Source organism: Furipterus horrens, unplaced genomic scaffold, assembly GCF_987537825.1.
Source record: "Furipterus horrens unplaced genomic scaffold, mFurHor1.1.pri manual_scaffold_7, whole genome shotgun sequence".
Taxonomy (NCBI): domain Eukaryota; kingdom Metazoa; phylum Chordata; class Mammalia; order Chiroptera; family Furipteridae; genus Furipterus; species Furipterus horrens.
The window spans coordinates 20,613,499-20,685,587 of NW_028327177.1; the positions used below are offsets into that span (position 1 = coordinate 20,613,499).

The 72,089-nt window shown below is 38.0% G+C and overlaps 1 protein-coding gene across 1 annotated transcript; it reads left to right on the forward strand.

Moving 5' to 3' along the window:
• Window positions 1–20,755: 20,755 nt before the first annotated feature.
• On the forward strand, window positions 20,756–24,665 carry TMEM74 (transmembrane protein 74). The gene is made up of 2 exons (XM_090282759.1): window positions 20,756–20,873; window positions 23,178–24,665. Exon 2 carries the CDS (start codon window positions 23,332–23,334, stop codon window positions 24,235–24,237), a length of 906 nt encoding a protein of 301 aa, XP_090138885.1. The 5' UTR covers window positions 20,756–20,873; window positions 23,178–23,331; the 3' UTR covers window positions 24,238–24,665.
• Window positions 24,666–72,089: the final 47,424 nt, after the last annotated feature.

Here is a 72,089-nt window from a genome sequence, read left to right on the forward strand (position 1 = left end):
CCTCAGGAGCTCACTGTCTTCCTCCTTCAAAGGCATCAGCCTTTGACCTAGAAGTCCCTGCTGTCTCTGAGAAGATGTTCTCTCACTAGGAATGGGCTCCCTTGACCAAATAGTGATCAGTTACATTCTGACTGGTGGCATCTCACACATTTTAATACTTCTGAGCTCTAGTGTAAATCTCTTCACTCTTATTATTCCCTGTGCATGATTCAAAATGTACTAGCATTTGTCTGGTAGCTGCAGTAACTCCTGCGAAACCTCATTCTGTCACTAAAGATACAGCCTTTGAGGATTTGTCTGCGTCGTTTGTCAAGCTTCGCAACCTTCACTTTAATCTTTCAGCTGGAGAGGTTGTTTTCTAGAGAGGTCATTCTAAAGCCTATACAGGTAAGGCACTTCCCTCTCTCCCCCTGTGCTCTCTTGATGGGCTCCCTCCCCCTGTAGAATTAGAGACAAGAGTCATACAGAGGATTCATTCAAAAGCCGGGTGCCTCTCCTCCTCTTTGTGTAATATTTGAGTTCACCATGGCAGGGAGATGGACATAATATCCTGACTCCAACACTTATTCTCTGTGTAATGCAAGGCGGTTTTCTTGATATCTTTGAGCCTCACTAAAAAGGGATATTATGAGGGTGAATTAAATGGGACAATCCATCTAATTGGTATCAATTATTGCTGTAATTCACTTTTTTCCACGTTTCCTCTCAACAATGATGTCAAGATCTTACTACTTTGTTTATAAGTCTATTCTCCTCTCCCTCCCCCACCCTGAAAAGCACATGCCCTGGGCGATCTACCCTGAATCCTATTCACCACCTGATATGGCTCAGACGTTGTACCCTGCTTTTCTCATTAAAACACTTCTGCTTTGGTGATTTTCCACGTTCCTTTCAAAACACTTATTCCAATTCCTCTGCTTGATTATCTGCAGCGCCACACAATTTGAAGCAATTACCATTCCATTTTTGCCTAATGTACAGCTTTGGTAATTCCTCTCCCTGGCCAGAAAGGCCCCTTTTCTGAAACCCTAGAGCACTCTGGAGCCGCTGGTGAAACTGATATTGGGGCGGATTGCTAACCTGCTGCAGCTGCCTCAGCCTCGCCTCCGATGGATGCCCCGGCACACCCGCCTCCCAGGCTCACTCCAGAGCCTGAGGGCTCAGAAGCTGAAAGAAGTCTCTGGTAACCCCGAGGAGGGACAGAATCTAGACAAAGTTTCCAAATCAGATGATGTGGCAAGCACAGAATAGAATAATGCTTCAAGATATGGGTTTTATAATCAAGATGGTCAGATCCTAGCAACACTACCTTCTACCTGTCTGCCTTGGAGCAAGTTACTTTAACTTTTCTTACTCTTGTTTCATTGATTTTAAAACATAAGGATTACTAAAGGAGTACCTGCTTTTTAAAGCGGTTCTTGCCATTAAATGGCATAATGCATTTGAGAGGGCTTAATACATTGCCTGGCATATTATATTATCATCACTGTCATTATTGTAAATATATATAGCTGAAAAAATATATATACATATACATGTATGATATGTATACATATATGGACACATACATCTTCAGCTGCATATCATATTTATAATTATAATAATAATAAAATATGCCAGACAGCATATATATAAAACATCCATTCATCTCCTTCTCCACTGTCATGATGTCTCCTTAAACTGTTACACCTTCCCCAGAAAAATACGACAGGTTTTAACTGGTCCTCATCCTGTTCTGCTCCTACGTCTCCCTACTCCATCACCCAAAAAGCTGTCAAAGTGTTTTTTTAAAACATGTAAACTAGATCATGTCCCTCTTCTATTTGAAATGATTTTTACTGCATTTAGGAAAAACTCTAGCTTTTGACAAGCCCTCTTCACGGCACACATCTCTGCATCCCTCAACTGCATTTCAGCCCCATTAGTCTCACAGGTGCAGGTGTTTCTCTCCTACCCGAGGGCCTTTGCACCTGCTGTCCTTCCAGCTGGAGTGCTCTTCAGCAAACCATTTGCCTGTCATTACATTCCAACTCTTCAGGTCTCAGCAGTGGTTCCTCAGAGAGGTCCTCCGTCTCCCCCCCACCAGTCTTCATTCCCCTTTCATATTCCTCCATAGCACTGTAAATTTCCTTTTAGACGTTTACCCTTATTTGCATTTCTTTTTAAAATTTTTATTTATTTATTTTAGAGAGACAGGAAGAGAGAGAGAAAGAGAGGGAGAGAAACATCTATGTGTGAGAGATACATCGATCAGTTGCCTCTCACATGCCCCCAACCAGGGACCTGGCCTGCAGCCCAGGCATATGTCCCAACTGGGAACCAAACCTGGTGACCTTTTGGTCTGAAGGCCGGCACTCAATCCACTGAGCCACACCAGCCAGGGCTGTGTTTCTATATTTATGTTTCTGATTCTCAGTTTAATATCTGCATCATGACCAGTCTATAAGCACAATGAACACAGAAATCGTTTTGTTTATTTCTTTACACCAGGTCTCTAGCCCAGAGTCAGACACATGGTCGATGCTTCTGGAATAGTTGGAGCATCAGTGTTGAGTGAATATGACAAATACAGACCAGAAGCTCTTTCGGCTCTTACCTTAGCATACTTGGCCCCACCGGCACCATCGGTGGGATCATCACTGTAGCCGTATTTCTGATGTGTTGACTGGCTGCTGCGTGCCAGCCCTGTGCTACCCTTTTTCTATGTATGTTTCCATTTAATCTTTGCTACATCTTACCAGACTCCACAGATTGCTATGATGGGGCCCAGAATCGAACCGATACTTAGTTGACTTCAGATCTATGTCCTTGCCACAAAGAGAGAGAATTCAGCAAGTTACAGGTTATCCAGTGCTTTTCTTTTTCTTACAAAAAAAAAAACAAAAAGCCTAATTTTCAATACCTCTGCCAAAGGATACATACGAGTGCTTACGATTTCCAAATGACTAAGAAATCAGACTTGAATCAAAACTGCCTTCTTTTAATGCTAATGGAAATGAATAATAAATGTCTTGTGTCCTAAGTTCAGTAACTCTTTTCATGATGTTTCTATTTTTTCAGTGTGTCACTAAGGTGAGAGACAGAGAATCAGAAGTAATATTGCTCAGACATCAGTGAGCCAATGCACTGATCCTAGAGGGTCATTTGTCCTGTCACTCTGCATAGGTACCTCTCCATTAACAGTGACCTTTCTAACTAGTAAATAAAGAGAGAGTCCATATTAGTTTATTAAAAAACAACAACAACAACAACAACATTGTAATGTCACAGAATTTTATCAATGGCTTTCTATAGCAAAGGTATCACATCACCTTAAATGATCATCTCAGAGTTGAATTGGAGACTATTCATTTCAATAAACTTTTTATTCCATTTACCTTTTCTTTAAGAATAAAAAAAGGACATTTACAAAAATTGTCATGCATGAATATCATCACAGAGAGATATAGATTTTTAAAAATAACTGCAGGATTTTGTATGGGTAATATTCAGATCACAAAGAAAATTACTTTTTTTCTGGTTGACCTTTTACAATGTCATATTAGTTAGCTAACTGTATGCGACATTAAACTGACCTGTGTAACCAGGACTCAGAATTTTTGACTTTCATGTGAGTGTCTGGGACCATTATAAATAAATCCCTGGTTTTCTGCTTGTGATAGTGTATACATTTACTTCTGCTCAACTTGACAATATACCTCTAACCAATAAAAAAAAATGTTCTTCATTATTTTGATGTGACTATTGTAAACTATTTAATTAGCTTGGAGTACAAATACGGTCACTATATTCCTCAGCTCAGACTGCCATAACAAATTTTCATTGATGTCGAGGTGTAAACAACAGAAATTGATTTTCTCACAATTCTGAAGGCTAGAAGTCCAAGATCAAGATTCTGGCGATTTTGCTTCCTGATGAGAGCTCCCTTCCTGACTTGACACCTTCTTACTATGTTTTCACATTGTGGAGAGAGAGAGAGAGAGAGAGAGAGAGAGAGAGAGAGAGAGAGAGAGAGAGAGAGAGAGAGACTAAGATTTCTCCTCTTATAAGGACACTAATCCTATAAGATCAGGGTTCATCTTTTATGACCTCAGTACCTCATTTAACCCTAATTATCTCCAGAAGGTTCCATGTCCATACAGCCACACTGGAAATTAGGGCTACAACATAAGAAAGTTGTGTGTCTCAGGGGTGGGGTGAGGTAGGGGCACAAGCATTCAGTGCATACAGTCATGTTTATTTTATTTCTAGATTAATAAATCCAGTCTCTGTATAGTTAAAAAAGCAGGAAGCTAAGAATCTTCTCCTTGCAGCCACATTCTGTCCTTAATTTTTTAAAGAACTTTTGTGCTTTAATGGTTGCAAAAAAGTCTATTGTGCTGTCAAACATTAGGCACAGAAAACGTCAAAATCAGATCCGTTTGCAAGCAGAGCCCAGCTTTCAGCCAATATCACTTTGTCTCTGCTGCAGTGATGGTGATGAACACTGGCTGGTTCCACAAAACCCTGTGCTTCAGTGGTTCCCTTGTTGGTCCCAGTTTTCACAAGGTCACAGAGGTGCCTGAGATCTGGGTTCCAAGATGGTAATTCAACCTCTAGAACATTGAACTGAACACAGCCCTTGCCATGAAGAGCTAAGTCTAGATATTGAAACTGAGTCACCAGTTCTGACTTCTCCTTCCCTCATGAGTCTTCTTTCAGGGCCTTTATTTCCTTTCCAGCCATAAAACATGAACAAGACCATCTCCATCCCTCAGAGCAGTGCTTGAACTTCAAAAGGATCCTTGGTTCTTATAAATGTTTATTTACCTCTTCCCTAGCAACTAGAACTACATCTCCAGGGCTATTATTCAGGGGAACATCCTTTGTGAAGCCCACAATCATGTAATACCATTCCCCTAGGATAGTGGGTGCCTGGGACCCTTATGGAGAAGTCCATTAGAATGATTCTTCTGTGTTTATTCCTCATTCACCATCCTTATTCAGATCTTCATTTACCAAGCCTCTGAATAACCAAGAGGGTCTTCTTTAGGACCCAACCAACTAAGAAAGTGAAAGAGTTGGGAATTATAAATATTCAAAATGTATTTCTTTCCATCAGTTAATATTTTCTGTAATGTTTGAGGAAATAGAATTAATAGGAGAATTTGGGCAATGACACATCAAGCAAATAGAAACAAGATGAGAGTTAGTAATACCTGGAAAAGTGGATGAGGAATTGGGATGATGACCCCTGGAAATGTCTTCAGATGCTCTGAAGGGTTTGGGTATGTGGGTGGGCTTCATGAGAGCACCAGGCAAGGACACTTCATACATACGCTTGTGCATAGCTGTGCATATCCAGGAATGCAAAGACAGCAAAGGGGCACTCCCTAAGCATCATATCAAGAAAGGATTTGCCTACGATGTTACCATGGGCCTTTTGTTAGGAAGATAACTAAAAGTAGAATTAAATATGCCTTCTGGGTCCCAAAGAGGAAACTCCAGTGGTCAGAACAATGAAGAGGTTCTAAGTAATAGTATTGAAAGAATGGATTCTTAAATATACTTACTCACAAAAAAAGGTGATTAAAATCTTGTCTTACATTTCCACAACACTGAAAGAGCTTAGGGATACACTGTGATAGGCCCTAGCAGGACTACTTTGTATTCACTGAATGATGCAGTTTTAAACCTGCACTCAAACACACCTAGTCATGTTTCCCTTAGCTAAGGAGACTTGAAAATAGTTTGAAGACACTAGTCTCATCTGGTTGGTGATAATAATGGAGCTGATCCCTCGTAGGATAAAACAGTAGGTAGGTAGAGCTATAAAAGGCAGCTGTCAGCCTTTTCAGAGATTGCTGTAGCTAAAGAGCTGCTTCACCCAAGATCCTATGCTTCCCAGAGAGACCCTCATCTAATGACTGACAAAGGCAGGGATATAAAGCTCCAGCTCTTAGGACTCCAAAGCGATATCTCTGATAAGCTATTTTAGCTCCCACACTTCCCCTGGGTTGGCCAAAGATGTCACCCAGCCTACCTCAGGATGTGACTTCTCCTTCTGTCCATTCCTGATTCCCACTCCTTTCCAATGAGGCTAATTATGGAAGATGTGGTAGTTGCCTCCCAATATCATTATTTCCATATTTGATAATACAATGCTGAAGCCCAGATAAAAGATTTATTTCTTAAAATAATTATTACTTTTGCAAGTTGATATAGCCAAGGAACTAGGTTTTGTCAAGAAAATATATTAAAAAAGCATTTTTAAAATTTTATTTTTCAATTACAGTTGGCATCCAATGTTATTTTGTATTAGTTTCAGGAGTACAGTACAGTGGTTAGACAACGATATATTTTACAAAGTGATCCCCCTGATATTTTTGAGTACCCACCTGGCACTATAAAGAGCTATTACAGCATTATTGACCATATTCTTCCCTGTGTTGTGCTTTTACATCCCTGTGACTGTTCTATAACTACCGATTTGTACTTCTTAATCTCTTCACCCCTTTCACCCAGCCTCCCAAAACCCTCCCCTCTGGCAACCATCAGACTGTTCTCTGCATCTATGAGTCTATTTCTATTGTGTTAATTTTGTTCTTTAGATTCTCTATGTAAGTAAAATTATACGGTATTTGTCTTTCTCTTCCTGCCTTATTTCACTTAGCATAATATCTACTAGGTCCATCTATGCTGTTCCAAATGGTAAGATTTTATTCTTTTTCACAGCCGAGTATACAATATTCTATTGTATACTCTCTTGGGCCTGTGAGGAAGCAACATGCTAAGTAAGGTAGCAGAGCAAAATAGGATCCTGGGCACTTGATACATGTGCAGCCACAGCACACGCTCAGACTACCTACTACTAGGTTTTTCCTATATGAAAAAAAATAAACTTCCATTATTTGAGCAATCCTTGGATAAGTTTTCTTTTTCTTTTTTCTTTTCACTTACAGTTGAATCTAAACAAAAATAATATACAAGAGATATGGAGTGTTGGGATCAACAAAGGGTAGAAGCAAAGGCAATTCCCAAGATAAAAATAAACAATTCTAGGAAAAAATAAAACATGTTTATTTGGCCTAGAAAGCAAATTGTTCAGATCAGAGCATTAAAATTTCCAGGAAAATACCTGTAACTAATAACTCATCTGACATATTTGTCAAGAAAATTGTACTGAGAGGCATTCTAAAGAGCTATTGGAAAGTGAGGAAGGCTTAGTCAAATCTTCAAAGACAGACTAAGTGAAAAATAAACAAACAAAATCTTAGGAATTTATAAGCTACTGGGGAAATGAATTATATAAGAAGTCAAAAGCATCACAGTATTTTACCTGGTGCAGCATAAACAACATTTATGTACTCGAAACAGTGAAAATACTGAGTATTCTTTTAACTAAAAATTGAAATACAGTAGTCCCCCCTTACTTGTGGTTTTGCTTTCCTCAATTCTAGTTACCAGAAGTCAACTGCTCAAAGTATTAAATTAAAAATCCCCAAAATAAACAATTTTAAGTTTTAAATTGAGCACCATTCTGAGTACCTTGATAAAATCTCAAGCCATCCAGCTCCAGCCAGCCCAGGATATAAATCATCCCTTTGTCCAGCATATTGACATTGTGTGTACAGCACAATAAAATATTTTGAGAGAGAGAACACATTCACATAACTTTTATGACAGTATATTGTAATTGTTTATTTTATTATTGTTGCTGTTATCTCTTACCATGCCTAATTTATAAATTAATCTTTATCATCGATATGTAAGTATGGGAAAAAGCATTGTATGAGGTATATCCAGAAGGTATCCAGCCATGTAATATGAGACATAGAGACATTTATTGAAGAAGATACAAGATACAAGAAACATTGTATACAGGACAATGACACCTCAGTCCCCTTCAAAGTAAGGTGCCTTGGGACCTCACACAGTGCCCCCAATTGCCATCAACTGCCCTGTTGTATTTTCCTGAATCTCATCGATTATCTGAAATCTCTTCCCTTTCAGAGGTGATTTTAGTTCTGGGAAAAGCCAGAAGTTGGAGGGCGCCAAATCTGGGCTGTAACAGGGCAGAGTCACCTGAGTGATTTGATGTTTCACCAAAAAACTCTGCACACGATGTGATGCATGAGTGGGGACATTGTCATGATGAAGCTGACAATGACCATTTGCTAATAGCTGTAGCCTTCAGAATCATCCAAATAGTTTCCATGGAGAATGTTCAAGCTTAACACAAAATCTGATGCAGATTCACCGCTCTACTTCTTTAGTCATTTTGAATGCAATGACCACACAGTACACGTGCTCACTCAGTGGTGTCAACCACCCTCACTGACTAGTACAGTGAAGTCATCATTGTTCACACATGCACATTCCATCCACTCTCCTTGGCTACCAGGTTACATCAATGTTGCACAGACCATTCTCATTATACTAACAATGGCTGGAATTTTTGGAACAGAGCTCATATATGTATATAGGGTTCAGTATTATCCATGGTTTCAAGCATCCACTCTGGGTCTTTGAACTAACCCTCCACAAATAAGGGGAGGCTCCTGTATACCGAAATGTGGTGACGGTTAAAGGAGGAGAGGGAAAAATGTGAGGAAAATCCTCATATACCATAATAGAGCATTTTTGTTGACAAAAAAGAAAATGTAGTATATATATATTTTTGAATTATGATGATAAATATCTCTAAAAAAAAGGCTAAAAAAGCAGTTGTCCCCGAGGAGTAAGATAAGGGGATTGAGTGAATGTCATATTTATGTATTTTAACACTACATTAATTTTTTTGCAAAGATTTCTTGATATATAATACTTTGATAAAAATAAAAATTTTTTTTCAAAAGATCAGGGGAAAAAAATTGAAAAAGGTTAAGAGGAAAGCCCAAAGAAATGGGAGAGATAGCAAGAAAGAGTGAAGAAGCTGAAAGCCTGGGCGTGCTTTCAATATCTTTGCAATGTCATTTTTTAGCACATGATATGAACAAAATCTGAACTATGACAGTTATAATCATTGCAACATACTAAAATTTCCCCACAGAACTTTACCTCTCTGCCAATTCACATAAACTAAATGTCCTGAACTTTCCTCCTCACAATTAATATTCTTCCCAGAAGGAAAGATCCATGCTTCATTCATTTCTAGAATCCACCAAATTGCATGGTACTTCAAACTTCAGAAAGGCATTTAAGATCCAGGATTGCCAAGGGGAGTTTCTTTAATACCCCTTGACTGCCACAAACTCCATATTAAACTGCTATACAATCAAAGAGGAAAAAGCCTTAGCCATTCTTAAGACAACGTGAAGACTTTGCGGGGCTTTAAAAATTGATTAGGTTCTCCTTTTGAGGGCTGACTTTTCCTCTTTGTGACTATATACATCTTTTAAAATATTGATACCAGAATTATTCCTTAATGATTATCATCAGAAAACCCTGTTTTACCTTATTTATAGAGTCTCTGCTTAATGGATGAAGTAGCATTTTTATTGAGTTTTATGTAAAATATTTCCTGGCTTTTTTTTCTCCTGTGAATTTCCCCCTTTGTTTATCCATGACACATCTCACTGTCACTATTACAACAAGTCTTACAAATGTTAAAGACGAGATGTACACTTCCATGGGACTAATAAAAAATTTAACCAAGTTGGCGTTCTAAATCGAATAAACTCTGTGCCAAATACTCAACTATTTCAAACTTTTAAAAAGATATATATGTGACCAGTATACTCCTTTATTCAGTTTTTCTCCTTCACAAATTGAAACCATTTAGATCCAGTTTCTTCAAAAATTTTAAATCAAAATTCTTTTAAAGTTGTTTATATCTGAAAAATGTTATTAAACATAGCCTTACCTGACTGCTTTAAGTAAGTGTTCATTAGAAGCTCCATGAATGGAAATGCTCGGGCTAATATTTGCTGTGTAAAAAATTACTCTAATGCATAAGCTGACAAAACAACTTCAGTAGTCCCTCTCTATATTGTGGTTCACTTATTGCAGCCTCATTGTATCGCAGGATTTTTTAAAAACATTATATTTAATTATTTATCACAGATTTTTTGCTCTATCATGGGATTTTGCGGTTGTATACATATGTTGTTAAAGTTATGAAGATTTAAGACTGTAGAATACATGTAAGGTTCCTACTTCGCGAGGGGGTCTGGAACATAATACCCACAATAAGTGAGGAAATACTGTACTTTAACTTACTCACAATTTTATGGTCAAAATTCAGGAAAGGCTCAGCTAGGCACTTCTTGCTTGGGGCCTCTCATGTCATTGTAATCAAATAATGCCTGGGCTGCATTTCTACAAAAGTTCAATGCTCCTGACCCTCCCAAATGGCTCACTCACAGGAAGGTAGCTGATGGAAGCTGTTTGCTGGGGGGCATAGGGGGGGTGTCAGCTGGGATGCCCACTCAGCACATCCATATAGCCCCCCATATATTGGTTTCAGAGTAGTCAGACCCCTTAACTAGAGGCCCAGGACTCCAAGTGGCCCAGTAAACAACATGGAAGCTGCGTGACCATTTTGTCCCACCTTCCAAAGCCACTCTGTTATTTCTGCTGCATTTTATTGGTTAGTAACAAGATTCATGATTACAACACCTACATATTACTAGATCATGCATTTCCAAATAGAAATCATTTTATCTCCCCCAAATAGATTATTTTAAAGGTATTAGCCACATTTATACAAACATCTAAAAACAGGCATTAATGTGGAATCAACTTGCCCTTCCCCCAATAACCAAACCATTGAAAGTCAGCTTCTTGGCAGGTAGCAGAGATAGCTGGAAAATCCCTTGAGATTGTCAGACGTGCTAATCTACTCCAGTGACTGGATTCTCTCAGCTCAATTAAAAGAGAAATAGCAGGCATATCTGCTCATGAGATGTAAAATATTTATGAGGATAAAAGACCTGTGACAATGTCTTTCCCTAGTAATTCACAGCTAGGAGGAAGAATTACTTTGGAGTCTTTTATTTTGTTATAATTTCTATGACAAAATGTACCAACTATCTCCCTTTTGGTTTAGCTTTAGAATCCAATGACTGCTTGAATTTCTGATGATTTTAAGGTAGTTTCTTCCCTGTGATCCCTCAAGAGAATTTGGATCTTCAATGCTGAAAAGACAGAGGAAAAAGAACCTCTGAGTTTACCAAAGATCGTCAGCACATTGTACTTAGTAGAATGCCGGGTAACTAACATGATTCAGTTAAGCGACTGAGTTAAGTTCCGGAGAAGGTGAAGATATCCTGTGAGTAGGTGAGCAAGGTCCAAGATATTTAATACACAAGAACAACTGCTTGTGGACTAAACGCTGGTTCTTCTCTGACACTTCCAGGATGGAGAAAAAGATAAGGAAAATACTCCTTTTACAAGCTAGCCCGCACTACGTTCAGACAAACTTGAATACAGAGATGTTAATTGCATCCCTCTGTCTGAATTCCCAGCATCCAGCATAGTGCCTGACCAGAGTGTGCACTCCAACAATTTCACTAAATGTGTGAAGTGATAAATGTGATGTGCAAAGACTGTAACATAATTCAAAAAAAAAATCACAACTACAGCTAGATAAAGGATAGACTAATTAAGTTGTCCTATACTTGAAATTTGAAATTTCATTTTCCTTGATTTCTGAAGATGGCATCTGTTCTTATTATCCTAATCATAAATCTTTAAGATATGCATGTAATATTCTCATCTGATATGACTACAAGAAATATGTATCAAAATAGAAATGAGGATTCTTTTGGGTTAACAGAATTTGGCAATGAGTTAGTCTGTCCCCACAGTGAGGGGGAGATAGAGTAATACTGTAATGATCCACTTAATTATTTCTAATGTATTTTTGATAGATGGATGTTATAGCTTAGCAGATGTGACAGTGACATTGATTCTTCACAGTGACAGACTTTCATTACATATTTTACAGTTCATTATAGTGTATTTTCCTAATATTTAGCCTTCATTTCTCTTGCTGCTTGAAGTTGATTGTCTTGATTTTTAAAATGATGGGTTTTATCTTGCAGGCTGAGACATCCGTTACATTTTAATTACCATTACAATCAAGGAAACACAGAATTCTTACCATGTAAGAGCTCTGGCTCTGCCTCACAGAACTAACATTTCACACTGCTATTTGGTTCGCATTTTAGGGAAGCATTCATTCTTGTTCATTTTTGCAACAAGTATTGCCAGATACCCACATTCTCTTTACCTAGGTACACTGAAATCAAATGTTAGTAAGGACTTAGGGAATTAGGCTTAGCTTGCTTATACATTTTACAAAATAAGAATGCCGTTTGTGGAATGGCCATGCACATAATATTTCAAGATGAACTTGTTCTTCAATTCTTTTGTTGTTAATTTTCCTTTTCTTATTCTTACTCTGAATCCCATTAACCATAAAAATGATTAAATTGCCTATTCTGGAATAATTCCTTCCTTTTGGTTAAGGGCATTTTGTGGTGTGTGCACTTTCTTTAAAAAAAAACAACAAGAAAAACAAAGGCATTTATTTGTAGCCTTTTGTTTTAGCTATAATTGTAGAAAAAAACTGTATAAGATGATACATTTTAGGTTTAACTTTTTCATTTATCTATCTATCTATCTATCTATTCACTTAGAATTATGAGTGAGCCCTATAAGTTAGTGTCTGCTTACTGCTTTCTGTCTCCCAATGTATAGAGATATTGTTTCTTCTTTATTCATACTGGAGAACAATGTTACAGCAGGTTTCAGATCATACAGGCTTCTTAAATGAACACTTATCTTACACCTATGATGAAACAAGCACTATTTGCAAACCTGGGAGTCAGAGATAAATTAAATCTGGTATTCTGCCTCAAGGAATCTAATGAGACAGAAAAATGCATAAAAATGTATTACATTTGGATGATTTCATAGATATCAGAAAATCCAATTCAATCTGGCAGTTTGTTGACTCAAGTTATTGAGAAGCTCAAAAGCAAGAGAAAATTCAGCTTGGTTTAACCTTAACTTTTAGTCTATTTGTGATTCTTGAGCCTCTTCTCTCCTTCTGTGTCAGCTTTATTTTCGGGCTATTTACCTTGTAGTTCTAAGCAGAGATTGGGATTACATGCTTCCTCCCTCCTCAACCATTGGCCAAAGTTTGCACTTTACCTTGATTCCACTATTTTTGAGGCAACTGTGGCTAAAGTAGTGCCATGTTTGAATTGGCTGAGGACTGGTTCCTTCTTTTCCCTTAACCAATCACTGTAGCCTGAGGGGATGTGTTTAGACTTCATTGATTTGTGAATTTGAGCAGAGTGTAGAGAAAATTTTCCCCAAACCACAAAGCTGTGCACAATAGAGAAAAATGGCAACCTAGAGGGAAATCCAGGTATTGTTACAGAAGAGAATGGTGGAAAGTTGTTATTGGTAAAGCAATCAATGAATATGTGATTGGATCTAGACAGCATCAGTTCTCCACCCATTCCTACTTTATTCAGACTTACCATTTTATGATTATGGAAACTTGATTGCAAAAATGGTCCTAACTGAGCCCTGGCCAGATAGCTCAGTTGGTTAGAGCATTGTCCACATACGCCAAGGTTGTGGGTTTGATCCTCAGCCAGGGCACATACAAGAATCAACCAATGAATAAGCTCAGGCCATCCCATACTAATCAATGACACAGCATTTAACCATAGAGACATGACTAGGCACCATCAAGACCAGCAGGGTCTGGTGAGGAGGTAAAAGCAAGGTTATATAGGGCCACGACTACTGAGTCATGATTCTGAAACACAATAAACTCTTAAAACTAAGAGGTTTTTGTTTATTTGTGTTAAGTGTATTTTGTTGCAAAACCAACTCTGAACTTAAGAAAGGCTACTAACACTCTTTCATTACCCAAACTAGTGTAACTATCCATATCCATATTTTTTATTGAAATATATATTGTGTTTTGTCACAGGGTTCTGTCTCAGATCCCACTGGTGATTTACAAAGTACATTGTTCATGCAAAGTTTTGGCTTTCTAAGTTATAAAAAGAAAAAAACTCAAAACAAAATGCAAACCAAAACACTGACCTGAATCTCTCTTGAATTTGGGGAACCTGAAAACTCAATTTTGCACACAAAAAAATATATAGCCATCTTTTCTTTTTGTTTTTCCCCCATCTGTGATATTTTGATTCATAATAAAAAAATATGTATTTCGTACAAACCACCTAGTCTGTTATTACTGTAAACATGTTTCCTACGGTTCTATTCTTTTTGACTCACACAGATTTAAATTTTTTTTAATTAATTTAAAATATTTTGAATTTTGAATACATTGAATACATTGATGTCTGAATTCACTCAAGAAAATATAAGGTAACACAGTTAGGGGAAACTTTAGGAAAAGCTTGCTCTCCATTTGGCTACAGCTTTCCCTCACCCCTATTGTCTGTATCCAGCCACTTTATTTATTTGAATAACATGTCTACCTGGCCACTGCAAGCATTCTTATTTAAAAAAGACTTTTAAACCAATGTGAATTTTTTGGTTCCTAAAATTTTGATAGTAAATGAGGATTTCATTATTTTTATTTTCTTCCACAATTTATTTATTTTTTTAAAATCTATTTTATTGATTATGCTGTTACATTTGTCTCAGTTTTTCCTTGTTCCCCTCCACCTGGTACCACCCATTCCCTTCAGGAATCTCCCCTTAGTTCATGTCCATGGGTCAAGCATATAAGTTCTCTGGCTACTCCATCACCTATACTGTTCTTAACTTCTTGTTTATTTTGTATCTACCAATTATGCTTCTTAATCCCTGCACCTTTTCCCCTATTTTCCCCCTTCCCCCTTCCAACTGATAACCCTCCAAATGATCTCCATACCTATGGTTCTGTTTATGTTCTGCTTGTTTGCTTAGTTTGTTATTTGGATTCGATTAGATAGTTGTGAATTTATTGTCACTTTAATGTTCATTGTTTTGATCTTCTTTTTCTTATATAATTCCTTTTAGCATTTCATATAATAATAGCTTGGTGATGATGAACTCCTTTAGTTTTGCCTTGTCTGGGAAGCACTTTATCTGCCCTTCAATTCTAAATGATAGCATTGCTGGATAGGGTAATCTAGGTTGTAGGTTCTTGCTTTTCATCACTTGGAGTACTTCCTGCCAATCCCTCATATCCTACAAAGTTTCTTTTGAGAAATCAGCTGACAGTCTTATGTGAACTTGTTTGTAGATAATTGTCTGCTTTTCTCTTGTTGCTTTTAATATTCTCTATTTATTTTTAACCTTTAGCATTTTAATTATGATGTGTCTTGGTGTAGTCCTCTTTGAGTCCATCTTGTTTGGGACTCTCTGTGCTTCCTGGACTTGTATGTCTATTTCCTTCCCTAAATTAGGGAAATTTTCATTCATTATTTTTTCAAATAAGTTTTCAATTTCTTGCTCTTCCTCTCTCCTTCTGATACTACTATCATTCAGTTGTTGGTATGTTTAAAGGTATCCCAGAGGTTCCTAAGCCTATCCTTATTTTTTTCTTTTTTTTTAATTCTTTTTTCTTCCTGTTGTTCTGATTGAATGCTTTTTCTTTCCTTGTGTTGCAAATTGTTGATTTGATTATAGGTTTCATCCTTCCACCTGGTTCTCCTCCTTCATTTCTGCCTGGGTCTTTTTTATGCTGTTGAAGTACCCAGTGAGTTCTCTGAGCATCCTGATTGCCAGTGTTTTGAACTGTGCATCTGATAGGTTATCTCCATTTTATCAAGTTATTTTTCTGGAGTTTTATTCTGTTCTTTCATTTGGGCCATATTCCTTTATATCCTCAATTTGGCAGCCTCTCTGTGTTTGTTTCTTTGTATTGACTTTGACTCCCTGTTTTAGCAGTGTGGCTGATTATAGAAAAATGCACCTATTAAGTTGTATGGGGAAGAACCTTAGGTAATCCCCAGGGTGGGGCAACCTGTGTCACTGGTCTGTTGCTCTGTGGGGAAGCGCTCACAGAGGGAACTATGCCACTGCCTGGCCTCTGGAGTTTTTCCCAGGAGGAACAGCCTCCCTGCTCACACTTTACTTTCTCCCCATAAGCCACCAGTGCCCTTTCAGATGTTGCCTTGGTGCCGAATCCCAAAGGGTGTGGGTCTGTGTGAGTCCTAGGTGCTTTGTGGACCCTTTAAGAAGATGCAGTTTCTTCTGCCACTCTAACCCCCACTGGATTTTACAGCCAGAAGTTATGGGGACGTAACATCCTGGTCTGGGACCCTGGGCTGGCTTGGCTGGACTGGGGCTGGGATTCCTCGATCCTGAGATATCCCTCCCAATGTTTATTCCCCCACACATGGATGTGGGTCTGCCCATTCCCGCCGGTGCCCCTCTGTGCCACTCCATGTCTCCACACCTCTGCACCCTTCCTACTCATCTGAATGAATGTGGCTTCTTTAAACCCTTGGTTGTCAGACCTGCACACAGCTCGATTTTCTGATAATTCTGGATGATATTTCTTTTGTAGTACAGCTGCATTTTTTGCTATGGTTGTGTGATGAGGTGAGATGTGTTTACCTATGTCTCCATTTTGACAGGAAGTCCTATTTTCTTCCATCATTTAGAAGAGCCAGCTTGGGGCACAAAGAAAGTCATATTCCTTGTATTATTCCCATTATGTGCCAGGACCTCTAATCAGCCAATTTTAAAAATGATTTGCTTATCTCCCTACAGGTTGGCCTTTCTTGATAACTCTAAATTCACCAAGATTATTTATTTACAATCAGTCCTTATTATTATGCTGAAGAGAGAAAACTGGAAAGCATCCTCAATCATAATTATAAGAGACTGATTGTTAAAAGTCTCTACACTACCTTTGATTCACATGATAAATTTACTTCTCAGAATCTATTTTTCAATTGATTAACTTAATGTAATCATGGTGTTCTTCCCATCTCTCACAAAGTGTAATAGAAAAATACAAGACATATTAACCATTATGGAAAATCAAAATCATTACTTAGACTTTAATACCACCCATTATTTTACTTGTGCCAATCATTCTGTAAGCATTGGATGAGGAACCACTGTTGCCCATGTGTTTTACTGTTTCATGCCCGTGAGCAACTTTAAAGTTACAGAAAGAATATATTAGTTCTCAAGCAACTTAAATTTTATCTGGAAAGACAGACCTCATAGAAAGCAGTATAAAATATACATGGAATACTCTCACAGATATAAAATGACACTATAAAAGAAGCATATTATGCCACCAGCATGTCAGTTGAAACAGTACTATGATGTCAGGAATGTTGAACAAGAAAGGCTCTTGGAAAGGGCTTTGGGTCAGATTTTGAGGAAAGTTTTAGATGTGGACTTACAAAAGAGAGATAAAATTATTTCGGCAAGTGGTATTTCTTTTTTCTTTCTTACTTTTTTTTTTTTTTTTTTGCAGAGCTTTTCTTTTCAGGAGCTCAATCAGTCCACATTTATTCTTTTTCTGAAGGATTTTGAAGGATATTTTGTAGTATGTTGTCAGAGAATTGATATTTTTAATGCTCAAGAATATATAGGCTTTCAAGTATGCTATATATAGAAATATGAAATGAGAGAATAATGAGGGCAAATAATCATTTATAGGCTCAGTTAAGTCTTGTCATTTTCCTCACTCTATTCAATAGAAACAGTGCACTTTCTGCAGGAGTTAATAAGACACTTAATACATGGAAACTGACCTTAAGGAGCTTACAATTGCTATTAGACATTTAGGCTCCTAGGTGAGAAATTAAACAATATGCAGTAGTCACCTAGACATACAAGTCACAAGGTAGTGGCTGATAAATACTTGAAAATATCAGTGCTGACAAGTCCTAGCAAAGCACAAAGCCCATCAGAGGCATAATCTGTAAGGGCTAGCTTGGAGGATGAGGGCTTCATGGAAGAGATATAACAGCAGGCAAACTACAAAGGTCCTCTAATCCAAGATGAATCCCTTCTACAGCATCACTAATAAAAGGCTCTTCTTTTTTATCCTCTCCAGTAATATGGAATTCATTTTCATGAGACATCCTATTTCAAGTTTTAAAAAGGGAACTTGGTCTTCTTCCGTATGCTCAGCCCCAATTAGCCTCCTTATTAAATGTGATGGTGCTATCCAGAACTCAAACTATAAGAACTTGGAACATAATAAGTACAAGAACTTACCCTCTGCCCCAAAGTAGCGTCCTTGTTAAATCTGACCATGCTATCCAGAGCTTCCCTGTGTTGGGCATCCTCAGTGCTTCTGGTGTATCATAGCTCTGTTGGCTTATTTATTCCCTTGGCTCTCGAAGCAGTCCTGTCAGGCCTGAAGTCACCACAGCACCAGGACTGTAACCAGGAGAAACCTCCTGTGTATATCCCAGTGCAACAAATATTATCACCTTCTAATTGTGCTCTGCTGTGAAGCATTGCTCTGTAGAGCATGGTAGTGAAGAGATCCAGGTTCTGGAATCAGACAGGCCCAAGTCAGAATCTTGGTTTTGCTAATTATCAGTTCGCATACTTTAGGAAGAAGATGACAATATTTTAATCCTCAATTTTTCCAATGTAAAATGGGTACAGTAATACTGGACCCCTTATAGAATTGCCATAAAAATTAAAGATAATAATTAGAACTAATACTATTTTTTTGTCATTGATTCTGCTTTTACCCTTTTTAATCATGATATAAAATTTCCCCATTTTACTAACTTTAAATTATTTAAAGCTAATTTTTGTTTCCTCTAAGTCTCCTTCTCTGGCTAAATATCCCATGTTCCTTTCAGCATCTCCTTGTCTAATGTAAATTCAAGTTTTTTCAACTTCTTACCGGCTCTCTTCCAGACACCCTATGGTGTCTTTCCTCTCCCTTTTAAATATACACATACAGTACTAAGAACAGACTGCACCTCTGAAACGTGACTTGATGAGATAGCCCTTGAATGGCAGAGAGAACAGGAAAACAGAGGAAGGATATTCTCACTGGAGAGCGGTGTAATGAGCAAAGGAGAAGAAACCATAATACACATGTCATGTTTAACAATAAATGGGCCTAACTTGTTAAAAAAGAGACACCGGGAAAATAGATTTTAAAGAAGCTGGATTGTGAAGTACCTGGAACTATGAGGCTACAGAATCTATTAATATAAAGGAAAACCAACAAAATAATTATCTCATAGGAGATAGATCTATCACTTGAAAGCAAGCAACCATAGTATTTATGTGAGTCACTCACAAACAGCAAGATGTTATAAATATTATAATCCTTCTCTTGCTTCCCTTAGATGAAAGCAATCAATAGCCCTGGAATCATGCTAAAGAAGAGGCTGAAAACTCAGAGAATATCCACAGACCACACATTTCCTTTGAGGCTGCAGTCTACTCTGGTTAGAAAGAGGTTGACGACCCCAAAAAGTTACTTTGTCCTGTCCTGGGAGTCACACTCGGTAGCTCCAACCTCCAGATTTCCTTTATTTCTAACCCTTTCTCTTCTACCTTCTGGTCTTCCTTCTATTCACTTAATTTGTGGTTCATGCCCCACTTCCGCTGAGTACTAGTTCTACAACTTCAAGCAAGTTACCCAGATTCCTTGTAACTCAGTTTTCTCTTCTGTAAAACTGAGGACTTTTACAGGACTTTAAAAATTAATTGTGACCATTAAATGAGTTAATGTACAGGTTCCCCCACCCCATCCCCACCATGGGGAAGTAGAGTGTTCTGAAACCTTTTGTAAACTGAAATGGCATAAAGTGAAGCAGCAATTACCATTAATTTATATGGGAAAAAATTTTGAGTGTTCCCAGACCCCCTAAATAACCTACCAAATGATACCAAATAAAACCGAAAACCTGAAGTAACACTAGCATGGTAAAAGGAATGTTGTGATACACAGCCTATGTGAAGTAGAAATAATATGTGTACAGTGTTGTTTCACTTACCTCTATAGCAGCTTGTTGCAAACAAATGCCGACCACTATTGTGGCTTTTCCCCTTTTTTCATAAAAGTCAAAATCCTTTTCGGGTTTCTTTTGGTTAGTGAAAACAGATACTAAGGGTAGGTCTTTCGTAAAATCGAAGTGGCATTAAGCGAACTTTTGAAAAGCGGTGGATGCCTGTTTCTAAAGTGATGAGGAGAGTCTGGCAGTAAGTGCTAGGCTATGTTCATTGTTGTTATTTTGGGTCGTTATTGTTCATAATTCAACAGATACCAGACGCTCTGCACAGGGGATACATAGGTGAGAACAATTTACCCTCCACAGCCACATGTCTCCTGATTTTGCGGGCAAGGCAGTGACTTAGAAACAGTTTCCTGGATACAATTTATTAGCTACCATTTATTGTCTTCGTAACCTTGGTTGAGACACTGAATTCCTCTGATTCTCATTACTCATCTGGAAAATGAGGATTAATGGAACCGAATTCGAGGATTGGTTCTATTAAATAAGACAAAATAAACATACTGCCTGGCAAACAGTTGTAATGTAAACATACACACACGCCCTCCCCCCTAATCCTGTGGCTACACCTGAGGCTGGAGTGCCCCACCTTGAACTCAGAAGCCAGCGCTTTCTTCTCAAGTGCGAGGTAGGAGGATGGAGGTCTAGGGAAGGGCGGAAGCAAGGAGGTGGGAGAATAGACCTGAGGGAGGCAGGGAGGCAGGGAGGCGGGGAGGCGGGGAGGCAGGAAGCGCCCACCCTGCCCGGGACTACATCTCCCGGGATGCTCAGCCAGAGGGAGCGCCCCGCCCTGCCCCGCCCCGCCCGGCCGGCACAGCGGGCGCTGCCCGCCGCGGAGCTCAGCAGTGCGCGATGGCAAAAGTGCCACGGTGGTGATCGCGGACTTTCCCGAGGATTCCTGCGGGGATGAGCGCGCGGTCCTCCAGCCACACTGAGTGGCCAAGGCAGGAGGTGAGTGGCTGAGAGTGAGCGTGGAAGAGTCGCTGGGACGAGGGAGAGACCCCGGGAGCCTGGCGGAGCAGGGGAGCGCGTCCCCACTCTCTGCCCAAGGTGCCTGCCCAGCCTCTGGGTGTTCGGCAAGCGCAGCGGGACTCCGGGTGCCTCCCGAGGTCGCGGGAGTTCACCCAGAATGGAGTGATTGATCCAGCCGAGGAACCGCTGCCCGGGGCTTGCGGCTCAATGTCCCTGCACGGCGCTCGCAGGACGGATCCCGCGGTCGCCCTCTCCAGACCAGCCTCGCCCGAGTCAGTTAGTTCCAATGCAGATATTCGTGCTCTTAATTGATAGCAGATGGACGAGGAAAAGTGCTTTCCCCTCGCTGTGAGGTGCAATTTTATCAAATGCGGTCTTAAACCGGAGAGAAGGGAGGGAAGGGTCAGAAGGCAAGAGACTTTGGCTGCCCACCACCCCCTGGGATTATCTATTCTCCATCCTGGGTGGAAGCACCAGATCACAGAGCTGCAAAGGGAATCCACTGTGCAGCTAGTATATTGCCGACAGAACAAGTGGAATCTCTCTTTGAAGAAAAGATTAACGTAGGTCCAGGGAATTAAGTGGAGATTTCTGTCCCTCTTTATTAAAAATTGGGACTTTGCCAGTTTTGTCCAAAACAGTCCAGTATGATGAGTTAATTGTGCCAAAGGTTTATCAGAACGCGCGATGTCTGAGGGACCTGTGAGATTTCTCCTTTCAGTAGTCAAACAGTTACCATGCCTTCGTTCATTGAGGGATCCTGCAGGAGGGATCTGTCTCCTTGCTAAGGGAAAGCTCTGGTTCAGTTATGCTTTTCCTGCACTTGGTGTATTTTTGTTTTCCATTTTAGCTGCAGAGAAACTCCAGTAATAGGAGAAAAGCGAGTTAATTAAAAAAAAAAACAAAAAACAACTAAATTTAACTACTGTATAGCAGAAAACATATGGATCCCCTCTCCCATATTTTAAGTGAGTAGCCACGTTGAGCTTAGGTGAGCCTTACCTGTGCTTCCATGTGTATTACCAGCTCTTGGAGCTGTGGATTTGGAATCATAATAAACCCCAAAGCTATGGGGTTCAATCAGTTACTACACTGGGCTTGGACTCAAAATAAGAAGGGCCCTGGTTTGAAACCTCTTTCCTTGGTGATAGTGGAAAGTAAATTTTTATTCCTCAGAAAGATGTCAGAGGTGGAGAAAGATGGGCAGATGGTTTTCTGTTCAACTTAATAGCTCTATCCCAGGAAGGTCCCTAGCTGTGGTGGGGGTGAAGGGGTGTCATGGATACAAAGTTCCAGAGGTAACCTTGGAAATAGCTTCTCACCTAGTTGCCTCAACAGAACCCTGACTCTGTTGGTTTAAAATTTGTCTTTTATTGTCAGTTTACTTTTAGATTGGGTTTGTAAAATTTCTGGATGGTCAATGTGCTGCACACATATGTTAGCAAAGCATGCAGAGGGAGAGGAACTAAGATGCATGCAGACTTGGTGAGCAGGAATAGCTGACCTGTATACTCTGTACCTGAGGCAGGCAGGGTGTGTGTGTGTGTGTCTGTGTGTGTGTCTGTGTGTGTGTAGCAGTGGGTTGGCCCACAGTATTTGCAGGGATCACACAATGAATGAAACATGTTTTCTACATACTTCCAGGCCCAGAACATGCTGTCTTCCTGTAGCAGCAAGAGGACGTGCTAAGAATGGAAGTGCAATGAACAAGCTTAGGGTCTCGTAAACACGGCTCTGTGACTAGGGTCATTGGATGTATGCAGTGTGAGGTTAGGAGGGATGGCTGTTAAGCCTGACTTTTTTCACCTACTTCCGAGCTGCATAGTTGGAATACTGAGCCCCAGCGCCAGCTCCAGGAGAGCCCAACTGATAGTGGCATATTCGTTCACCCATGGTGATGCTCTAAAGCTAATCTGCATTAGAATCTGTTCTGAACTAAAGTGTTAACACTTACTCTAACTGAATTGTTGAGGAGTCTCTGCTTCCCCAGGTTCTCCAGAAAATCAGCAGTTCTGCTTAAAAAGGTCCCTGCCTTTCTCATTTGTCTCTATACAGGAAGCCTGCTTTTTCATTGAGAGATCCTGTCACAGAAATGTGTGAGCCCTTGGATAAATTTGGCTTGGTGACGGCAGTGCCTTCTTCTGAGACACTGCTACTTCCTCCGCACTCCTTTTCTACCGTGACCTAAGTTTCCTAGTGTTAATCTCTGTGAGGAGTCAGAGGATTTGCCCTTTTCACACTCCCTTGACACTAGGTATCTTCTTCTTCTCTTACCCCTTGTAGGAGGACCTGGGGTTGAAGTGCCAACACTGAGGCTGTGGAGGAGATGGGGGTCTCCGCAGCAGCACTCCTGGAGGCGCAGGTGTAGTTGGGGTCTTTTCTGGGTTGCTCTTGGCAAAATTTCTGGAAGCTGCTGAGGGATGTCTGAGTAGCTCCGATGGAGCTCCACTATCTCACTGGGAAGAACAGCCAGGCAGCCTTGTGCGATGCTGCGGGCTGGAGTTTAGGAGGGTCTCCCGCTGACCAGGCTGATGCAGCGACCTCCAAAGCTGCTCTTTGCTGCCAGAGACGCTGTCCATCAACACCAAGAGCAGCTGAGATGGAAGGCCCCCATCTTCGCCCTTCTCCATTACTCACCTCCTCTCTGCAAGATGGTGTTATTCAGCCAGACCCCTCCCCACCAGGACCTCTCAACTCAGGGGACCCCCAAGTAGCAGAACGGAAAGTCTGCAACTGCTGCAGCCAGGAACTAGAAACTTCTTTTACCTACGTGGACGAGAATGTTAACTTGGAACAGAAGGACTGGGGCTCCCCTTCAGAAAAAGGGAGTAATCACCCAGGAGACCGTGACTGGGGAAATTCAAATGAGTGGTCCCATGAGGCTGCCATTTCCTTGATATCTGATGATGAAGATGATACAAGTTCAGAAGCCACGTCTTCAGGGAAGTCAGTAGACTATGGCTTCATCAGCGCCATCTTGTTTTTGGTCACTGGCATCTTGCTGGTGATCATCTCCTACATTGTTCCGCGGGAGGTGACTGTGGATCCCAACACTGTGGCGGCCCGGGAGATGGAACGCCTGGAGAGGGAGAGCGCCAGGCTGGGGGCACACCTGGACCGGTGTGTGATTGCCGGACTCTGTCTGCTTACTCTTGGGGGCGTTGTTCTGTCCTGTTTGCTCATGATGTCTATGTGGAAGGGGGAGCTGTATAGTCGCAACAGGTTTGCCTCTTCCAAAGAGTCTGCAAAACTCTATGGTTCTTTCAGCTTCAGGATGAAAGCCAGCACGAATGAAAATACCCTGGAACTGTCCTTGGTAGAGGAAGATGCTGTTCAGAGTTAATTCCTGTTGTGAACTTCTGGAGAGTCTGCCTTGGCATTTTATATGAGAAAACAAACAAACACACAAAAAACAAACCACATTTCTTAAAATTAACAGTGCAGTTTGTTTGCCTGGCAAGAAAAGTTTATGTCCCAAACCAACAGCCTGTGAGTGTTTTGTTCTCCGTGTATTTTTTATTTCAAAGAGAGTCGTGTAAGCTGCATTGGAAAACCACACGGCTACACCTGTCCTTCTGCGAAGCTGAGACTAATTACTCTGTAATGTCATCAGCTTCAACTTCAATAGCCAAATATTTCTAATGACCCAGTGTACAAATGAATTCTTTTACAAGATAGAGGATATTGTTCTCTGGACACTAGGAGTTCCCACAGTCAGATCAATTATAGTCACCTATTTTGTGAAAAAGAACTTAAACACTAATCACATAATAAGGCTTATATTTAATTCTCAAAGCTTCTTATCCATTTTCTTGCTAAATATTTTTCTTCCTATAATTTGACTACATGCTAAAGTATAGGGTTTTGAGTTTGAACGTTTTAAAACTTGAGGATGTTGGTTATTAAAAAAGATATATAAAATTATTCCTGTACTCAGAAGTGGTAATTGAGTCATTAGAATACACCTTTCTCGTAAAAGAAAGTTATATGAGTCATTATGAGATGAATCTGAATTTAACCCATAATGGCAGTGCCAGATATTAGCCAATGTCACATGCCCATTTTCTAGATGAAGTCAAATTAGTTGCTGAAATAAATTTCATTTTCTGTTTCTGGTTTAGCTATGATACTGGTTACTCATGCTCATGAAGTCTTTCCTGATTCTCACATCAGAGTAGTAAAATGTAAGACATTTTTAATACATTTCCCGAGATGCGAACATCTAGGCAGGTCTGAGTCATGATTGTCTCAGGAACACTCTCAGGTGACTTTGTTGGTGTTGGAGAAAACTTCCAATACAATTGCAGCTAGACTTGGGAACTGTGCCTAGAAGCCTGTATCACTTGCTCTAGGGCATGCAACAAGACATTGCCCAGGGACGGCAGTCATCCTTAAGCCCATAACCAACAAATTAAAAGGGGGCAGGGAGGTATATTAAATACACTGATTCAATGGGAACTGCATTCCTCACCACAATGCTCTAGGCATCATTGTGAGCTCCTTATACCCAGGCCTTTAGTTAACTGAGCTTTGGCCTCAGGAAGCTCTCTGAGATACTGATGTGCAATATGGTCACAATTAGCAAAACACCCCATGTCCACACTAACACACCATCTCCCTATAGTAATGGTTCAGGAAAGGGTTAGGGAATGCAGCCTCAGAAACATCTTGCATTTTGCAACTATTCCTAGAGGTGTGTCCAACCTCACACTGGGTGATTTGTTGTAAGTTCCATTTCTGTGTTACCATGATCAGTAGGGTCATTTTTAAAGAGGACTGGAGCTGGAAATTGGGGTGGAAGGCGGGTGTGGGGCAGTAAGAAAGTGATTTCTTTGTAGATTATAAGCTTAATTCTAATGTCTGTCATTTTTGTTGCTGTTGAGGATGGTGGAATACATGGGTGACAATGGCTGGCAGAGCATGTGGGTCAGGATATCTGTGTGAATGGGCTCTTGTGGGTGTCAGAGATGGATGCGGAGAGTATGCACTGTGTTACTAAGGGTTAAGGGGAAACACAAAAGGGAAGATAAGAGAATAGTAAAAATAAGACGGGCATGTGAAAGAGCTATTAGGTGAAAACAGTAAGTATATGGATGTCAGAGGGAGCTAGATGCAATTATAGAACAGACTGTTATTGATTCAGAAAGAATTGGGACCATATACACATGATTTCTGTTTTCTATTGCCACATGAGTTCTGTTTTCTATTGCTGGTTCATTGTGCTTTTTGAACAAACTTTTTGTTTTATTGTGACTCTTATATCATTTTGTGGTTTGTGTTGAGGCCAGCTTACCAGTGGTATAAATTTCATGTTCTGAAGGTTTCTCAACTGTTGAGTTCTAGCCAACTTGCAGGCCCTCTTTGGATGATGTTGGGGCAATCAGGATAGGATCAACTCCTTGACTGGGTGAGTAGGTCTGAGCTATTTTTTGTTTCTTTGTTTTTTAAACACATTTTAAGAATATGTGTTTATTCATAGGAGCTAAGAGGCATCCGCTGAGTTTTGTTTTTATTTACTGATGAACAAGATTAATTTTGCCAAATCACAAACTAAACTGAATTAATTGTGTGGGCTGATTTTCAGACAAATTTATGAATCCAGTGTTAGAAAGTTTTCTTCAGTTTTGTAAAACTGATGAGAAAGGAGAAAAACTAAAGCTTTTTAGCTTTCCATTTGGAAGCATTTAATAAATTTTGCAGGGCTACCAAATGATATGGAGTTCTGGTGTGCTATAAAGATGTGCATGTGTAGAGAGGGAGAGATAAAGAGAGGTTAGGACAAGAAAATATTCAGAGGGAAAAAGATTTAACAAGGCAGAGTACATTTCTTTCTTAAAAATTTAAAACTGAAATGTAGTAAGGAAATGCTTATTTTAACATTTATTTTAAGGTTCTAATCATAGGAGGGCAGACCATTACATCAAAAGGATCCAGTTCATAAAATTATCTGGATGTCTTTCAGTGCTGTGTTCAGTCCATCCTGTCAGTGCCTGAATTCAGGATAAGGATTACCTGAATTTAAAGTGATCCTAACACAGGCAACTAAAAACCCTCATTTTTAGACATGTTGTTTCCAGTCTTATGCAAAGGATCATAAATATTGTAGACACTGAACAGACCATAGCTTCGGTGTTGATCTTGAAGCCTTCATGGAGATTTACGACCTTACATCTGTCTCTGCAACATGGTGTTGGTTGTTATCTATGAGAGTTTTTATTGTGAGACCCAGCAAAACAAAACTCTTTTTCCAAAGGTTCATAGTTTAGATTTTTAACTTATGTATCAGGTTTTAGACAACTAAACTCAGAGTCGCCATCCTAATCTGAAGAGAAGTCAGCTCATGGCTCAACAATGCAGCCCAGCGGGGTGAGTATCAGAAAGAAAGCCGCCTTTCTCAATCTCTACATGCTACTAATGGACAGTTTAGTTCTCTTAATGACTTTACTGAACTGTTTATTTTTAGGGCACCTAAAACTGTCTATGGCAGAGCAGAAGGGTTTTCTTTGCGATGTCGTACGTCCTTTCCAGCCCTTCGGAGCTCCTGAAGCAGACCATGTAATGTAATATACCGGCCCCCTCATAAAAAGAAGGTTTTTTTCTCCAGGCTTGCCATTTCACAGCCCACTTATAGGTTAGAGGAGTCCACGACAGCATGCACCTATGAAGTTCTTGGTGACTGTGGGTGCTTTTACCCGTGGCTGTTATGCCCTTTGACTCTGTACCACCTAGATACGACCTTGATACTAGTATCACATGCTTTGCTCTCTCTGTTTAAAATCTTGAATCCATCCTTCTCATACTTATTTGTTTTGGGGACCAAGTTGGATTATTCCTGGAACAAGTCCTTTAAGGTGCAAATTTAGACAAAGACTGCCCTTCCAGATTTATTTGTGCCTTACTTTTGCCTCCGGGCATCAGCATAAATGAGTGAGTAAGCATTATGCCAGCTGAATATCAGGAATTAAGGGTCTAAACCCAAGTGATTCTACATTTTGTTACTTTTCTGTGACAAGCAAAAATTTTAGAGCACTTGAATGTTTCAGCCTTCATCTTTCACATGTGACAGGCACATGCAAAACCTTACCTGGATTAATCATCTAAACTTAAAGAAAAAATGTTTTCTATCTCTGAAAGGAGAAGGTTTTTCAATCTGAAGGCCAGATTCCGTTGCAGCAATTACTGCTACTGCAAAAACGTGGTCTGACAAAAGAGATTCACAACCTTCACCAGTGGTTCACCTAATCAGCAAGATTTAATACTACCTACTAGATTCCACTCTGACAAAGGAATAAGGCAGATCCTTACAGTTCTCTGTAATGGGGTTTAACCTTTCCAAGAACTGGACATAAAGGATGACTATAATGAAAAGAATTATAATGAAGTCTCACTGGCTTTTCCCAGGATGAAAGAATTCATAAGAACTAACACATTGTCCTTCAGCCGATTTTCAGCTATATCATTTTATGGTTCATAGAACTTTATAATAGTCTCTCCTTCCAAGCTTTGGGAAATAATTTGCCTGACTCGTGCACTGGCACTGTAAAGAGTAAGATGTTATTTTAAATATGTAAAATTGATTTCAGAAATCTGTGGCTTACACTTAAAAGTGTTCCTGTGGTTTATGTTTGTTAGTATGCAAGTTTATGTACACTCAAGTCTATATATGTCTTAAGAGAATATTTTATAACTCTAGAACTGGAATATCCAAAGCTATTGTTAGACTGATTTTCTTATGGGAAACTTGGCATGCCTTAATGTTGGCATTAAGGACAGGAGAAGTCTTTCACGGGTCATGAATGAAGAGACTGGACTCAACCTCAGAATGAGATGCCATAATTATATAGATCTGTCTTGGTTCTTCAGCATCCCACAACTGTTTGACTTTTTTTTTTTTTTTAACCTCTCAATTTCAAGATCACAGAGTATGGCATATTTAGAAATTATTTTACCATGAACTATGATTTTATTTCATGGAAATATGGGAAGCAGAGAGTATTTTCCCTTGATCTAAGTTTTCGTAAGTCTCCTGTGTTTCTCGAACAGCCAGCCTTATCCTCCCACTGCCGTCATCACACTTCCTAGGCAGGCTCAGAGCACAGGTTGTGCAAAGAAGCAAAGAGCGGTTGTTGTTACACAGTATATTGAGTTTTCATTTGGTGCTTTTGTTGTGCTTTTAATTTTACTTTTCTTGTCAAACAAGAAAAACAATTCAATGTTGATTGTGTGTTATTTGATATTGTAAAAGGGCGGTTATTACGGTTATGGGCATTTTTCTTAGGGCATTTGATGCCTTATATGTTAATAGCAAATGTGATGTATCACTTTAAAATAAAACCATTAAGATATTTTATTGTGTTAACTTTTATTTAAATCTGAATTTGTGATGCTGACTTGTTTTTTTTAATTATATTGAAATTATGTTTCAAAAAAATAAAAGTAATATTTACCCTTGATTCAAGTATGAGACTCTTCTTGCTGCCTATCATTGAACAATGTAAATTATGCCCTATTTTATTTTTTTACTTTATATGAAATAGTCAAAGCTATTTGAGTTCCTGTAAATTATTCAATATTGAACTTAGACTGAGATTTGCATGATGTGGAAAAATAGATAAATAAAAAAATTTTAAGACACAACTAAAAATCTAGAAAGTTTTTCAGTGAGAAACAGATATTGAATTAGCTATGCCCCTGCTCTTAAACTTCTCTTAATTTAATTTTGGTATCCATTTTCATTTGAGGGATGCATCATAATCTATATTATTAAGTAAAATTGTATCCTTATTATGCATAAGTGCTGGTAAGGTTGAGAATTCTGAAGGGACAATTTGAAATGAGGCCCAAATATTGCACCATTTATTTAAAACAAAAAGTGGATCAATATTATCTACTATAGAGAAATAAAATTGTTTTTTTAATATATTTTTTCTAGACTTTTTAAAAACAACCTCTGATCATTCAGAATGAGCTACATTTCCAGTCTTGCTACATGACCCTTAAAGGTCATAGATGTTTCTTCCCCTCTCGTTCTCCCTCCCTTCCCTCTCTGAAATATAATAAAATATTTTTTAAAAAGCACTTAAACAGGGAAATGATTGCAATTTTCCTTAAGATAACATATGATTTTTTAATACTATTTTATCATAAAAATTAGGAAATTAAGCTATACCAATGCTTTTAGGTCATGGACAGAAGGAAGTATTTCCCAAACTCCTTACTATTATTCAACTTATACCTTACTCATTCAGTTCACACAACCTTCCTGCAAGACTAGTATTATTATCTGCATTTTAAAGATGAAAAACTAAAGCTCAGGAATAATGGATGACTAGCCAGAGTTACACAACTAATAACAGTGGAGAAAGGGTTAAAACCTAGGACTGCTTCACTAAAAACATATTTATCCCAGGTTAGAAGGAGTATTACCCTGCTTGCAAAAGAAATCAATTTATACTACCTATTTTATTTCACATTTATCATTTTATAAAATAAAGTAACAGTCAAGAGATTTGAGAAACAAACTTGATAAAGAAACCATGCCGATATTGTGCTTTTGGATAATATAGCCATTTCTCAAAATATAAAACCAAATTAAATCTATCAAAACTCACAGACATCCTATGCATTGCCCCTACTTAGGTTCAGAGAAGCTTCTGCTGACAATTTCCCTTGGAGCAGAAAAGAAAATGTACTTATTCTTCCTACATGCATAATAGTTCTCATAGGATGTATGTAGTCTCCAGTAAGGAACCCAAAGATGGAAAGAAAGTCTTGTTTGAGTCCTTACTGTGTGCCAGACATTCTGCTTTCGTGTACAATGTCTTGCTTAATCTTCACAACACCGGGTGTAATAAACGCTTCAGAACCAGGAGACAAATGACTTGAAATCTGCATGCCCGCTCCTCTGCTCTTGTCAACTCATCTGAGCCATAGTTTCTCCATCTGGAAAGTAGGGATAGTACTGTTTGCTTTGCAGGACGCTGATGAAACTTAAATGAGAGAGAATCCTGTCTGGTGTTCTGGCATTAATTTGACCTATCATTGTCTTAAGTCGGTTGCTTTGTTAACAGCAGAACTTGGGTTTTGGGAAGTACTTTGGGAGCTATGTTCACGATTAAGTACTACTGGATGATAGATAACTGAATTAGACCATCATCAGGATCATAAATAATCTCCCTACTCACCTCCTCCTCCTTCTCTTCCTTTTCCCTCCCCCTCTACCCCTTTTCCTTCATCATTATCATCGTCATCATCATCATCAGAGATATGTCCAAGAAAGAAAATTATATTTCCCTGTATGAGACATAAAATCAATCTAGAAACTGTCTTTTGCTTAATTGTGACACACGATGTACTAATATCTTGTAGTATAATCTTCCAGACCTTGAGTAGCCATAGCTACAATCATTAGCACACTAGGTGACAGAAAACTCAGTTATCTTTTCAATAGAAGATTTTGACCATAGAAAAGTCCAACAAAATCCTTTTATTTGGTTGAAAATCATATATATATATGAAATCATATATATATATGAAATCATATATATATATATGAATATATATATTCATAGTGTTTAACTGAAATGATTCTACTCAAGGAGCAATGCCATTTATCCAGACCAGAGAGTTTGTGTGCTTATATTAAATATACATTTGAATTTTATTTAACTTGCCCAAATTCTGCCAAATGAGCAAAATTAAGCATGCTGAAACACAGATGACATTCAGGATAACTGCCAAAATTGAACTCATTTTTCCTTCACACTTAAATGTCCCCTGCTGCTGAGTGGCTCCATAGCTGGGAAATCAGGGCACCTGAGAAAGAAGAGGGCAAAGCCAGAACCTACCTTAAACCATCTTATACAAATGATGAGCTTAGAAAGGAATTCCCTGGTTGCAAACAGAATAAGAGGTGATTGGGAAAGATGGCTGCTAGATCCAAACAGGAAGAGATGAGGCTAAGACTGAGGGACAAATTTCATTACTGAAACATTCTATGTGAAAGATCACGTTAAGATGATCTTTTGAATAATCTCAAAAGAGCCATCATTACACTGAGAAAGAGAAGCTAGGGGTCAACAAGGAAAGAAACAGTTCAAGCTGAAGGTGGGACAATTTTGAGTATGGTTATTGGCACATGAAACTGATGAAAGCAAGAAGCCTAAGTTTTTGAAGAAATTTCATTGCCAAAGAAGCCTTGACTACTTGAGCTTTAAAAATAACACTTGAGCTCCAAAACTGTTACTTGTAGGATCAGGCCTGAAATTTGTACAGGCCTCAAGGAGTACATACTTCTGAATATCTATTTTAGATGTGACCACGGGGAATATAAGACTAGGAAGAAATTCCTAGAGCATTGAACAGGAACCTAGGGGAACAGGGAGCAATTCAGTTTCTTCTAAAAAGTAGAACAGAGGCTAGTCAAGGAATTGATTCCATTCCTCAGCCCAGGACAATAGGACTGAATAATGCCTGCCTGACCATTTCAGCATGTCTATTGATCACTGCTGTCTTGTGGTTTTCACATCCTCGGTCTATCATTTTATACTGGATATGAGGTATAACTTGTCTTTTTTGTTCATAGTTTTTCAGATTGCAGAAAAAGACATCCAGTCCTTGTGAAGAAGACTGTGGACATCCTGGAGGTCTTAGACTTGGAGCTGGAGGCAATATGTGGATGGATCTTAGAGTCACCCCCCTTGGGACTTGAGTATGCTCTGTGTAAGAAGGGATAGACCATAGTGGAGCCACCAAAGATCATGCCCTCAGTTCCTTTGTGTAGAGTTGTTTTGTTGCTAGGAAGCAGTGGCACCACTAGAGACTGCATTTCTCAGCTCCCTGGTCATTTAGGTGGGGCCAAAGGACTAATTTTTACCAAGGGAAAGTGAGTAAAGTGACATGTGTTGCTTCGTATCTGAAGTAATTAAGAAATCATGCCTTTATTCACATTCCTCCCCAATCTGGTGGGTGGATAAAGCTGATGGTTAATTTGATGTGTCAACTTGAGTGGACTAAGTGATGCCCATGTAGTTGGTAAAACACTATTTCTGGATGTGTCTAAAAGGATATTCCTAAAAGAGCTAAGCTTTTGAATGGGGAGACTGAAGAAAGATTGCCCTCACTAATTCGGTGGGCATCAGCTAAGAGGTCAAAGGCCTCAATAAAACCAAAGGTAGATGAGGGGTGAATTTGCTGTCTGCTTTAGATGGGGCATCCATTTCCTCCTGCCCTCTGTCATTGGCTTTCCTGGTTCTCAGGCCTTTGGGTTTAGACTGGATCTATAACACTAGCTTTTCTGGGTCTCCAGTTTGCAGATCACGGGACTTTTCAGCCTCTAAAATTGTGTGAGCCAATCCCTCATAATGTCTCTTTTCAATATGTCTGTCTCTATCTATATTTATCTATCTCTCTACTATGGGGCCCAAGAAGAACTTTGAAGCCACATCGAAGATGTCAAATTCTCTATCAGCCTAGTTTAGGGAGTTGTCTACTTCACAGTTAGGCAGGAACCTAGGCTGATAGAGGCTCTGTCATCTTCAATGTGTGGCTTCCAAGCCCACCCTGCTGTTCAGTAGAAAAAGAAACAGCATGGATATTTTCACATTCAGTTACTTAGCATCCAATCTTATTGCCCCATCTAACTGCAAGGGAGGCTGGGAAATGTAGTCTTCTAGTATATCCAGGAAAAGGAAGAAATGGGTTTGATGAACAGCAAATCAGTCTCTGCCAAAATACATGACATGCTTGTAGTCAATTTCTTGTCCTATATTTGCTTTCTATAATTATTTTCTTCATTTCTGCTTACCAAAGTTTTCCTCTTATTAACTGAGTATGTGGCTTGTTTTTTCTCAAGTGAATTAGGTTAAGTATTGCCTAATAAAATCTTAGTTTATATCATATTCAATATATGTTATATATTGCTGAATAGTAAATTACCCCAAATTTAATGGCTTAAAACAAAAATAAACTTTTATTATCTCACATAGTTTCTGTGAGTCAGGAATTTGGGATCAGGTTAGCTATGTGGTTTTTGGCTCAACATCTCTCATAAAGTTGCAGTCAAGATACTGGCTGAGGTTGTAGCATTTTAAGGTTTGACTGGAACTGGAGGATTCCATTGCAAGACGCTCACTCACATGCCTGGCAGGTTTGTGGTGGCTGTTGGCAGGAAGCCTTGATTTCTTACCACATGAACCTCTCCACAGGGCCTCCTGGGTTTCTTCAAAACATGGCTTTGGGTTCCCCTAGAGAAAGTGATCCTAGAGAGTAAGGAGGATGCTGCAAAAGTTTTTAATAGCCAAGCTTCAGAAGTCAAACACTGTAACTTCTACCACATCCTAAAGAGTCACTAAGCCCATCCTACACTAGAGGAGAGGGAACTAAGCTCTACCTTATGAAGGAGGAGTGTCAAAAATGGGGTTTGGGTATTTAAAACCTCCTCACTTAGTGTTTTGATTTTTTCTAAATCCCTTCCTCTTCTTTAGCATTGCAAATACAAACTTTTGTACTTAATTGGTGCTTTAATTAACTCCTTTATTTAATTACTACTTAGTTAACATTACCATTTTTAGAAATGTTAGTTGAATATTTTATTTAAGATGTATCAGTGAGAATATTGAATATGATTTTTTAAAAAATCTTCCCAAACCTAGTGAAGGAAATAGACATACAAGTCGAGGAAGTGCAGAAAGTCCCAAACAAGATGATCCCAAAGAGGCCCACACCAAGACACATCATAATTAAAATACAAAAGGTTAATAAAAAAAAAAAAAAATCTTAAAAGCAGCAAGAAAAAAGCAGTTAGTTATCTACAAGGGAACTCCTAGAAGACTGTCAGTTGATTTTTCATCAGAAACTTTGCAGGCCAGAGGGTTTGGAAAGAAATATTCAAAGTTATGAAAAGCAAGGACCTGCAACCAAGATTACTCTACCCAACAAAGCTATCATTTAGAACTAGAGGACATGTAAAGAGTTTCCCAGACAAGAAAAAGCTAAAGGAGTTTATCACTACCAAACTAGTATCACATGAAATGTTAAAGGGTCTTCTTTAAGAAGAATAAAGGAAATATCAAAAATATGAACAATAAAATGGCAATAGACATATATCAACAATTGAATCTAAAATAAATAAATAAATGAACAAGCAGAACAGAAAGACACTCATAGCTACAGAGAACATTTTGACGGTTTTCAGATGGGAGGGGGGTTGGGAGGATGGGTGAAAAAGGTGGAGGGATTTAGAAGTACAAATTGGTAGTTACAGAACAGTCATGAGGATGTAAAATACAGCATAGGAAATATAGTCAATAATATTCTAATAACTGTATGAGTATAAGATGGGTATGAGATTTATCAGGATGATCACTTAGTAAGTTATACAATGTCTAATCACTGGGTTGTACACCTGAAACTAATATAATATTGTATATCAACTGTAGCTGAAAAATAAAAAAAAATTATTTGAAAAAATCAGAGCTGACTTTGAGCCTGACAGAGAAACATCAGGCTCTCAAGTCCAAAGGAATGGAGGTCTGTGCATGTGTGCTATAGTGTACAATACATTGACCTTGAGGGAAGGGCTAAGCACTCCATTTCAAAATATAAAATGCGCATTATGATTGGGGAGGAGGGTACCTGCAATGCCAGTCTGTTTCTCTCCATTGCAATGACAAATCTGTTCAGTTCTCAATTAAACCAACCATTGTTATCTATAAGGGTAGAGAGTCATTAGTACTTCATATTAACAAGTAATTTACTAAATTAACTAAATTGATGCCTAAAGAGGCCAATGATGAAAACTATTGACTATTGAGTACATATTATGTGTCAGGCCCTACTTTCACATTTACTTATTTAATCCCTACAAGAATCCTGTAAGATAAGTACTCTGATTATTCCAGTGTTATTCATGAGAAAAGTTAGATTTACCATAGACATTATTAAATTATTAGCTTTGTCACACAGCTCATAAGTGACAGAGCTGGAATTCAAACCCAGAGTTTGACTGGTTAATACAGTTGCTCAAGGTTAAAGCTAACAAATGCTGGAGTTGAGATTTCCCACCCATGTTTGATACAAAAATTCATACTCTTTGTATCTGTAAAAGGCTACCATTTACTTCATAGTTCTTTTCACCTGAACTGCCTGTCCTCCCATCTTCCAAGGCCAACCTCTTTGATGATTACTCACATCTTCATTGATCTCTCCTTTCTTTAAGTGACCATAGCACTTAGTATCTGCATTCCACAATTCACTAGTGTAGGTTGCTTTATATCGATCACTAATTGTTTCATGCATTAGACTTTTCTTTCCCTTTAGACTTTAAACTTGGGGAGGGCAAGAGCCCTCTCTTCCCTCCATAGTACCTAGGATCACTACTAACTTGATGGTTGTTCATGACTTGATAAATAGAAACATGATGAATTTTTCCATTATGCCAAATACCAGTAGTCTGGCCCCAATACTAAAGTAGCCGGTGACTCTGGTCTACAGGTTAAGGAAAGAACCAAACCAAAGGTAGAAAAAACCCTCCAGAGGAGACCCATGAAGTAGATTCAAGTTAGAAACCACAACCTGAGGGAAACTATCAAAGGAGATTGAATTCTACTTGCATAGCCAAAGGGTGAGGTATAATTTTATAAAAATTCACTAGTTTTTAACAGTTGATATGCACAAACATTTACTAGGAATAAAAAATTCAAATTTAAAAATTAAACTGATAACATTTTATTAAATCAGGAACATGTTTTTCTTTTTTTTAAAGAAAGCAATTTTTAATGTTGCCTTGAGAGATACTATCTCATATATTTCATCATAAGAGCACCAATTAATACATTTTCTTTCTGGAACACAAATTATTAGTATGCACCTGGTGTTTTCAAAATATCCTTTATCCCAATATCCCACTTCAGGAAAACAGAATAGAAAGATTAAAAGAGATGGATGAAAGTTTGTTTATGAAAATATTTATTGCTGTATTAGCTAAAAGAGTGAAATACTGAAAACAATCTCACAGCTCAACAACAAGGAAATTACCGAAATGGCCCATAAAATGAATTGCTGTAAAACCACGAAACATAATTTTCCAAGATTTTTAAGGATATGGAGAAATGCTCATAAAGTAACATTAAGTGAAGAAATTGATGATACAAAACTTTTTCTCAAATCTAGCAGCATCCCAATTATGGGCTATATAAGTGATTTATATGTACATAAGACAAGGAGAACACTAAAATGTAAAGTTATCTCTAAAGCAAGGTTATTGACAATTTGTTTCTTTTGTCATATATTCAAAATTGTCTTTTGATTTTTTCTAAATGTGCTTTTAATTCTTTAACAAACGTTTTTGTAACACTTACTATATACCAATATTGATTAAAAGGATTTTCCAGATGTTATTCATTGAATTTAATCCTCTCAAGAGCCCTATGAGGTATGTGCTATTATTACCTTCATGTTATTGATGATGAAACTGATACACAGAGAGGTTTAACAATTACCCCAAGACCACAGAGCCAGGAAGTTGTGGAAGCAGGAATTTGAACCCATGCACTTTACTGTGACTGTGAAAAACTTTTGAAGCCTAAAATCAAAATAAAATAAATCTTAATTGAAGAAAATAACAAATTATGAATTAATTCTCTTGACCTGTCTAGGTTAATATAAGAAGATAAGAAAGCAATATGAAGAATTCAGTTTTTCATCAGGAAGACTATTCTGATATCCAGGATTATTACACTAGAATGAGTCATAAGGCAAAATGAGGAAACTTCTCAGTGGAGCCATAAAAGTGGGATCAGTGGTTGTCTGGTACAGCTAATGTCTTCTTGCTGAGAGTAGGAAGGTGGATTTCAAGGTCCCTGCCAGGCCTATGATTCAGTGATTCATGAAATAATACAGCCAGGTTGGATGACCCAGTTTGTCCCTTAATTACATTTATACTGTCATCCTTTAAAGGAGCCACAGCAATGAGATTCTTCCTTCCTGTAAATATAATAATTTAATATTTCTTTGATCTAGAACTTAGAATAACAAGCATAATCTAAATAATTTCTAAGAAGAGAGCGTCCACTGTTCTCTTACCTTTTTTCTCAGACTTCAATAAGTTGACTGAGGAAAATATAGTAGAAAGAAGAGCTTGTCAGCATTTTGTCATGTAAGTATAGGAATTACACCATATAAATAGCTACCATGAATAATTTATCTGGTAGCTAGATGGCATTGTTTGTGCTGAAAAGTACTTCAGTTTTCCTTCCTCTTCTTTGGGGGCTTTTATGAGTTTAGTTTTTGTGTCAGACTATACATCAGAGGAAAAATATAATCTGTTTAACAATAAAAAAAAATATTCCAATTTGCCAAGAGGCCTATGATTTTTCTGAGAAGTTGGTTTATTGTTGTTGACTTCTAGCCAATGGCAGTAGGCGAACAGCTTAGTAAAAAATTACTAATTTATTCTCACTGTGGTAAACCATATTGTTTTCTTAAAAAAGGAGTTTTCATTTTATAACAGCGGGCCCACTTTTGTAGTTTTTGCTCACAGGCTGGACTTCCTTCTCCTGGGCAGAAGGGGTGGAAAGTAAATCAGCTCTGCATGTTGAATAATGAGGAGTTTGAGGGTGAGGCCCAGGCAGCAAGGGAGAGGAGGAGGGAGAGCAGCGCAGAGGGAGGGGACCTAGGAAAGGGGTAAGGAGCTTCAGAAGGAACAGTGTGCTTCCTGACAGATTCCTGATTGTAAAGGTGGCCGCAGAAATTTGAAGATAAGTGATGCTATGTATTTAATGATATTAAGCTGTTCCCTGTTTCTGTACGTTCTCTCTCAATGCCTTCAATTCTTTCATACAAGTCGGCCATTTGTAACCACCTCGTATATGTGGAGCCCCAGGGAGTGTAAGGATGGGACACAGGAGAGAAGGGCAGGCCCCTTAGTGTTACCCCTCTGCTGCAGCCCACAGAGGGAGGCACCTGCATTTGGGGACGATGGTTGTTCCCGAGTTCCATGATCGTTAGGGAAGCAGCTGAAGGCTGGGACCAGACCTCAGAGCAGCAGGTAGTTGCTGGCAGTAGCAGAAAAGCAGGTTCTGGTATATAGGGACTCCCTTTAATTTCTCCTAAACCTACCAGGAAGGGGGTGCTGGAGAAGAGCTGTGATGGGGGCAGGGGAGGGAAGTGAGGTACAGGAAGGGTGACAGCTGCAAACAGTTGTGTTATAGGAGTAAAGGGTGAAAACTGGGGAAGGAGATGACTATATGTCATGGTTATATAAACTGAACTTCTTTGGATAATGAAGGAAATATTGAAAAAAATTAAAGGCATTCACAGAATTAAGTTTTAGGAAGAAAACCAGATGGTGGAGTAGCTATTCCATTGGAAAAGTAGATCAGGACAGCTAGTTGGGAAGCAAGAGGAACTGGCCAAGGAGAAATGAGTGAAGGAAGAAGCCTTGTGTCTTAAACGCACCGTGTCATGCCTGCAGAAGGGTGAGGAATTTTCTTCAACTCAAACTCAAAGCAACCCCTCCTCAGAATGGAAAAAGAAATGTATATGACAACTCTTCCACCTTCTTTTCCTAAATACTGTCATGTTAAACTGTGTGCATGAAAGCATATTTCAATAATCAGAAACCGGTACTGTTACTAGGCAGAAGAATTCCTGTTTAATTCTGACACTATAAATAGTCAGGAGACCTACACCTGCCTGTGGGATGTCTCTGAAAGTTGTTACAACTTGCCAATTCAAGAACTCAGATTCAAGAATTCAGATACAGACTTCTTGGACCTTTTATTTGAGAAGTGACTTGTGCATCTGTTTTGAGAACTAGGTGTCGGCACATTTTTATTTATTCCTCAAAACACAATACAGGTAGAAATTCTCATCCAAGTTAAGAATGAATACTTTCTGGTGACCTTCATGGTTATCTCCAAGTAATTTAAAGCACAAATACCAAATTCAAATGTCAATAATCTATTGTTACTTTTATATTACTTATAAAATCACCAAAAATAGTGACTACTGGAGTTTACTTTATTTAAAACATTCTACTACTATGCAAAACATTGCCAGCTTACCTTTGTATTTGAATAACTGAACTTCAAGAGAGAATTTTTAGTGCTTTAGAAGTAAACATTTTTCACAATTGCCCATGATGCAGCTCTTTGCCTTTAACTGCTTGGGGCTTGTGTTCATTGTGGCTGACTCATAACACCTATTTTATCTGGACTCATTTGAGGCATAACACAGGGAAGTGTTATGATGGGGGAGAGGGCTGACTTCTTAGGCTTATCAATAGGAGAAGAAGGGTGTAATTGGGATTCAGCCAGATGCATGGGGAGGTTTCATTTCATGAGAAATAAGATTAGGTGAAGATGAGGAAATAGCTAAAAGATAATTGTGGTAAGGCAAAATAAAAAAAATAAATAATTGGAAGGAAATTTGTCCTTATGGGCTCTTGCATTCATTCAATCAATTTGTAATGACTGACTTACTATATTCTAGAAAGTTTACTCAGCACCAGAATATAAAGGTAAGAAAAACCAAACCAGACGCTATCTATCCCCAAGTTTTAATCTAATGGAGGATATGGTGATATGAATCAAATAATAAAATATGAGAATAGTTACAGCTGATGATAAATCAAACAAAGGAAAAGGACTGGGACATGTGAGTGTGTCATGGGAAGGAAGTGTATATTTGGGGCTGAGACCTAATGGTCGGCTATATTGGGAAGATAAACGCTGTCGTTCAGGTCATTGAAGATGCCATTAATTAGGTTCTACCCATTGGGGCTGACTTCAAAATCCCTAAATGCTCTCTTACGAGAAGAAAAAGATTAAGAAACTAGAGAAAATAAGCCTAAATTATTAAGCCCCAAACTTGCGTGTTACTAAATTTGTTCTGAAGGTTTTTTAGCCTATTCATGACTATCAGCTCTTCATCCTTAGGAAAACATAAAATAGTTTGGGACATGTTGGAGGAATGCCAGTATAAGGGAGGCTAAAGTCATCCTGTCAGAGTGTATTATGGACTTCTATTCTCTGAGTCTCTGAAATCTTAATCAGGTGTGTTTAGACAAACGAGGAGGATTATTGTCTCCCCTGGGTTGACGTGTGTGCAAAGAGGCTTTGCTTTGGGAGGCACAGCTAGTTCCTTTCTGAAGCCCTGTTGAAGATGATGCCCATTCTAGCAACCTTCTTTCTTAGTGTTAGTAGCAGGAGAAATGAAGCACTGATGAATCCCTTTCAAACATTTTTGGATTGGATTCTAACCAGCTCAGCAGTGCAGCAGGGATTGTGTTAGGTAGAGCAGGGCTCTTGACTGTCCTTCCTTACGGAAGGCACCAAGTTTTCCAGCTAGGACTGCTGTGTGTGGTGATTTGATGAGAATGATGATTGACAAAATGTTTTCAAAGTTCAAGTTATTTGTATATTTTAGAAGAAATCCTTAAAATATATTCCATAAAGGAATTGACTAACTTTTGGAAGGTTTGGTTGATGTTATGAATGTCCTCATGTAAGGAATTACTGGAAGAGCTTTAGGGTTGCATATAATTTGGATAGATGGGGAAATAAGAAGAGGGAGACTTTCTTTTGTCTGTAGTTTGTCATCAAAGACTTTGGATGTGAGATGATCAGTTTGCATGTCCAGGTGATTTTCCTGGAGAATAAGAGGGTCAGTTGAGTTGTTAGAATATCCACCAATAAAGTGGAAAAAGCACCTTAGTTTCAGTCCTGGCCTGGCTGCAGAACTATTCTTATGGCTCTCATTTAAAAGGATATAATAAACAATTTTCATAGACTGTTGTTAATAAGAGTTCACAATTACTGAATACTTAGTGTATTCAGCCTTTGTGCAGATCTTTCTATATTATTTTATTTAATCCTTACAGCAGTTCTTTGAGATAGAGTCTATTTAAATGATGGGAAAACTGAGGTATAGAGAAATTAGAAAACCCAAAGTCATAGTTAGCAAGTAGATAATCCTGGACTCCAGCAACCGTACCTCTTAACCACTACATCATAAGGCTCTTCATTCCCGGAACGTAACTGTGTCAGCTAAACTGAAGATGTTTATGGATGGATGGATGGGGGAATGGACTGCTGGATGATGAACAGAAGCAAAAATTAGGTAAATGAATTCAATGACAGTCTCCTGAAAAGTAAAAATATCAAATAAAATAATGATGTTTGTAGCTGTGGTAAAATTTAATGCCCAGATCAAAACCACTCACCAAGGACCCTATGCAAGTAAAAAGTGATGAAAAACTTTCAGAAAATGTTCTAAAAGGTGGCTTTCTTCTCAAAAAAAATGGGCTCTTAGCATTTAGAGGGAGAGAGAAAGAGAGGGACAGACAGAACTAGAGAGATAAAAAGACAGAGAGACAGAGACAGAATGAGAACTGGGTTTTCACTTCAGCTCAGGATTCAAGGAGCTACTGCTGTGTCAGAGCTGCAAGGAAGAGAACTTGCAATCAGGGGAGGCTCCTTTAACTGACGTGGTCTGCCCAGTTATGATCCAGCCCCTGAGCCAACAAATCATCTCCCTTCTCTTCTGCCCTGCAGCTTGGCTTGAGTGTTGGACCACTAATCACTTTTGGGGTTGCAGCACTTAAGGACAATTCACTGTGGATCACAGTATACAGTTACATTACTGTCCCCTCTCCAGGTAATGACACCCTTGGCTAGGGCTCATATCAGACACCAGTCATCGGGTGTGACATTGCTGCAGCCACACTACAAAGTGACATGGAGAGAATTTTGAAAAAGGGCAAGGGGATAATTGCATCTCCTCTAAGGAGAGTCAGGCACTCAGCCAAGTAAAAGGTTAGGGCAAGTTAATGTTGCAGGCAGAGCAAGAACAAGCCACAAGCATTTGCTGCCTCTCATGCTCCTGCCAACAGACGCACTCTGTGAAAACCGCACTCAGGATGGGCTTGCTGAGGACCATCTAACTCTGCTGTTTGCAGTTCATCTCCTAAGACAGGAACTGTAACCAGCAAGACCGGCGAGACCCAGCATTGTTTTTTTGGTGCACTTGGCTTTTCAACCCAGGTCACCAATGCCAAGAGATTGGCTTGACCCTTGTTCTGCTTGATGCAAGCTGCCCGGATATTCCACTTGGAATCATCAGCTCCATTATGAGGTCTGTGTGTTAATATGCCCTGAAGATCATAGTGGAAGCCTTCGAAGCAGTGCTTTGCATCCTGAATATTAGGTGGTCAAGCCATATAAAATTGTTTTTGTTAAAGGTCAAAATATATAATGGTTCAACTAGCACATTTATCTTACCCCATTTTCACGTAAAATATATGTTTGGAACAGTGCCTGATGTGTTCACAGTGCCACCCCCTGAGTGCATGGCTCAAGGTAAGTCTGAGATGGAAAAAGAATATTTGCTCATCCCTTAGCTGTTTATTTAATTTCAATTGCCCCCCTCACTACCACCAAGCCTCAGTTTCCACAACTATAGAATAGCTATTGCAATTTAGCACCTTGGAGGATGCCTATCAGTATAAAAAGAAAGATAACTATATATAAAAGTACCTGCTATATAGTGTTTTCAATAAATGTTAGCTTTCTCTTCTCCTCTGTCTCTCTCCCTTTTTCTTTCTCTCTCTTTCTTAATTCCTTTTTCTGCTACACTCAGTTTGGGCTTTCTTAATTCCTTTTTCTGCTACGCTCAGTTTGGATTTGCCATGTGAAGCATTTAGATATAGATAAAAATGAACATTAAACCAGAAGTCAAGAAACACACGTTCCAGCTTTAGAAACTAATAGTCTGTGTGACCTTAAGACATCTCTTACCAGCTCAGGGCCTGAACTTCCCCCATTTGTCAAATGTGTGTGCTTTGTGGTGGGAGTGGGAGGAAAATCTACTTAATTATGTTTCAAATATAATATCAAATACCCATGAAACCTTAACATCATTGACTAATGTTATATTCTGTTTGGTATTAAATAGAGTGTTGTTTTTCTTTCTAGCAGCAAAACTAAGCTGAAAATCATTATTTTGATAATTTTAAAACTATACATATAAATACCTTCAAATTCATTACTACCTTGGTAGAAAATATGTACTTAATTGTGTTAATTCAAATAAAGATTCAATATTAAACAAAAAGACTATAATAGTATTCAGAAGCATATTTCAAATTATTTTCTCATGGTTCTTGATTGATTATTTAAAAGGACCCTGAAATTAATAACTCTCAAGTGTAATACTGATTAGGGAGTCAACAATAAATCAGTTTTGGTAATTAGAACCATTAAAGTTGTGTATTTGATTCTTTAGCTGATGGCAATGGGAAAGCTGTTGTTACCTTGCCTTTTTATTATAACACTTGATAATATGAAAATAACTCCCACAGAGACCACCATTGAGGTCCAGAATTCCCATGATTTTTTAACAGGATAAAAATATCTGCCAGTCCCTATTACCAGAAGCCTTCTCTTCTTTCAAAAGTATAATCATAGTGGCTGTACCAGTTAATATTCCACCAGCAGTGAATGCGAGTTCCTTTTTCTCCACAACCCCCCAACACCTGTTATTTCCTTTCTTGTGGATAATAGCCATTCTAAAACAGGTGTGAGGTGTTATCTCATTGTAGTTTTGATTTGCATTTCCCTAGTAGCTTGTGAAGTTGAACACCCTTTCACATATCTATTGGCTGGCCATTTGTATGTCTTCTTGGGAGAAGAGTCTGCTCAGGTTCTCTGCCCATTTTTTAACTGTATTATTTGTTTGGTGTTGCATTGTATGAATTCTTTATATATTTCGGATATTAATCCCTGGTTAGAGCTGTTGTTTACAAATACCATCTCCCATTCAGTTGGTTGTTTTTTTGTTTTGTTGGCAGTTTCTTTTGCTGTGCAGAAACTTTGTAGTCCCATTCATTTATATTTGCCTTTATTTCCCTTGCCTTTGGTAAAATTTATAAAATGTTCTCTAAGACCAAGATCCATAAATTTAGTGGTTCCTCAAAAAATTAAGCACAGTTTTATCATGTGATCCAGCAATCCCTCTTCTGGATATCTACCCGAAAAACTTGAAAACAGTTATTTTGCAAAGATACAAGTACCCAAATGTTTATTTCAGTATTATTTATGTTAGCCAAGACATGGAGACAACCAAAGCATCATTTGATAGAGAACTGGCTAAAGAAGATGTGGTACATATATGCTATGGAACACTACTCAGCCTTAAAAATAGATAAAATACTGCCATTTGCGACAACATCGATGGACCTTGAGAATATTATGCTAAAGGAAATGTCAGTCAAAAAACTAAGAACCATATGATTTCACTCATATGTGGGATATAAAACTGAAACTCACAGATGCAGACAATAGTATGGTGGTTATCAGAGGGAAGGGGCAGGAGGTAGTAAAGGTAAAGGAGGCCAAATATATGGTGATGGGAGATTATTTGATTTTGGATGGTGGGCACACAATGCAATATACAGATCATGTATCTTAGAGATGCACCCTTGAAATCTATGTGATCTTATTAACCAATGTCACCCACCCCAATAATTCTTTTTTAAAGATCTCTCTTTAAATGATCTTTCAGACATTGAAATATTGCAGATGCCCTGGCTGGTGTGGCTTATTAGATTAAGTGCCAGCCTGTAAACTGAAAAAGGTCACTGGTTCAATTCCCAGTCAGGGCACACAACTGGGTTTTGGGCCAGGTCCCCAGTTGGGGGCATGTGAGAGGCAACTGATCAATGTTTCTCTCCCACATTTTCCCCCTCCTTTCCCCTCTCTTTAAAAGTAAATAAATAAAATCTTTAAAACAATAAAAAGAAAAAGAAATAAAAAGAAATATTGCAGAGATAGCAAGCAGGAATCACACCATCTTGGGGTGACAGAGGGAAATGAATCTGGAATTAAGACATCTCTCAGATATTCCACAGTGATCTTACATAATTTAGCAACTACTTACACACAAGTAAGTTTATTGAGTGCTTTAATGTATACCAGGGTCAGCAAATTATGGCCTGTAGGTTAAATCCAGCGCAGCACTTGGTTTTGTATGCCTAGGAGCTAAGAATGATTTTTACATTTTTTAAGTATATTTTATTTTATTTTATTTTATTTTTTAATTTTTTTATTTTGGTTTTTCGATTACAGTTGTCCCCTTTTCCCCCAATTTCTCTCCCCCACCCAACCCACCCCCTCTCCCACAAACATATCCCTCCCCGTTGTCCATGTCCATGAGTCTTTCATACAGGCTCCTTAATTAAACCCTTCCCTTACTTATCCCCCTTCTCTCCCTCTCCCCTCCCCCCTATTGACTGCTATTCTGCTCTTTGTTCTATTTAGTTCCTTTGTTTGTGTTGTTCTTTAGTTTCCTGTATTAGGTGATATCATATGGTATTTTTCTTTCTTTGCCTGGCTTATTTCACTAAGCATAATTCTCTCTAGTTCCATCCATGTTGTTGCAAATGGCAGGAGTTCCTTCTTTCTTTCTGCTACATAGTATTCCATTGTGTAAATGTACCACAGTTTTTTGATCCACTCATCTACAGATGGGCACTTAGGTTGTTTCCAGCACTTAGCTATTGTAAACAGTGCTGCAATGAACATAGGGGTGCATAAGTTCTTTTGAATTGGGGTTTCAAGATTCTTCGGGTATAATCCTAGTAGTGGAGTCGCTGGTTCAAAAGGCAGTTCCATTTTTAATCTTTTGAGGTAATTCCATAGTGTTCTCCATAGTGGCTTATTTTATTGATTATGTTGTTACAGTAGTCCCAATTTTTCCCCCTTTGCTTCCCTCTGCCCAGTAACCCTCTTCCCTCCACCAATCCCACCCTCCTTAGTTCATGTCCATGGGTCATGCATATAAGTTCTATGACTTCACCCTTTCCTATATTATTCTTACCTTTACCCTATTTTGTACCAAAAAATTAAGCTTCTTAATCCCTGCACCATTTCCCCATTTCTCCCCCTTCCCCCTCCCAGCTGATAACCCTCCAAATGACCCTCATACCTATAATTCTGTTCTTATTCTGGTTTGCTTAGTTGGATTTTGTTTTTATTTTTTAGATTCAATTGTTGATAGTTGTGAGTTTATTGTCATTTTAATGTTCATAATTCTGATCTTTTTCTTAAGTAAGTCCCTTTCACATTTCATATAATAATAGCTTGGTGATGATGAGCTCTTTTAGCTTTCCCTTGTCTGGGAAACACTTTATCTGCCCTTCCATTCTAAGTGATAGCTTTGCTGGATAGAGTAATCTTGATTGTAAGTCCTTGCTTTTCATCACCTTGAATATTAGTTGCCAGTCCCTTCTTGCCTGCAAAGTTTCTTTTGAGAAATCAGCTGATAGTCTTATGGGCACCCCTTTGTAGGTAACTCTGCTTTTCTCTTGTGGCTTTTAAGATTCTCTTTGTCTTCAACCGTTGAAATTTTAATTATGATGTGTCTTGGTGTGGTCCTCTTTGGATCTTGCTTGTTTGGGACTCTCTCTGCTTCCTGGACTTGTACATCTATCTCCTTTGCCAAATTTGGGGAGTTTTCCTTCATTATTTTCTCACTTAAGTTTTCAATTTCTGCCCTTTCTCTTCTCCTTCTGGCACCCCTCTGGTTTTGATGTTGGCATGTTTAAAATTATCCCAGGAGTTCCTAAACTTCTCATTTTTTTCAGTTCTTGTTTCCTCATTCTGTACTGGTTGACTGTTTTTTCTTTTCTTCCTTATGTTCCAAATCATTGATATGAACCCCAGTTTCCTTCCCTTCACCATTGGTTTTGTGGATATTTTCCTTCGTTTCATTTAGCATAGCTTTCACTTCTTCCCTTATGCATTTGCCATACTTAAGCATATCTTTCAAGCCTGTGGGCATTTTTATCACCAGTGTTTTGAACTCTGCATCTCTTAGGTTGGCTATCTTCTCGTTTGTTAGGTTGGCTCTCTCCTCATCGCTTAGTTCTCCCACTGGAACCTTGATCCATTCCCCCTTCTGGGCCATACTTCTCTGTCTCCTCATCTTGACAGGCTCCTGTGTTTGTTTGCCTCTGTGTCTTAGGTAGAGCTGTCGCTCCTGTTATGTTGTAAGCGGTGAAGCCTTAGATATTCATCAGTACATGGCGACCCATTTCACCACATTATGGCACTGCATGTGGGGGAGGGGTCTGAGAGGGAACAATGCTGCTTGCTCAGCACTCGCCCCTTTTCCAGGCATTTCTCCCATTTCCTCTATGGGACTGGTGACCCTCTACCTGTTGCCCTAGCTGTCATTCCCAGGGTGGGTGGATCTGCAGATATTCTAGGACCATGGGGGCCCTTTAAACAAGCAGATTCTGCTGATAGATTGGCAGTTTCTTCCTCCACCCTAGCCCCCACTGGTTTGCACATGAGCCTTTATTTTTGCTGGCGCTTGGACTATGAGCTGTGCGGTCTGTTCTGGTGCTGGGGGAACTCCCCAGGTGTCCCTTCTGACTTTTTTAAATGTGTGAATGTGCTTTATGCTGGCCTGCCGCCACTGCTGCTGCTGTTGCTGCTGTTTTTCCTGCTGCTCCTGCCACCCCATTGCATCCTCTCCGTCCTGGCTCTGCCCCTCCTACCTCTCTGGATGAGTATTTCTTCTTTATATCTTTGTTTGTTGGAGTTCCATGCATCTCTATTTTCTGGAACTTCTGGTTGTCTCTAGTTTTGCAGTAGTTGTGTTCCTTCTTAGTTGTGGAAGGAGACACAGAGTATCTGTCTAGGCCTCCATCTTGGCCAGAAGTCTGATTTTTACATTTTTTAATACTTGGAGAAAAATATCAAAAGACTAGAATTTTTGAAATGTGAAATCTATAAAAAACGTTTTAGTGTTCATAAATAAAGTTTGTTTTTTTTGTTTTGTTTTGTTTTTTTAACACAGACACAGTCTTTGGTGTATATATTGTCTATGGCTACTTTTGTCCTACAGAAGTAGAGTCGAGTAGTTGTAGTAGAGACCATAATAAGCAACGAAACCTGAAATATTTACTCTCTGGCCCTTTATAGAAAAAGCTTACTGACCCATGAGATACACCATTTTTCAATCTGTACAAGACCTATAGAGAAATTAGGCAAGCATTCACTCCAATTGAACAGATGAAGAGGTTAGAAAATTTACGATCCCATGGCTTGTCAGTGCTTTTTCCAGGCAATTAAATCCAGATTCCCTGACTTCAAATGGAATCTCTTTCCATTACAATAAACATACTTTTGGCCATTTTTGCTTTAATTGTTGTTCCTAATATTGCTTGAAGTTTCATCTTAGATTTGTTGTTGTTGTTTTGTTTGTTTATTTTGAGTAGGGGAAAAACTGTGGTTCTTTATGCTGAGGCATGTCAACTCTCTGGCCTCAAATTTCCCAAGGAATCTGAAGTGAGGTCAGGTTGACTCCAAACCCCACACTCAGAATCTGCTGCCTAGCAAGCCCCTGCCTACTGAAACTAGGAGTTCTTGGTAGAAGATAAGAGTGAAATTATAATAGTAAAACCACTAAATAAGAGGAAACGTTGAATTCCAACAGGCTGCAGGTGTACTAAGCATTGTTCACCTTCTTGCTTTATCCTTCTGCTTCGACTAAGAAAATAGGATTATATATCTTGGTTGGCATTTGTTTCCATCTCTGGATAGAAAGTAATAAAGATTCTCATGTGGGTTGCAGTTTACATCTTCCTCCACATTTTCAAACACCCCTTCTCCCATTGTAAAGCCACTCAGCAGTGTACACCACTAGATGGTGAAAGGCTGTAGGAAGCCTGGGGGAGGACAGGACGTTATTGAGAGGGAAATAGCATTTCTGTGAATATAAATGGAGCTGTCTGGGCCCACTGGTGTTATGAAGTGTGTGGATTTTTTTTTTTTCACCAATGAGATCGAGTTCTCTAGAAGATTTTTCTGAGTTCCAACTATTATAAGAGCCGAGAAAACTAAAATAAACCAAACTACAGGCAAGTCTGCCAGGTACCTTTACAAAGCTGTAAAAACAACAAAGCTATATATTTTGCCTTTCCCCTCACTTCTCTAATGGGATATACGTATAAAATACTGTTGCAGTTTCAGGCATCTGCCAGGGGCCTTGGAACATACACCCTGTGAACAATGGGGTGGGGGGAAACTACTGTAGTTGTTTTGTTTCTTAAAAAAAAAAAAAAAGAAGATATTGATGAAGGAGAAGGAGGAGCAGAAGGAGGAGAAAAAAAGGAAGAAAAAAAAAGGAGGAGGAAGGGGTAGAAGAGGGGGAGGAATAGCGGCTGCTCCCAAATTATGCAGAAGATAAGAGAGTAAAGCTAAATAAATACTGTGTAATATTTCTAGGGCTTTTTTTTTTTTTTAAGTCACAAATTTAACTTATCTATGCATTTTACTGCCAAATGTCAAATTTATTTATGTACAGTAAGAGACAGGTCGTTTGCTTTTTTTTTCAGCTGGGAAAATCACCTCCTGAATTAATCGAGGCTTAGCCCACAAGAAGAGGTATAGATCCTTTAACATTTCCTGCTTGAAGTATGTTCGTTATGTTCTTACTGATCCATTTCAAGGCTGTTGCTATGCATAAAACTATCGACCATATAAAGCAACAAGCAACGAGGAAATGCCACTTGGGCTGAAAGCAAAAAATGGATTTTAAATTGTTGTCAGTTATATCTTTATTGATCTATGACTTTCATGACTGAAGTGTACACCAGGTCATTAATAATAAACTCCTATTTTCATGATGCATTCTGGTTCCCAACCTACCTCCACTTGTATGCTTTCATTTGATCCTACTGCCCGCCTGTGAAAAAAACAGGGTCTCTCAGAGAGGCAGAGTGGCTTGATGAGGTTTGCATAGATCACGTCAACCTCTTCCTGAGGCAGCAACCTCAAAGTCTTGGACAGTTACTGAATCCCGTTCAAATTCAAGACTCTCTGGCTCATGTACAGTCAGTACTCAACTAGGTTCCAGACACGGCTCCTTGTGGTCCAGCCGCCTATAACTTAAAAGGCCAGCTTCCTGACTTTATTGTTGTGACTTTTAAGAAATATATATTTCGTCACTCAGATGACTGAATATTTATTTCTCATACATATTTGGTTTTCTTCCACAGTTCTTGGCTCACAGCTCCCAAAACCCTCAAAATTTCCTAAGTGCCGAGAGCTTAAAGGTGGGTCTTATGTAAATGAAGTGACATTGGGAAAGCACCTAAGGCTGTGGGCTGGTTGCCAATGAAGTCAACCCTGTGATCAGAGGGTTAGAACCTTCAGTATCCACCCCCAACCTCCAGGAAGGAGGGAGAGGCAGCAGAATGTCCATGATTTAATCAGTTATGCCTATTTATTGAAACATAAAAGTGCTCCATAGTTCCAATAAAATAGTACTCAACCCAGTTTATAGGGAGTTGAAGACTGAAGGGAAAGTAAGGAGGTGGAGGTGTGTGGCAGACTACACCACACCAGCATTTTCTACCCAAGCTTGGCTTCCGTATACATCCATACCTTCTTACAAATATAAAAAACAAAAGTTTTAAGTTCTTGGAGGAAAGGAAAGGGTAATGGAAGATCAACGTATTGCTCTGAGTAAACTATCCAAAAAATTCCTCCTCTACTGAATTTGCATTTTACTGGATTGTATTGAAGCTTGTTGATTTGTAGCTAGAATCCAAGGACACCTTTAGTTCAGACAGGTGACACTGCCACCTACTGGGCCCAAAGAGGTGAATGTGGCTAAACTTAGTGTATTTGTTGAATGCTCAAAGGCGATTTTAAAATCAGGCTGCCTTTCTATAAAATAATGAATTTGAATATATATTAATATTAAGATCCCACACATTTAATTTCACCAAGAAATTTTGCTTGCTATTTAAATAAAACATGAGCTAGATCCAAAGGACAAATGTTCTGAGTGATATTGTGTCTGGAGCACTTGATAATTCTGCCAAGTTGCTTTTCTATGCAAGTCATATAGAAATAATGTTAATTCAATCAAGAAGAATCATTCTAGAGCCAAAGGAAATAAAGAAACTATATACCACGCACTCTATACATATTTGCTTCTCATCAGTAGTCTGAGAGGTTTTCATTTTGAGAAAAAATAAGGCTTAGGATGGTCAGGAGTCCATATACGGTAATTAGCAGACCCAGGATATGAACCCACAGCTTTCTGACATTCAGGTCAGCGTACTCTCTTACTATAGCACTCTGCCTTCTAGAGCAAACACTTCAAAGAAAATAGTGGAAGGTCAAAGGAGTTTTAATAAATTCCTGATGTTCCTATTATACTTTTATAAAATTAAATATTTGTTTTTATAGGAGAGCTTTGAAATAATCTGATCCCAGGGCATTTGTAATGCAGTACCATATTGAATTCTATAAAAAAGAAATTGGCCTATGCTCCAGTGAGGCCATTTACAAATGTATGTTCTTTGTTTACAATGAGCATGATGTCAAGGTAGATTTATCATTTCTCCTTGAAAAGTAACTAAAGGTTCCACTCACATTGCCCAATAGTGTGACTAACAAACTATGTACATAGTAAACAGGTTTGATCAAAACTTTGCAAGGACAAAAATTTCAAGGTTATTTAATCTGCCTGAAAAAAGACCTTGTGCACATTATCAGGAACATTGTAGCTATTTCTGTGTATGTGTGTTTTCTTTCTTACCTTGTAGTCTAGTTCTGAATAAAAAGAGAAAGAAAAGAAATAATTATGAAACATGGCATTTTGTGTTCAATATACGTTGATAGCATTTTATTAAAGAGACATCTTTTATTTCTACAAAATGAAAACAAAAAAAAAAACAGAAACCAATGAAAACATTTGTCCTACATCAAGATTCTTTTGATAGCTACTCAGATCACTTTGATCATCAACTCGATATTTTCCTTAGATTAAAAGTTTCATGTGTATATTTTGCATTTCTCTGGAATTGAAAATTGTAGCTTATATGGTACTAATGGGAAAGAAGAAATAACATTCTAAGCATGGCATGCAGTCTAATAATATCTGATTATTACTAGAGTTGCCATATCTACAAATTTATGTAGGAGTGTCATCAGGGAGAACAAGCTATCTATGCCATTAGTTCCAAGAATCATATATTACCCATTTTCAAAAAAAATGTACAAACCACACTTCAAGTAAAAAGAAAAGAGAAGGCAAAAAAAAAAAAAAGGCCTGCATTATTGAAGGTAAACATACTGCCATAAACCAATAGATTGCAAATATAAAATGGTTCAAATACAGGAGTTACTCTCTTATATTAAGAGTGCACTGGTGGTGCCAGCATGCTGACGGAAGGCAGGGTAGTGGTGTGGGGGTCTTCCCATGCAGTCTTTTAAAGACCCAGTCTGATGGAAGCCCTACTCAGTGCATAGCTCCAAGGCCACCCAATATGTCAAAATCCAGGTGGTGCAAGGGAAAAGCTCATGGCAGATTACACATGGGGGACTTTAATTGGCCAAGCCTGGGAGTGGCTTATAGGATATGCTGATACTTTTCAGAATGCCACTCACTATCTGTCATTGCCTCTAGGTCCAGCACTGCATAGTTGAAAAAATTCAAGGCCCAGAAAAGGGGCAGCACCTTCCCAATTCATGTAGGCAGAATTCTGGACTCAATTCTAGATAGTTTAGACCATGGTGGTAAAGTCATACATTGACATTAGGTTTATTTACTGCATTGGGAGCACATTGCCAGGGTTTAGAATTTAATGTGTTAGCTTATGCATGAGGAAGTGGCATGTAACTTCTTCAATGAGGCTGATTAATTGAAGCTGGGACTCCATGGTGGTCCACAGCAAGTGATGGGAAATGCTGGCATTTTCCTGCATATTTAAAATAAAGGGCATCTAAAAGGTTCAGAAGGATGGAAATTAACCTATTATGTGCCAACTCTGTAGCCATCCTTAGATATGGACTCAGAGTATAGTTTTTTTTTATCAACACATTAATGAATCATAAGTATGGATACTAGTATCATTGAAAATCTCCATGTTAATTGTAGGCCAGAGATGGGATTGCGGGTTACCTCAAAGAAATTGGGCTCTTGGATTTTGATAAGAATATTGGGGTCCTGAACTGGTAGAATTAGTGTTGATCACCTAATAATGAGATAAGGTGGGTGAAATTATCATTATAAACCTGAGTGGAAGAGTAGCAATCAGAGTGTTTTGAAAACAGGGATCTCTGACAATGACAATATTTCCTCATGTGGGGGTACTGCAGTAGACCTTCATTATCTTATCCCCCAGAATATCATGCTAGTCCACTATGTTGATAATATTATGCTAGTAGGACGTATAGAGCAGAGAACAGTAAGCATCCCTACATGCCTGATAAAACCAATCTCGTCAGTATATGGGAGATGAGGGCAGGAGTTCAGGGGCCTGCACATTAGTGAAACATATAGATCTGGTGGCCTGTGGGCACATCCAGTTACTTCCTTTAATGTGAGCAACAAGGTGTGAGTTGGTCTTTCTCACATATCTCACCATCAAGAAGGAGGTGCATTGCTTGGACTTCTTGTGTTGAAAGGGCCACATTTAACACATTTACATGTGCTTTTCAAATCTACTTATTAGGTGCTCATTACACCACCACACTGGGTGGAATTTGGACAAGAAAAAAAAAAAACTTTTCAGAAGGTCTGGCTGTGTTAGAAACTGTCCTGCCACTTGGATCTTATGAACAGCACACCCAATAGTATTAGAAATATCTGTGGTAGAAAAAATCATGAATAGAACCTGTAGCAATTCCTAGTTAGAATAATCACAGCACAAATCTCTATAATTTTGGAGCAAGACCAAGTCTGCATCTAACCATCATTTTCCACTGGAAAAGTACCATCTAAATTTGCTACTGGGCCTTACAAGACTGAACACAACTGATAATGGAACACCAGGTGACTATGTGACCCACACTGCTCATCAAGAACTCTAATCTATTGAAACATAAAATTGAACATGCTCAACAGTATGAGGAAGGCACAAGTCAACTTCATGAATGGATGGATTAGACTCCCATGGTATCTGTTCTTACGTTACCACAGCATGTCTTTGTGGGGGGTTCCCTCTGGTAAAATCGCAATGAAGTAAAAATTGTGGACCTGGTTTATAAATGGGTTTGCGTGGTGTGCTGGCCTCTTTACCCTCCACTTCAGTGCTTACTCAGTGGGCCCATGAGCAAAGATGCCACGGCAGGAAACATCATGGCTTCTTATGAGCTCATGGGCCTGCCCTTGACAAAGGTAAGTACTGGACCCACCAATAGCAAAGACCAGTGTTGAGCTCTGCTTGGCCCATTCCCTTTGGGAGGATTTTTGCTGTTCTTTCCTTAAGTTTTTTCTCTCCTTCCTTCTTTTTGAATAATGAAAATGTTTCAAAACTATAAAAAGTTGAGCACCGCGGAAAATAATGGAAAGATGAGTTGGAGTGGGATAAGGAGGAGAGAAAACACTGAACATGATAGAAATGATGATAGAGAAGACAAATAATTAAGTAATATGTACTTTGCATGGTGCCAAAGGATGCCATGAATGAGAGGAATGAGCCACAGTGATTTTGCAATGACTTGAAGTTCTGGAATGAACAGAGTAGATAATGCTTGCTGTCTGTGGAATGTCTAAGCTAGACATTCAGCAACTGGCTAGTACCTGGACTTCTGGTTAGAAAAAAATATGTCACATACACTTGGCCATTTACTGGGATATGAACATAAATAAAACATGGTCCTTTTGTATTTAAACAATCCCCTGGTTATTACAAAAAAATAAATGGGGAATATTTGTAGCCTAAATTAGAGTAATAAGCAGTAATGGACAAATTTGGAAGGTATTTCAAAATGTTTGACTAAGTTCTACATTCCAATCAATGAAATGCATAGATCCTGAGTATATAGTTTGCCAAATGAGTACACTTATGTAACCTACATCCTTAAAAATTCAGAATATTCCCATCACCACAGAAAGTTCCCTCCTACTTCTTCCCCATAAGTCTTCTTCCTCATTCCCCAGAAGCAACTACTCATCTGATTTTTATTACCATAGATTACTTTTGTTCATTCTAAACTTCTTATAAGTGGAATCATAAGTTATATACTTCTTTGTTTCTGGCTTCTTTTACTCAACATAATGTTTTTGAGATTCATCCACGCTGTTGTATGTATCAGTAGTTGATCTATCTCTTCATTGTTGTTCTGTTTTATGAATGCATCATGGTTTATTTAGTCATTGTTCTCCTGCTGATGAACACCTGTTTTGTATTGTTTTGTTTTGTTTTTCCCAGTTTGGAGTGACTGCAAATAAAGTAGTTCTAAACATTCCAGAACAGGCCTTCTGTGGATAGTTGTTTCCAGTTCTCTTAGAAAATTAGATAAATACCTAAGAGTGTAGCTACTGAGTCACAGAGAGTATGTGTGTATGTTTAACTTTTAAAAAACTGTTGAATTATTTTCCAAGTGTTTGTACTATTTTATACTCTGACCAGGTATGTATGAAATGTGCCACATCCTCTAAAACATTTGATATTGTTAATCTTCTCTTATTTTGTGTTTTAATTTGCATTTCCCTGAGAATTAATGATGTTGTATACTTCTTAATGTACTTATTAGTCATTCATATGTTATTTTTGTAAAGTGTTTGCTCAAATATTTTGTCCACTTTTATACAATTATATGACTTATTATTAATTGATTTGTAGATATTCTTTATACATTTTAAATACAAGCCGTTTATTAAATATTTTTGTTATATTTTGGTCCAGCCTAATTTTTTCTTAACAGTGTCTTTTGATGAGCAAAAGTTCTTTATTATAATAATGTCCAATTTATGTTTTCTTTGTCCTCTCTAAGAAATCTTAACCAATCTCAAACTCATAAAATATTTACCTATGTTTTATTCTAGATGCTTTATAATTTTAGCTTTTATTTAAATTATTTCAAATAATATGGAGTGAGGTAGAAGTTGAAGTGCTTTTCATATTTGGATATCCATTTTTCTAAGCACCATTTGTGAAAATATTTTCCTTTAATTATTGAAATGCTTTGATGCCTTTGTTGAAATTATTTGAACATATATATGTGAGTCTATTTCTACCTTCTATATTTTAATCTATTTGTCTATTGTCTTACTAATCCATATTTTCTTAATTACTGTAGCTTTGTAACACATTGTGAAGTTTGGTATCTCTAACTTTGTTAAAAATTTTTTGGCTATTCTAGTTCCTTTGCATTTCCAAATACATTTAAAAATAAGTTTGTCTATATTCTTTAAAAACACACAGGGAACTTAGATAATTTGTGATCATATTGAATACACACAAATATAAAATGTGGAGGAGAATGAACATCTTAACAATATTGAATCTTGTAATCAATAAATACAGTATTTATTTCTGTTTACTTAAGTCTTTTAGCATTTCTCTTAGCAGTGTTTTTGTCATTTTCAGTGAAGCAATATTGGGTACCTTTTGGTAAATTAACCCCTTAGTAGTTTATGGTTTTAACACTATGATAAGTGGTATTTTAACATTTTTAATTACCAAGTTTTCATTAGTTAAGATATTTGACAGGAGCAATTGGTGGGGCTGAGAACTGCTGTGTTCAGGAGTCAGGAACTGGGGGCACCTAGGAACAGATGATTGACTGTAATTCCAAGCCTGTATGTCCTGGGGATCAGAACAATCTGCTGTTGCATTGTGAAACAAAGAAGTTGACCAAGGAGGAAAAAACGTATAGTGTTTTATTTTAATATTTCCTTTCATCTGTTTTTGTGTGGTATAGATTCTTAGGAATAGATCCCTTTATAAAAATTGAGAGAAGAGATTTCTCCTGAAGGAAATGGTGATTAAACTTAAAATCTTCTACAAACAACACTCCAGAGGTGAGAAAATATTCAGACATGACTCAAGTAAGAACAGTTTTTGTGCAATGGACCTAACTGACCTGGGTGCTCCAGTCACCCAGAATGTCAGCCTGGCTACCTGCGTGAGTGACATCAGTAATGCTCAGAGGCTTGGCATAGGGACAGAAGATTATTAGCAAGCAGAGTCAGGCAGATGCCATGTTCTGTTCTGAATATGTGTTTGTGTCTCTATTATCTAATACTCCCGGTGATTTAGTACATCCTACAGAAGAAATTTATATTCAAAAATGCAGCATTATTCTTATTACAAACAACTGGAGATGCAGTTAATGCTTTGGCAGGCAGAAATAAGTGTAGCGATTTTATGCTCCTGAGTATGATGAGTATTGTTTGCTAAATATAAATTGCTATGTTAAATCAATATGCTGAGTTTCCAGCTATTGAGAATGTATATCCTGTTAATTGATCAGGAGATTATACATTTTCCCAGGAAATCCTGATCATCTTTTTTGAGAACTCTGCTCTCTACAATTTAAATGACCTTTCACTTTGTCCATTTTCTTTTGACAGTGATGTAAAACAGAAATTTATCCAACTTCCTAAATCTGGGTAGAAAGAAGGGAATGTATGAGTGCAGTTGACAATTAAGCTCTACGACACCAAAAAATAGGCTTATAACAAGGCAAAGAGAGAAGGAATGAAAAAGATGTAAAAAGAGAAGAGAATAAGAAAAAAAAACCAGGTAAGATGTTTTCTGAGTGAAGAGAATTTTGCAGGTTGTAAAATTCCATGAAACATGGCCATGCTAAAGGAGCAAAGAGTTTTATAATAACATGTAACTATGTTATTATCCATTCCCTCCTTCCTCTGGTAAGCTAGTTCTGACTCTGATGGAACAGAAGGATCATATCAGAACTTTAAAAAGTTCAAATTCCCAAGCCCAACAGAGATCTACTAGATCAGACCCTAGCAAGGAGTGTCCTGGTAATCTACGTAGTTTTAGAAGGATCCCCAATTAAATGAATGATACTTAAAGTTGTTAAGAATCCTAGATATAAAACTGTTATGGAGGCAACCACTGGAAGAACTAAATATTGAAACAGTCACAAGTGAATTCTTCTGGGGCATGACTGTATGGGTAGAACTTTAGGACAAGAGATTGAACTTTTCACTTCCTAGCCTTCTATACAGTTTATTTATTTTCACCATATGTCCATGTTATATTTTAAGATAATTTTTTTAAACTAGTGATATTTTTTACAAGTTCACCAGGTGACTCTAAAGAAGAGGAAGAACTGAGAACAACTAAGATGCTGTTTCAGAGGAATGAATGGATCAAAACCAATGAACAACATAAGGATTTTTCCCACAGCAACTCAACTGTTAATTCACAAACATACTCTCCCTTGGGACTGATATTTGTCTCCATGACCCATATGACAATAGCAATCATTTAAATATCTAAATGTGTTCCCACTGATTGCTAATATATCCTCTCCCTTAACTCCTAGTACCCTCTGAATTTACCCACTTTCCAAAAACTAAAAAGTCAGTGCCAAGTCAGGTATAGCCAGGAGTCTCCAGGACACCGCCCAAGGTCTGGCGTTGATGCCTGTTTGGTCAGTAAGTGCCTTACTGAATGCTCAAAAATAGGAATCGTACCTCTGCTTTCCTCTTATCCTGCAGACTAGCAGTTAACTGTACCTGTGAAGCCAAAAAATTTAGGAAAGTCTGCCTACATGTAAAGCTAGAGCTTAAACAGTTTTACTTTCTAGAGGTACATAATGAAAGGAAAGAATAAATGAACACATGAATAAATTATTTAATGAACAAGAAAAAAGCTCTATCTGGGCTGGGGAAACCACATTTTCTCTGAAATACTGGTGCCCAAAAATGCAACAACAAAAAAAGCAAGACAACATAGAGCCAATGTCTTGATTATGTTGAGAAAAGACTGAATCTTTTTTTGTTTGTGAAGCACTGTGCCAGGGTCTATATAACAAGATACTACAGTTTGAATCTTCAGAGTGCTACTGCTGAGGGCTCAGCGGCCTTCCACAATGCACAGCAAGAGTGATGGCAAAACGGTCAGAGTATCCCAGATGGATTCAGACATACCTGCAGATCTCACCCCAGCGCCCGCTTGAGTCCCCACCCCCACTCTATTGATTATGACCAGGAGCCGTGATTTTCATAAGCCTCTATTTGACCTTGTCGTCTTAGCAACAAGGCCCTGGGACTAAAGAGACAGAATTTTCCATCAAACTAAAGATAACATCTTGGCCTGAGTTGTGTTTTAGTTCTAGACCTAGGAAAGCATAATGATACCACTGAACAAATCCCTGCGCAATCAGACACACTGACTTCATGCCTGACCTCAGGACCAGTAGCGGTGATCAATTACCCCCCACGCTAGCACCAACCAATCAGTAGAGACCATGACCCTAAGTCCTTTAGTGACCACGATTTATGATTTCTTTCCCTACCTAATCCATTCCCCGGAAGCCAATGGAGAGCACAAGTTCACTTGTGACTCCGGGTGTCACACCATCTCCTCAATTACTGAATCCTTACTTTCTTGGCTGAAAACTCCTGTTCCTGTCTTACTGGGCTTTGATGCGTGCAGGCAAACTGATCCCTTCAGTCAGGTGACACTAGGACTAGCCATTGTATCTCTCTGAATATAGTTTATACCTCGCGAAAGTGTTTCTCAGTGTTCTAGGGAACCTGTGTATACCAGTAAGGATCGTGTTACAGCTGGGGAGGAAGAGAAAAGAGTCCCATGATCATAAAAGGACATTTCTAGACTCCCAACACTTCTCCTACATACCTACCAACATCTGCTCCCATCAACTTTACTTTCCTACCTGTTCCCATAAATGAACTCTGTGCTAATCTCAAAAGCCAGAGTCTTACTTATGACTATGGGGAAATGCTCTGGCAAGTCCCTGCTCTCCTAGTTCAAATATCTGACTGGGTGGCCTTATGTGCCACTTAGAAAGTGCATTATTTTTTTCAAAGTAGAGTAAATCAATTAACTAATATCACTGCTAGGAAATGCCTAGCAATTTAAGATCACAAAACATTTCCTGGTAGAATTATACATTTTTTGGATAGAAAGGACCAAAAAAATTATTTGACATAGCTTTTCTTAACTGTGGAATGAAAATATTGTGAAATATTAATACATATTCTGTTACAAATTAGTTCTGTGGTTGAATCATTGCACACTGTGTTTGATCAGGAGATTGTTAAATCTTATCAGTACATTTAAGGTCCTGAGAAATTCATCAGTAAACAAATCCAATTAACTTAGAACATACATATCATTCATTCAACAAGTGTTGATTATATACCTCTCTCCTGGATCACTGTCATAAGCATATGACTATTTCTTCCATCTAAAAAGAAAAAAATAATCTAACAACCTCACTAATTACCCACTTCAGATATAATTTTTTTCTGAGTAATTCATAGTGACTTAGATATGAAAAAATAAATCTTAAATTTCTATGATAGTACACATCCTGGTTAATTAATATGATCTTTGCCAATATATCACTTTTAAAGACATGTAATTATTTCTTTCATTTTACAAAGAAAAATAAATAAAACCTGTCTTGGCCCTACTTTCCTCTTACCTTTACTTCGATCTAATTGTCAACAAAACTCCAGGGAAAAGTTACTGTACTTTCCATGCCCACTCGGTTCTAGCAGAATCCACACACCTGACTTGGATATCTTAGAACCAAGACCATTGTCAACAGTTACTCAAGATGCCAATCCTTTCAATGAATCTACTAATTTTCTAAATATTTAAGACACATTACCTTAATGTGTTCTTAATCCAAACTTGTTCAAGAAATATTTTAAAAGAATACCAAGGCAAAAGATAAAAAAGGAATGAGTAGTTATCACTGGGAATTTGATTCCCTGTAGTACATCGATTTAGTCTTTTTTTCAAGAAATGTTTTTGAGACCCTATTTGCCTTTGAGTAGGGGGTCTGGAACACAGAGATAAACGATGCTGTTTTGTTTTGTTTTGTTTTAAGAGTTGTACTATCTAATGGAGAGAGGCAGAAAAATAAACAAGTAGCAAGCAGGCAGTCAGATAGTGCTAAATGCTATAATAAAGATAAAGCCAGATGATGTACTTGAAAGATTTGAGGAGTTACTTAGATTTGGCAATCAGAGAAAGCCAAGGAAGTGTCCTTAATGTTGATCCAAATGCTAAGGCAACAAGTCTCTTAAAAGAGGAAACCTCTCTCTTGGAATAGAGAGAACTTTCTTGAAAAGCTGAAAGTGGGACTAAACATGACACCTTCAAATAAGAAGAGGGATGAGGAGAGTGTAACTGTAGCTTGTGAATTATGCGGAACGTGGTGAGAAACGACAAGTGAGCTCAGCAAGTGTCCAGACCATGGAGAGCCTGTGAGTTGAAGAGAAGTGTGTGAGTCTTATTCTAAGTGGATTGAAAAACCATCAGAGAGTCGTAAGCAGGTAAACGATATGGTCTGACTTCCTCTTTTATACAAAGAAATTGCTCTGGCTTCTGTGTGTGGACGTTGGACAGCAAAGAGAAAGGGATAAGGAAGTTTTAGTGATTGGAGTTTGCCCAGTGCACCTTAAAATACACTGCACGGGTATATTTTCTCTGGACCTAAGACCTCCCAAGTATGCCTAATGAGAGGCTTGACTCTAGATGTAATTTTAACTGGTTCTGCTTTGGTCTAAAACATTAAAACATCCTGGGGCAGTAAACACACAACACAATATACAGATGATGTAACTGTAGAGTCGTATACCTGAAAACTATATAATTTTATTAACCGATGTCACCCAATAAATTCAATAAAACATAAAAATCATTTTTGACATTGAATTTTCTTGTAACGAGCATAATAATGAGCAACTTTGTATTTCTTAAAAGGGCAGAAAGGTTATAATGGTCTCTTAATTCTGTATGTGAGGTTCTCCATGTACTCAATCATCAAGTATCCTCATCTCACAGACTTAAAAATGGATACATGGCACCCTGTGTACTTAGCCTTACACAAACCCAACTTAATTTCCTGACATGTTATGGGCATGCTGGAAGGTTCTGAGAATAGTGAAGTAAATAAATCTCTTCTCACATAAAGTTCAGATTTCAGTCATGGAGACAAGGCCATAAACTAATAAATAGAATAGAACATGCATTTGAAGAAGGATGATAAGGAAATAAATGTATGGGGTACGGAAAGGTTGGAAGGATTGTTTGGGAAGAATTATTAAGAAAATGGGATATTTGATCACTGCCCAAAGAGCAATGAACAAGGGTGGAGAGAACGGAATCTTCATCAGGAGCAATCACAAAACAAACCATGTGGAGATTTTGAAAATGCAAAGTGTGGTAGGAAAATGCATGCATCGAAGCCCAATAAGACAGGAACAGAAGTTTGCAGGAAAGTAAAGGTTTATTTAAAGATGACAAGCCCAAAGACACAGATGAGATAATGCTCTAAAACCTGGCTCCCCGATGACTTCTAGGGGATGCAATTATAGGGGGAAAATGAATAATCATGGCAACTAAGGGAGTTAGGGTCATGGGCTCTACTGATTAGTAGGGGCCAGGGTAGGGAGTCGTTAATATCAGCCATAGCATTATTCTGACTGGTTTCGCAAGGATGTGGTTTCTGGGGTTGTTCCTCCTTCATTGGTCTGGGGCTGAAAGAAAACTGAGGTCAAGATGTTATCTTTAGGTTGACTGAAACTCTGTCCCCTATTTTTTAAAATATATCTTATTTACGTTTTAGAGAGAGGGAAAGGGAGGGAGAAAGAGGGAAAGAAAATTCAATGTGTGAGAGAAACGTTGACCAGCTGCCTCTTGCACCTCCGACTGGGGACTTGGCCTGTAACCCAGGCATGTGTCCCTGACCGGGAATCAAACAGAGGACCCTTCAGTCTGCAGGCCGGTGCTCAATCCACTGAGCCACACCAAGCCGTGCAGAAACTCTGTTCTCTTGATTGATAGTCCTGAGTCTCTGTTCTTAAGGCAGTTTGACAGTAACCAGAACCCAATTGTCCAGAGGGCTTAATGATTAAGGGAGTGGACATGTGCTGTGTGCAAAGGTGGAGGGATCTGGTTGAAAGGAGGCAAGTGATTCACGGTGCTCTTAGAAAGGACAAAGCTGGCTTGAATTAAGCAAAAAGTCTTATTAAAGAAATGAAGTTCCTATGTCATTACAGAAACAGCAAGTCGCATATGGAGCTCAGGCTGAGGACTGTGCTTTATCATGCTAAAGAAAATTCATTGAATTGTTGCAAATGTATGTTCACAGTGAAATAAAGTTTCACAGTGTCTAAGACAGGAAATTATTTTCTTCCTTCGCTTTAAAAAAAATTGTTCACAGATAGTTGCTTTAAAAATTGGACTGAATACTTCCTTAGGAGAAATGTTTTAAATTACATTATCCTATTTCTTTATTTTATCTTTACCTGAGGACTTTTTTTTTTCCATTGCGTTCAGAAGGAGAGAGAGAGAGAGAGAGAGAGAAACATCGATTGGTTGTCTCCTGACTTGGTATCAAACTCATAACCCAGGTCGAACCCGCAACCCTTTGGTTTATGGGAAAATGCTGTAACCAACCAAGCCACAACAGCCAGGGCTACATTATCTTACTTCTTGCTGTGTTTATCTCCTTTTAAACTCATTAATATTGCATTCTGGTTTAGTGTTTAGGGTGACATCTTTCCTGTTTTATATTTTTTAAAGCCAAAAATAAGCTTAGGGCCGCTCTGGCTTATTTGGAAAGTTATAACTCTCTTCTAGCTGAATTTGCTTCTGTGAAACCATTTATAGTTAATTGCCTCAGCAATCTTTGTCACAGGAAGAATTAATTTCTTTGAAAGGTTATGGTTTGTTAAGATTCAAAATGATTGCTGCGTTGGCTATTTTAGTGTAATCTAAATATATATGCTAAAAATGTAATTGTAAATTATGGGATTTATAGTCATGGTCAACCACGGAAAGATACTCTGCTATTGAGATTATTTAAATGTTCTCATCTTGCCAAAGACATTAAGAGCATTTTATAAAAATAATTCAAATTATCGTTAACTGTTAACCCAGAATGAAACTAAATTAATGTCTGCTTCAAATTTTTAAAGATGCATATATAGTGTCATATGGCTGCGAATCTGTGCAATTTAAATCACTCCTTAGCAGTTTTGCTAAAAACAGAATCCAAGGAAACAAACACCACGGAGCTCATCTGCTTCACAGGATTCTCACTCACGTGGAGCTCCCTCTAAGGGCCAGATTAATTACTGCACCCCAAACCCTACTCGACACAGGACAGGATGGCAATGTGCTCAGGCCTGTGATAAGCACTTCACATGCACGTCCATTATCCTCACAGCAACACCATGAGGTAGGGAGGTCCTATCACCTTCCTCACGCAGGAGACAGAGACACTGAGGCATAAACAAATAACCTGATCTCACACAGCAACGCACACTGACATGATTCAGACCTAGGGCTCCGCAATTCTTAACCTTTCTCCTAATGTATGCTTAGCCATGATATTAATATAAAGATTAATTATTTCAGTGCACATAAACCAATAGCATATGCATCAGGAATAAATAAATCATGTTCTTTGTCCAGAAAAATATAGCCTAATGGAAGCGAAGGTTTCTGGGAGAAATGTAAATTATCATACATTTTATGTGCCGAGTGCTATCGAGGCATTTTAACTTCCATTATCTCTTTAGTCCTCAAAATAATCCTACCCGATAAGCATCACTACCTTATTATTAAATGAAGAAGCTGAAGGTAGAGAGAAAATTAACTTGTCCAATGTTGTTCAGTGAATAATGGAAAAACTGGGGATTCAAATCCAAATCTGAGTTCCTCTAAAGGCCACACTTTTCACTACAAATTAGATGAACTTTTAGTGATAAAACTCTGTTCAGTGTTCAGTCTTTCATCCCCAAGATTTTCACCATATTAAGCTATTTTAGAGCTATATGGAGATTACTTGTATAACATTAAAAAATCCAAAAATATTTGCTTACAAAAATCTATTTGTAGTAGGCAGAATAATAGCACTGCCCCCTCCCTCCAAAGATACCCATGTTATAATCCCTGGAACCTGTGAATATTTCACCTTACAAAAAAAATGGAGTTTTTAGATGTAATTAACTTACAGATCTTAATTTAATTCAGAAGGCCCTTATATTGTTTAATCACAAAGATTCACCACAACTCAAAATTGATCATAGCCTAAATGTAAAATCTAAAACTATAAACTATTTAGGATAATACTTAGAAGAAAATATATTTGACCTTTGGTTAAGTAAATATTTCTTTAAAAATTTTTTTATTCATTTTAGAGAGAGAGGAAGGGAGAGAGAAAGAAACATTGATTTGTTTGCTCTTTGTATGTGCCTTGACCTAGGATCAAACCTACAACCTTGTGTATCAGGATGATGCTCTAACCTCCGGAGCTACCTGACCAAGGCAGGCAAAGATTTCTTAGAATTCACCACCAACAGCATGTTTCTTAACAAATTATTACATCCATACATTGAAGAATTGCTAAATAAGTATGCTGAGTGAAATAAGTCATATTTTTAAAAAGTTTATACTATATGCTTTAATTTGTATACAATTCTAGGAAATGCAAAATAATGTAGGTCAGCAGAAAACAGATCAATAGGTGCCTGGAGATCAGGGGTGGAGAGAGGGAAGGATAGGAAGTGATAGATATGTTCAGTATTTTGATGACAATTTTTATTTCACAGGTACATATGAATACCATAATGTCAAAGTGCATACTTTAAATGTGAAGTTGATTTTATGTCAATTAGGCCTCAGTAAACCTATAAGAAAATCCATCAGAGTTCCAGTGGAAACTACTGGAAGCATTTAAAACGGGGATTTGAAAGTTAAAAGGGAATGCAACTGAGGCTGAGTGGAAAGAAGATAAATTTTTACTTTTCTTTTCATATCTTTCTCTAAGTTGTTTTACTTTTCATTCTTTATTTCCTTAATACAAGATAATAACTAGTGTTATGTTCCCTTGAACTCTGCATTTCCAGTTTCAGGCACATAGTTGTCATCCAAAATGGTAAAAAATGAAACAAAACAACAACAAAAAAACATTGATAAGTGAACTTAACTATCTTAACTGGTAGGTTACTCTTCTATAAACCAGACTATAGTGCTGAGCAACAAAATTTTGTTTTCATGAAAAGCTTTGCTATCATGGAATTTTATTCTGTGTGAATAAATAATAAAGACAAATAGATGATATAATTTCAAAAAGCCGTTATTGCCATGAAGAAAATACAACAGTTTCATGTGATAGAGTGGAGCAGGATGACTAGCTGAGGTTGGGGGAAGGGAAAACAGGGAAGCCCTCTCTGAGGAGATGCTATTCAACCCAAATCCTGAGTGAGAAGATCTGAGGCAGAATATCCCAGAGAGATGGAAAAGCAAACACAAAATTCCTGAGAATGGAAAGTGGTTAGACAATCTAAAGACAGAAAGATGACTGGTGTCACCAGAGCAAAGAAGGAGAGGGAAAAGAGTGGAGTGATTGTCATTACTAATTTTTAGTATAATTCTAAGCTAATGTGTACCAGTTGTGATTTGACAAGATTCAGAGACAGATTACCTTTCTTGATCAAGAGGACAAGACAAGATGGGATTAGGGGAGTTAGTCTTATTAGAAACACTAATACCATAAGTTTCTTGGATGTAGACATTGGGGACCCTGTTTGGTTTATTTATCACCAGTAACTGCCTCATAGTAGGCATCCAATTAATGCAGATTAAATTACAAAATTAGAAAATCATCTCTGAAGTAGACATTTTAATTTTATATCATCTCTATTTTTCCATGTTCAGTTTGTTCATTAGATTCCATATATGAGTGGGACAATATGGCATTTGTCATTCTCTGACTGGCTTATCTCACTTAGCATAATGTTCTCCAGATCTATCCATACTGTCCCAAAGGGTAAAACTTTCTTCTTTTTTATGGCCGAGTAGTATTCCATTGTGTAAATGCTCCATAGTTGTTTTATCCACTCATGTACTGATGGACACTTGGGCTACTTCCATATCTTGGTGATTGTAAATAATGCTGCATTGAACATAGTAGTGCTTATGTTGTTTTGAATTAGTGTTTTGAGTTTCTTCAGATATATTCTCAGAAGAGGGATCACTGGGTCGAAAGGCAGGTCCATTTTTAATTTTTTGAGGTATCTCCATATTGCTTCCCAAAGCAGCTACATCAATCTGCATTCCCACCAACAGTGCAAAAGGGTTCTCCTTTCTCCACATCCTTGCCAGCACTTGTTTTTCAATTTATTGATGATAGCCATTCTGACAGGTATAAGATGATATCTCATTGTGGTTTTAATTTGCACTTCCCTGATGATTAGTAACATTTAGCATCTTTTCATATGTCTCCTGGCCTTCTGTATGCCCTCTCTGGAGAAGTGTCTATTCAGGTCTTTTGTCCATTTGGTGGAATCTTTGGGATTCTCTATGTACAATATCATGTCGTCTGCAAATAAAGACAGTTTTATTTCTTCCTTTCCATTTTGGATGCCTTTTATTTCTTCTTCTTGTCTGATTTCTATGGCTAGAACTTCCAGTACTATGTTGAACAAGAGAGGTAAAAGCAGACATCCCTGTCTTGTTCCTGATCCTAAGGGGAACATTTGTTGTATTTGCCCATTGAGTATGATGCTGGCAGTGGGTTTGTCATATATGGCCCCTTTATATTTAGGTATGTTCCCTCTATTCCCATTTGCTGAGAGTTTTGATCATAAATGGGTGCTGGATTTTATCATTTCTGAAGTAGACATTTTGATTTTATATAATAATTTTGGGGCCACATGCTTTTTTTCATCCATTTAAAACCTTACATTGGGTTTCTTTTTATGCTAAATATTGTGCAAAGAATTAGAGATACAAAGATAAGAGTGTCTTATTCACAGAAAGTTTATTGTCTACTTCATTTGTTAGTATTTACATCCTAATTTTAACTTAACAAATTTGTATGACTACAGGTATCATTAAACCAATTATTCAGGAAGTAGAGAGAGTTATACTAATAAGAGAAAGGTACTTTAATGAATTACAAAAGGGGGTATCTCATAATTGGTGTAATGTCCATGCCCTTTCTAAGTCAAAATTGAATTTTGGCCATTATTTAAACATTTCCCACTATACTCACACTCAGCAGTTCTCATTGCAATGCTCACAAAACAAAATTTATTTCTGACTGTAGCTGGGCTGACAGCTGTCTGAAAAGCTACAACAGTTATTTTTTTCTTAATCAAAGTCAGTGCAGAATGTGATGATTTCATTCTAAAATAAATGGAACCAACTATAAAAAATTTTTCAAAATAAAATAAATTTGGATTCTCTTAAATAGCTTTTTTTCCTTTTAAATTTGGGCACAGCTGGTCTGACCACCCTCATGGAGTAATCTTGAAATTCACTTTAATTCTTGCCTATTTATAGGGTCAGAGAAAGAACAAAATTCTATGCACTGAGAATTAACTAAGGCTTCTAAGATGTCATGTATATGAACAACATCTTGAGATGGTGGCATAAGGAGGATAAGGAGAAAAAATGTTGAAATCTCAGGTGACAGACATTTGTGCCCATGATGTTTTTCTTTTTAAAGTATGTTTTTAAATACCATAATCAGTGGAAAAGTATACCACCACCCAACAAATTGAAACAGTTTTTATAGGTATAGGGCAAATTGGTACAACCTGTCTGGGGAAACATTTGCAATATGGAGAAAAAGTCATACAAATGTATTGTAAATGCCATCTCATCTAAAATTTCTTTCAGCGTTTTATCTGAAACGCTTCTCAAGCTTATCCACCAAAGACACTTTGATGACGCAAATGAATGTGACCTTCTTTCATCCCTACACACCTTTTTACTTAACTCCCCTGCTAACCTCCCCATGTTCTAATTGGCCAGCTGACAACTTAAAATTTCATTAAAATTCCAGTTTTATATTTAAAATGTATGCATTCTAAAAATTCTACTCCACTATAAAGCTATATATATTAAACATACAAACATTAAATTTATTCTATGACTTTCTGTGAAATAAGGACACCTGGGAAAATGTCGCCTCCATTTGATTAGAAGCAATAAGAAGAAATGCTTAGTCAAGTGCACAAAGACATGCCAACAAAGATGGGGATGTAAGTGCCCTTATAATTAAGATAAATCCTAAACAATGTAGAGCTGCCAAAATAGAAGACTGGTTCAATAATTATCATATGGTGGAATAATATACTCCTGTTAAAAACTTTAGTGAAAATATATATTAACAAAAATAGGCAAATGATCACTACACAGTGCCTAGATTAAAAAAATAAAACAATTCAGAGAGCTGATCTCATTTTCTAAATATATATGCTTGTGTGTTTGTCTGTGTATCTCCCTAATTTAAAAAATATATTTTATCCCCATTAAAATATTTCAGGGAAAATTATATCAAAAGAATCAGAGTCAAACATCTTAAAGTACTGTATTTTAATATATTAGAGGACAAACCTAAGGTAGCAAACTGATAAATGCTTATAAATACACGACTGTATATTTAAAATATGCACAAATAATGTGTGTAATTTTATTCAGACACTTTGTACATATGATTACAAGGATATAAATGGATACACAAAATGTGATCGATAGCTGTCTTTGTAGTGTGCTATAATGGCACATTTCATTTATTATCTTTTTAAATTGTTTTCTGTTTCTAAAAAGAATATAAACTGCAGGAACATAAATTGCATGTGTAAATAAGAATGCAAAATGTAAAATATACATGTTGATACCACATTATTGAATGTTGAATCACCTCAATGTTGTTCTTAAAGTTATAAGAATACAGAACAACGACATCAAGCAAATTGTACACATACTAGCATTTCAGCTTCAAATGTCACACAGAGCACCCACACACAACCGAGAACTTAATCCCACCCTAATTTATCTCTTCCTGTTGGTGTTGTAGAAATCCTTGCATATCACAAGTGTTTGGTTTGTAGCAAGTGTTATCACCAATTAGCTCTTTGAAACTAGGCACCGAAGAAGTTCACTTTATTCCCAGATAATACTACTCACATGTCTGCTTTCTTATTACTCTGAACAATGATTTTCAGACATTTTAAATTGTGTACCACTATAGATGACAAAATTTGAGTATGCTGAGATGTACGTTTATTTATTTTAACGTATATCCATAAATTATACCAATACACTGTATTAATGCACTGCTTATTATTTCTAACCGTGTCCCTCTTTCACCTATTCAGTGTAGCAGCCAGAGGAAGTCTTTTAAAACATAAATCAGATCACATCACTAGAAACCTTCAATGGCTCCCTATCTCACTTAAAACAAGAGTCTAAGTGTTTGAAATGGTCCTGTAGGCCTTGTATAATTTGGCTCCCATTTCTTGGTCCCCTTCACTCACTCCATTCAAAGCACACTGGCCTCTTGGCTATTCCATGAGTACATAAGGCATATTTCTGACTCAAGGCCATGGGCTGGAATATCAGAGCTAGAGCAGTATGACAAGGGTATTCATACAGGGAGTAAGGGAGTAGCCTGGTGTGATCAAAATGAATATCATTAGTAGTGGGACAAATGGATATCATGTGACATCTGATAGGCTGCAATGAGAATACAGCATCACTTTAGTGATGTTCCTGCCAAAGATGCATAACCTGAGGACCTAACCTAATCTAATCATGAGGAAAACAATAGACAGACTGAACTGAGAAGCATTCTATAAAACAATTAGCTTGCAATCTTCAAATGCCTCAAAGCCATGAAATTCAGAGAAATATTAAGAACCTCCTGCAAACTGAAGAAATCTAAAGAGGCATGACAATTAAATTATTGGATTTAGTAGGATTTTGACCTTGATCTTTTCACTATAATGACATTATTGGGACAACTGGTAAAACTTGATTGGGTTTTGAGGATCAGTTGGTAGTAGTGTGTCAATATTAATCACCTGAATATGGTGGTTGTATTGTGGTTACATAGGAGAATATTGTTTGGAGAAAATACTGTACATGTAAACATATTTGAGGTAAGAGAGCAAAAGTTCAACAAATTACATTTAAATGACTTCAGAAAAAAAAAAAGAAGAAACGAGTTTCTTTCCTATATTTGCAGCATTTCTGCATGTTTGTGATCACTTCAAATATTTAAAAGATTATTGAAAAGGACAGAGTGACAGACTTCCAGCCAAGATGGAGACCTAGACAGACACACTGTGTCTCCCCCCACAACTAAGAAGGAATACAACTACCTCAAAACTAGAGACAACCAGAAGTTCCAG

Bases quoted from the DNA above. Each gene is read 5' to 3' on its own strand.
- TMEM74 (XM_090282759.1), top strand. From the start codon at position 23,332: ATGGAGCTCCACTATCTCACTGGGAAGAACAGCCAGGCAGCCTTGTGC.